This window comes from Phyllostomus discolor, chromosome 1, assembly GCF_004126475.2.
Source record: "Phyllostomus discolor isolate MPI-MPIP mPhyDis1 chromosome 1, mPhyDis1.pri.v3, whole genome shotgun sequence".
NCBI classification, from domain to species: domain Eukaryota; kingdom Metazoa; phylum Chordata; class Mammalia; order Chiroptera; family Phyllostomidae; genus Phyllostomus; species Phyllostomus discolor.
This window is the reverse complement of record NC_040903.2, coordinates 191223971-191294228: the sequence shown is the minus strand read 5'-3', so window position 1 is coordinate 191294228 and position 70258 is coordinate 191223971. Positions and strand designations below refer to the sequence as shown.

Genomic DNA, 70258 nt, shown 5'->3' with positions numbered 1-70258 from the left:
AGAGTTACTTGTAGACAATTTTTTTATCCTTTATTTTTTACATAACTTCTTGAGCTTTTATTCCTGAATACTCTAGCATGTACTTTCCTAAGAACAAGTAAATATCACTCTTAAGAAGTTTAACATGGATGCAATACTATCATTTACAATGTAGGACATATTCTAATTTCCTCAGTTGTCCCAATAATGTCCTTTATAGCTGAGTTTCACAGCTATTCTATTTATCATTGTTAGTCCCTACCTAATGCTCACAGAGCGAATGGATGATTAGAGGAGAGTGGGCACATCCCCTCCTCCCCTCCAGGGAGAGACTGACTCCCACAGCCCCAGCCCTGGGCCTGCTTCGGGGGCTGCAGGCAATCAACAACCAGGCACGAGGCGTGCTCACAGGCAGAGCAGGCTTTCCCGTCCAGTACTAGGGACTGTCCTTTGCCGGTGTTGCCTCCCCTGCTTGACCCCAGCCACCCTATGCTGGCAGCCCAACAACTCCGTCCACCTCCCCACAACTCTGGTTGGGTTCCTGGTGTCCCCTCTACCTCCTGCACTGGTCCCCAGTCAGCAGAAGCAGCTGTTCTGGCTCCAGTGAGACCTGGCTCCTACGTCACTCTGAACCACAGCCCCCATGCTTGTGGCACCCTACCTCGGGATAGATCCCTGTGGACCTCCAGAGAGGTCCCAACTTACTCCTGAGATTAAGGGTTGGGGTGACCGAGTCACTGTCTTTTCCCCGTGATCTTTCTGTCTTCTGGCATTTTCTATGTAGCCTTCTGTGGACCTGAGACTGAGAGTCTAACTGTGGCCACTGGCCATATCCAGACAGTGACATCAGCTGACACTGACATCCCTCTCTTCTGCCCTTCTCCCCTTCTTCTCATTCATTCATTCATTCATTCATGGTAGCTGACTTTTAAGTTGTTCCAGGCATGCTATTAGATGCCCAGCTGTGAACCTGGTGAACCACCCCCTTGCTTCCTGCCTCACTTTGTCCTGTTGTGAAGTGGAGAAATTATTCCCTCATCTCAGCTACCCTTCTGTTCAGAGGATTTGAAATTTGGAGAAAAGGCAGGATTATGAGGGAGTCACCACAGCAGAGGGGCACTTTGTAAAACTGAAGTGAAGAAAAAGCCGTCTCGGGCACCATCTTTGGCTGGTGCTGCAGTGAGTGGGAGCCTGGGGGCCGGGGGCCTGGGAATGGCTCCGACTCCCAGGCTTCTTCAAGGATCTATGCAGAAATGGTACCCACCCCACCTACAGCTCATTTCTGTTTGTGCTGAGAGCCGAGAGAGAGGGAGAAAGCCACCACGTGCCCCAAGTCTAAAGGTCATTTGGGTCACTGAAAGCGAGGGCCTCCTTTTCTCCTCTGCAGGGAGGGTGAGGCCTGGACGGACACTCGCTGTGAACAGTCTGGACCAGTTTGGCCCTTCGGCAATTTTCAGATTCTTATATTCGCAGCCACTGAGATGAGAAGTGTGTGGAGGCCGTTTGTTCCCTCTTCCACAACCTCCTGCAGGTGAGGCATTCAAAATGGCCAAAGCTGCAGTCTTTGCCAGACACACAAACGTCCACCAGCGAGCAGGCACAAGAAGTCCCACCACTTGCTCCGAGGGAGTCAGGGAGTTGGCCCGTCTGGTTTTTGCATATCATTCATGCGAGATGGCTCAGATCATCTTTCTGCCTATGTCCATATTTTGAAAATCACTTATTTCACTGGTGAGAGATTGTTTCCAGCATCTCTCAAGCACGGTTGCTGGTGTAGATCTGGATGGCGGCTGAAGTGTTTATGTAACCACCCTCTAGAGTGTGGATTCCTGATTAGAGTGCTTCAGATGAGAACTAACCTCTCCAGGGGTGAGAGGAGAGTCCAGGACTGCACACACACACCACGTGGTTCAGACTGAAAGAGTTAAAAATAAATTCCTACAGGGTCAATATAATAGCATTCCAGTCTCTGCCTGTTTCCCTGGGCAGCATCATGGGGAAGAATGGGGACCCTGAAACTGACTGGACCTCAGTTCGAGTCCCAGCTTTACCATTTATGTGCTGATGTGACCTTGGGGTGCTTGCGGGAGCTTTCTGAGTTAATTCCTCACTTGCAAAATGGTGATAATACTTTTGCCAGTTAGGGTTGTTGAAAAGATTCAGTGAGACAGTGTGATGTCTGGCATGGTGGCAAGTTCTGTATAAAGCATAGCTTTTGTTATTTACTCTTTGAACAAATATTTGCTGGAGGCTTGATATCTCCCAGACATCTACTATGTCAGAGGTGGTATCCGTCCCAAGGAGTTCTCCTTGCTGTAAGACTGCCATGGATAAGCAAGACGGCTTGAGAGACAAAAATAACTGGGAGAACTGGTGAAGTGTTTGACATTTTATCTTCCCCGTGTTCTGGCCTTCCTAGAGACCCCACTCGCCGACCCCACTTGTTTTCTCTGAGCAGGGCTCTGGGCTCCAGAGAGACCCCTCCAGCTTCACCGGAACCCTCGCAAATGAAGCACCCATTCTCCTGCCTTCCCGGCCTGGTTCTGTTGCAGTTGGAAGGACAGTATATGGCAGGAGGGAAAGGAAAGAGAAGGGAGAGGGGCTTCAGAGGCCCAGGAGCCCTGGGCCCATCCTGGTCCAGCCTCCCGCCCCAGGGGCTAGGAGCAGAGCTTGGTAGCTCTTGGGTTACAGAGAAGTCAGGAGGCTGGTTCCGCTGCTGATTCTCTGGGAGCAGCCAGGGCAACCGTGGGCTGGGTCAGAGAGGCTCAGGGTCACCACCCAAGTGGGGCTGGAAGGGCAGCGATCAGACGTGCAGAGGAGTGTAGGGTACAGGGTAGGAAGAACATGCGGTGGTCCAGAGGCAGAATTCTGTGTGCGCAAGTGTGTGGGGGGGGGGGGGGGGAGGGGGCTAATTTCGAGCGTGGACTCTTTTTTCATTTATTCATTCAGTTACTCCTGAACAAGCATTTGCCATTTTCCAGACACTGTGTGAAGAGACAGAGTGTGACGACTGCAACCCATAAACTCAGGACACAGGCTTCAGAACGAGGTATGATGGTGGTGGAATCCTGGCCCTTCCCAGAAAGGATCACAGGTAAGAACTGACGCAATTACCACTTGTATCACTGGGGACGATCTGTTCAGTGTGCTGTGGGCTCTGGAGACAGAGAGCCAAGCACATGATGATGTGGGGGAGGGAGGGGTTCCTCCTGTGTAAAGCAGGAATCAGAATTCTTTCCTTACAGGGTGATTGTAAAGGAAGAGAGAACGGGTTTGCCCCAGTGCCTGGCATATTTTAGGTGCCCACTAAGAGTTAGTGAACAAAAGTATAGAGGAATAAAGGACTAGCAAGATGCCCAAAGACCTAGGGGCGTGGGCACCAACAAAGAGGAGTGGGTGGAAGGAGGGTCTGGTCGAGGAGGACTCCAATGAGGAGGTAGGCAGTGACTCCCTATCTAACCTCATGCCATAGAATCCTGGGAGCACTGATTAAAATAGGGACTCAAACCCCGGGCTTTGGGGTCAGCAGGCCCAGAGGTCTGTATTTTCATGTCCCTTAGGACCACTGGGGTGTTTGGTAGTGACTGGTTTGTCATCCATCGCACTCCAACACCCCAGAGACCTTCTAGGAGAGCAACAACCATGGAAGACCACAGGGCAGAACTGATGCAGTTACAACACGCATCAGTGCAGAATGATCTGCCCAGGCAGCTGCAGGCTCCCCGAGCACACGAGAGCCAGGAGGAGGGGGGCTCAGAGGAATGGAGGCAGAGAAAATGGCAGGGAGGGAGGAGTGGGAGCTAAGTGGGGAGCGGATGGGACTCAGGGAAGAGGACCAGGGAAATGCAGCCTTCTGCCTGGGATTCTAGATCCTTTTGCAAATTGCGACATCATGGATTTACACCAGCTGTCTCGTGTCCATCAGCTTTCATCACACATGGAAACAATGGCTGCTCACATCAGGGCACAGGAGGGGCTGGGCAGGGCCCAGATCCACGTAGGTGGCGTGTTCTGAAGCAGCCTGGGGAGCCCCAAGGGAGAGACTCTGGGGCTCCAAGCAGCTGGGAAAGTCAGGCCAGTCACGGAGCTGGTTATGGCACTTGGGCCCCTTTCCTGTGGCACGTGCGTAGTAGCTCCAGATGCTTCAGTTCTCAAAGTGACAGTGTGTGGTCCCTGGGGTCCTATTTCCAGAGTTCAGATCCCAGCTCTGGCTCTTAGCTCACTGCTGCCATTTGGTAAATGCTCAGTAGATGCTGGCCATCACTATGATCTCTTCAGCTGATGACAGACCCAAACTGAGAAAAACAAGAGTCTTCTTCCCACCCTTACCCCCACACTCAGTTCTGCCTGGGTTCCCCACTAGCTCATCTCAGAGCTGAACTAACAGTGTGAGAGGTTCTGTGAGCCAAGGTGCTGTTTTTGTACATTTGATACATGTTTGGGGAATGTCCCCTGTGGGCCAGGATGTAAGGAAGGGAGAGAGTGGAGGAGTAAGAGGCTCACTTCAGGGGGAAGCAAACCTTGGAGGGCCTCTGGCCTCCTCTCCTGGAAGCAGCCGCTTCACCTGACAGGAAGTGGCCTGCTGTCTGGGGTGGGGACCTGCACATAGGGCTGTGAGTGTGAGCTTCCTCTGCCTCAAAGATGCAGACACTTCTCTGCAGGGTGCCTTCCAGGCGGAGGGGTTGCCGACAAGTGCTCCCAGAGAAGGGAAGACGGGAAATACAGGAATAGACTGAGAAGACACAACCATTGCAGCTCTTCCTCCCTCTTTCCCTCAGTGGCCTGGCGTGAAACCAATAGGTCTGTTATCTCCTTTGGGCAATCAGGCCTTCATCATGTGCTTCTGATCCTCATCCTCAGGCTCAGGATTTTTACTAGGAGTGTCAGGGCTCATATCCTCTTCGAAACTCTCTTTGCCAGTTCCTTTTTGTGAAGGGGTTTTAGTTCAGATGACATAACCTGTCTTTCCTATCAAAGTCCTGGTCAGTGCCATTGACCTCCCAGGACATTGCAGGCTATCTCTCAGCGCCATCTAGTGGTGACGGTCATTTGTTTTCTTAAAAAAATATTTTTTTCAATTACAGTTGGCATACTATTATATGTTTCAGGTATGCAGCATAGTGATTAGACATTTATATAACTTAAGTGATCACCCCTATAAGTCTAGAACCTCCCAGATGACACCAGGTTGGCTTGTTTTCTTAAAGGACCCTGAGCCCCAACATTTCTACTCCCATCCATACCTGGGGCCAGGTCTGTTCCCTTTTGATCCGGCCACGGCATGCTTTAGTCACCTCAGAAGGTTGATAATGGGGCTTTAAGCTCTGCCTAAGGTGGAGACTTTAAACTCTGCATACTTTGTTTCTGTTCAGTTTTGCTCAGTTTCAGGGAAGGGGATTGAAAAACTCAGTGGTATTAAAAGGCCAGGGTGAAGTAGGGGAAGATGGAAACAACAATCTCCCCGTCCCCAGCTCTGGACGCCTGGCTCCAGCAGGGCACAGACCATCAGCTGGGCACTTATTCCATGTCAGCCAGACATGCCCTGAGAGCAGGGGACTGGGAGGGCACCTTCAACGCAAAGTCCAAGCTGTGGGCTAAGGACCATCTTTGCTCTACCACGGGTTATGTGATAGGGCATGGAGCTGAAACCACACTGCTCAACTCAGAACACCGAGGGAATCCATCCATATACTGGGAGCTTTGTTCATGCACAAGTGAGCTTTGGAGTTTACAGAGAAATGGAATGCACAATGCGCCTTTCCAAAAAGGAATCTCCACATATCCAAGTTCTGAATTTCATGGCCCTGGTCCAAAAGAGGGAATACTGGCCCCTTCTTTCCCTTTAGGGAGTGGGGCCCACTCAAAGGAATCAGGTAGAGCTGACAGACAGATCTTCTACATCAGAAGGGGGTTTGGAACAAATGCCACCACACCTAGACTCCTAGGATGGGAGCTGAGAAAACCGACAGGCATTGCTCTGCAGGGACACGTGGCTGCCACTCCTTCCAAACAGCACACATCGCCACACCGGGGACACCCTTAGATGGCTCTGGAGGGTCTGATCCCCAAAGCAGGAAATTCCCAGCAGGGCATGGGGACGGTCCTGTGTAGACCCAGGATCTCTGCAACAAAACATACTCCTGGGAAGAACATGATTTTGGGGGGAAGCAGAATATTAGTGTTGAAATAAATCCATTGGCATATTCAAAGTAAGAAGTTTCCCTAAATACACTTGCCACTCAAAGCCAGGGGGATAGCAGTGTACACGTGTGGCTGTGGTCATGAGATTGGAAGTCATTTCTGCAGGTCAGGTTGCTGGAAGTTTTCTAGGACCTGTTCCTCCACTCTGAATTCCTGCTTTCACTGACGTGGTCTTACGATCCTTGTGTTCTTTCCTGAGCTACATCATTCAACATTTCTTACGATTTGTGTTAGGAGAGGAATGGTTGAAAGGACTATCTTGTCCTTAATATTTACTAGCAGCAATAATAACAAAATAGAGAAAAAGATATGACCTGAATATCCATCAGTAGTGACCAAGTAAATTAGTATGGTTCATCTAGAAAATAAAATACTGTGCAGCCACTACAATCTATGTTGAAGAATTATATTTAGTGACATGGAAAGATATTCATTACTTATTTTCAAGAGACACAATTTCTAGAAAAGCATGTATAACATGACTTATTTTAAGTAAAATTATATATGTATATAGATAACTATATGTACATCTATGTAAATAAATGCAGGTAGAAGATTTTTTTTTCAAACATTAACAGTGACTATCTTTGGGTTTAGAAATTTGGTGTAATGTTTTTAGTTTCTGCTTTTTTTTCTATATTATATAAATGTTTTATAAGGAATATGAATCATTTTTCTAATAAAGCTATTAAAATGTTTTTGAAGTATTGATCTCATCAGTAAAGTGGAAAGCTGAGGTTCAAGGAAGTTGAGAAATAACTCAATAAAACCACAATCTGCCAAAGAGTCAGAATTTGCCCTCGAAACTTTCCATCCCTCAAATTTAATGCCAATCCCTCTGAGTTATTGAGCGTTTAACTGGTTACAGTCTTGGGGAGGGATATGGCCCGTGGAGACTGGAGGGAGTGGGCGGTCAGTGTTCAGGTCAGAGGGGACTCACGTGCTTTCGGTATTGCTGGATCTCTGTTCCCTCGTCAGGGCAATGAAGCTGTGACCGCAACGGCATTACTGGATTCCTATTATACACTATGTGCTTGTGGTCTGGCAGTTGTCCAGGTCTGGAAGGAGCAGACACAGGTCTGGAAACAGAGTTAAGTTGGGCCTAGTGCTAACCCAAACCCATTTTCCATCCTGCAAGGGAAATGCCGTGTTCAGCCATGTTCCCTCCTCCTGAAGCAGGAAGGAGCTGGTTGGGTGTAGTCCGGAAGCTTGACTTTGTGAGGTTCCGGGGAGAGCAGCACAGTAAACGAGTTCAAAGAGGAAATCTGGAGTGCCTCTTCCTTCTCTCTACCCCTTTTCCTTCTTCCACACCCACCCACACTCCTCTCTGTGGCACTGGAGACCCTGTGGCCCTTCCTTTGACGTTCTTAGACTGGTGGAACATCATCCAGCTCTCTGCAGCCTGGTTGGCAAGTAGCAGTTAGGACAGGGAAGGGGACCCCCTGGGTCCAGTGTCTTCCTAGAACATGAAATTTAAATAAGGGATTTAAATAGGAAAAGCTCAAGGATATGCTATAGTATTTATTTGCATCACACAAATGCCCTTAGGGACACTGGCTGGATCAAGAGAAGTTCCCTGAGCAACCGGTTTCCTTCTCAGGCTATGTGCACTGAGGGAACACAGCTACACAGCTCCCAGACAGAGCTCTCAGCCCTTCTGAGTCCTCCCTTGTGTCCCTGGAAACCCCACTATGCTTCCCTTCCGGTCCCCAGGCCCCCTGGGAGGGTACAGTCCTGAACACCCGACATTTCTGTCCACAGATACGGAAAACCCCACCAAAGATGGCTTTGCCCTCTCCCCAGGTCTGTGTCTTGCTGAAGGACAGAAGAGAAAGCAAACCTTGACCTCAGCTGTGGGCAAGAAAGAGGGGCAAAGGTGGTTTTGACAGAAAAAGGTGTGTACATTTGCAAATACTGATCAGTTTTCAGTCAAAGCCTGAGAGTTTACTTTACGAACAGAATGTGGTAGTCCTGACTGCAGTGGCTCGATTGGCTGCATGTCATCCCACAAACCAAAAGTTCGAGGTCTCGATTCCCCGTCAGGGCACATTCCTGGGCTGCAGGTTTGGTCCCCGGTCAGGGCACCCACAAGCGGTAACCGATTGATGTTTCTCTCCTTCTCTTTCTCTTTCCCTTCCCTTCTCTGTAAAAATAAATAAATAAAACACAGTAAATAAAAACAAATAGAGTATTGTAGCTGTAAAGCCAGACATGGAAACAGCCCCATCGTAGAACACAAATAACTATACACACAACTTCCACAGCACGGGGGGTGCAGAATTTAAACAGTCATGAGGAGCTTGGGGTGGTGCTTCGTCATAGACCACTGTGCACTGTTCTCATGCCCGTATGGCAGGTCTCAATCTCTTTACCCACCTGACTCCAATCCTTAGCACAGTACGTGGTACATTAACGGTTGTTGAATTGAATAACAAGTTCTTTGCAGTCATGATTCCAGTCCCCACAAGGGTGCAGCGCCAGGGAAGAGAAGACACTAAATACATACTTATTAATTAATTAGCATTTGAGTCTAATAGGACACCTCAAGTGAACTAATTCCCCAGACGAGAGTCCCTGGGATCATCAATTTGTCAGGCGTATGCAGCCTTTCCTGAAGGTGGCAGAATTCTCCTAGGAGGGCCAAGAGCAGGAGGGTGAAAAGGACTGAAACAGGTTTTATCCTACCCTCGGTGATGCAATCTGCACCCCACCCCCATCCCCACCCTCATCCCCACCCCCAAGCTGGGCTGCCTCTCAAGCAGCTCCTGCGGGAGAACCCTTTTGACTCTGATCTACAAAGAGAAAGATTTTTCCATTCTAACCCATCCCAGGACCTAGTGGGGCCAGGAATTGGGACTTGGATAAGATGTTATGATAGAAATTCTTAACCTATTAATGTTGCCAAGTCCCCAGATAGCTTTCTGCAATCACTGCGTCTGGCTGAAATTTCCCTTTGAACTGATACGGTGAAGTTGGGACAGGCACGCAGTGTCCCCCTGGGCAGAATGGCTTAGATAGCAGCCCGAAAGCTTTTAGTTGCAAAGCCTTCTCAGAACCAGGCTCCTCTTAACAATACTCCTTTGTCCCGCCTCAGACGACTAAGCTCCTTGTGTCCTGGCAAAGGGAGGCAGGGAGGGGAGGTGATCAGCCTGGAGTTTGGTTTCTAATCTCTGGGGCAGAAATTCTTTCAAATGTGCCCAGCACCTGGACTGACTGCTGAGTTAGAAATGAGAGCTGCAGGGAAGTGGGGGTGGCTCCCCCCATGATTGCTAAGATTCATAATCAACTTTATCCTCCCCAAAATGTACAACCTTCACAGGGAAGCCCATGCTTAGGAGTAAGAAGTAGCATAGTTTTAATGTATATTCCTATTTTTACTGTAATTTTTTTTAGCATGGGTCTTTCCCCCTCTTTAACTTACCGCTAGTCTCATGAAACGACACTAATTTTCAAGGTTTTCTTGGTGCACACACATTAATGTCTTAATGCTTACTGGATGGATTCATTTTTTTCCCCTCAATACCTCCAGGTTATTTTCGGACCAGAAAAGACTACACAAGGACGAAAAGGGCCAGGGCTGGCCACACACTGATCAAACCTGAGCCTGGATTGATCGCGAGTTGATGGGTCTCAACCCTGGGTGCAGCCGGGGCCTGGAGCTCCTCTCCACCACAAGGAGCTTTTTCTCCCAGAGGAACCAAGTGTCCAAGGCTCTGGGATGTCACCGTCAGGGGACCACCGAGGGGACATCCTTTCGGTGTAGGGGAGACTGGCCGGCCTGGGCTGCTGTTGGGGGGAAGGGCTGGCTCTCAGCAACTGAACCCGTCTGCTTATTAAAGTTTCTGCTGTTTTGCAGGAGTGTCCTCCCCTCATTCAGACTCCCACGAGTCAGGAAAGCTCTCCTCGGAGTTACAGCTGGGTGAATTCACATTATCGCAGGCTGGTGAGTTCTTCATTTTTAGGCTCAAGGTGTTCACAGATACCGCATAGAACTTTTCAACTGCGTTTTCATTCTGATGACTGAGAAAAGAGAGAGGACATGACTTTTAAACATCCCCAACACAGTAACACTCGCATTCTTTTGAGAGCTCTGGGAAGGTGCCTACCCCTGGCCCACATGGACAGACGGACAGCAAACCTTCTGATAAAGCTGCAGTCAACTTGACCGTGTCTTTGGGGGTCTAATGCCTCTTCCCCCTCCGCTGGTACCCCTTTCCAACCCTCTGAGGCGACTTCTGAACATTTGGGGACATCCTTAACAACCTTTTGCACTTGCTTTCCTTATCACAGTCCACCCGTTCCTGGGCCCAGCTCGAACGGCGCAGCGGCCATGAAACGCCCGTCTGCCTCCAGCTCCACGCCAACCCGGGCACCAGCGGCGGCTCTGTCCAGCCGGCTGTGCTGTCCGTCCTGGTGCTTTTCAGAGCTTCCTGCTGCTTTCTTGAGGCTTATGTGCTTTTCCCCTCACCTTCTCTCATAACCAAGAAGCTCTCAGGTACATTTGCAGAAAGGGGACATTTCCTGTGCTGCCTGCCCCCCGCCACCCCCAACCCCGTTGTGAACATTCACTGTCTGGGGGGCCGCACAGCAGCTTTTCTCTTCCTTTGGGTAACAACACTTTATTTTCTCTTTCTCTACTCACCTCTCACTCGTGATGTGGGGCGCTGGTAGAACTTACATCAGAGTACTCTGCTGGCCCTTCCCTGGCCAAGAGGCAGATGTGTGACTCAACTTAGGCAAATTCGATTCAGTTACACTTGAGCAGAAGTGATAAAAAGATTGAAGTTGTTCTAGCAGACGAACCCTGAGGAGACTTTCAAATACTTCCCATTATCTGGGTTTGAAAGCTGCCCTGGTCCTAACATTTTCGAGTCCATTTTGCCAGCATTCCCTTAAGATCTATAAGCCACCTCATCATATCCTTCCAATAAATTCCTTTTAGGTTTGAGATAGCTAAAGCCGGCTTCTGTTGCTTGAAACCAAAGGATTCTAAATGAAAATTGGTTCATACTCCTTAGCCTCTTTCCTTCCTGTTTCAAGAAGGGGCTGTTACAAAGACACTCCCCCATTTTCAGACCCCAGCAAATTACCTTGACTCCCTCTCTTACGGCCAAGAGTCTCTCTCTCTCTCTCTCTCTCTCTCTCTCTCCCTCTCTCTCCCTCTCTCTCCCTCTCTCTCCCTACCATCAACACTATTGCAGGTGTCTCCAGTTTTGTTCCCCTTTGCCCAATGCCTACATTTTTTGAAAGACAAGAACTTTCCTACCATTCTAAAAAGCACTCCATCCATAAAGGGGTTGCCCTTGTCCACAACAAGTAAGTTTCTTGATGACTTTCAGGGAAACAGAGATTTCCGTATGCATGGGAGGGAGCACTGACTCCCCCGGGGGTTCCCCCTTTTCTCTCTCACCCAGCTTGTTTTCCTGTGAAGCTGGCTCAAATGATTTCAAGCTCAAGGTTGACACCAGCGCTTCCTCTGCTCCTACCTCACTTCTCTCTTTCTTTTCTAGCATCCAGGACAGACTGTACACAGTTTTCTCCTGGCCTCCAATTCCAAGCTCCAGCTCCCTACCAGGTCCTTCCCCATCTGGCTGCGGAACCTGTCCCTCCACTGAAACCACCCTCGTGAGCCACATCTCCCCTGCCTTATGGGCAGAGGGCAAGCCCCAGGGAGCCAATCCACACTAACAGATACACAGAAAGCCATCAAGAATATCATGTATAATGGACAAGAGCAACCCCTTCATGGATGGTTTGCTTTGTAGAAGGGCAGGGGGGTTCTTGTCTTTCAGAAAACATGACTAAGAGCCTCCCGTGTATGCAAGGCACGTTGGAGACAAAAAGGCATTTGAAGGTCTCTTTTTCCCTGTTTGGTGGTAGGAGAGAGATGTGGAGAGAACTACCACGGGCTGCCTACTGTGGCAGGGACAGACTTTGAATTGTGTCTACGTGCCTGGCACTGTGCTCAATACCTTACATGGGTCACCTTATTTATGCTCACAACAGGCATGGGCTTGGGTGTTACCGCCGTTTCCATGTTGCAGCTGAGAGAATAGGCTCTGCAAGGTTAAACAGACTGCCGTAAGCCTTCTGGCTAGGATGTGGAGTCTGCATCAAATCCATGTTGCTTTGATAAGACAAAGGAGGGGCTGGCATCCTCTGGGGCTTTGCTTGTCCCATGGCCCTCCAACCTGACTCTGTATTCGAATCATCAAGCCACTATGCAACCATGCCTACTGCTCCCAGGGTCCCCTCCTCACCCATTCACACAACACTGCATGCACATCTTAGCCTTCTTTGGGTGAAAAGCCAGGGAGCCAGTCAGCGCATTTTCAGGTCTGCATCTGCAGCGGACTGCTCTGGCCTGTACACACTGGGTCTTGTTTGAAATCTTCTAGGTGCAGCTGGAAAGGGCCTTGGATGGGGTGCCAGAAGACCTGAGTTTGAACTGCTTTTTGCCTTTACTAGTAATACAGCCTTGACCAAAACATACAATCTCTCTGAGTCTTGATTTCTTCTTTTATAAAATGGGGATAAAAATAGCTATCTTACCCAAAGAGAGACGATATATCAATTGTAAGGCATTATATTTATTTTTGTGAGGAAGAGATGATTCCTAATTTAGGAAGGAGGAAAACCCAGATCATGGCGTTAAGGCCCTGGGGGAGCTGGATAAAGTAGAGATTCACTGATGCCAAGCCTCGTGCTTTAGTTCCTCCCTCTTCCTTCTTCCTGATTCTGTATCTGGTGCCTTGGCTTGTGTATGCTATGGCTTCTATACTACGGATAAGAATATTTATTATATATGAAATACATATTATATACAAAAATATTTTCCTAGACCCCAAAGTATATTTATTTGGATCTGATTTTAAAATAAATTCAAACATTTTCATGGGCCCTAAAATATTGCAGGTGCTAGGCACTACACCTCCTGTGCTTGCCGGGTAAGTCACCCTGAATTCGGGTCTTCTGCCTTTCCAGCCTATAATGCTTTCCTCTATGCAACGCTGCCTCCCTGAGTCCGGGAGGGAGCCGAGTTAGTTAGCTGCCCGTCACAGACTGAGAACTAGAGCGGGAGCACGGGGCCTCCAAGGCCAGGGGCGCAGGGGAGGTTCTTCTTCAGCAGATGAGGTTTGCTCTTAGATTCACTAAAGCCACTTCTTGCCAAGGAGCTCCTCAGAGGTGGCTGTCTCCTGCCTCTTTGACAGTGTTCTAGGGATGGCTCCCCTCCTCACTGCAGCCGTGACCCTTTCTCTTCACTCCCTTCCGAGGAGTCCCAGCAGAAAACACTGTTCTGTTATCAAAAGCCTATGCATTACGTTTCTGAGTCACCAACACACAGTTATGAAATAGGCAATATTATCTTCACTTTACAGAGTAGGAACTAACTCAGGGAAGCCAAGGGCTCTTGGCACTGACACCACATAGCTGTGTACTTCCTATACTGGTCTGAGAAACCCAACATACCTCTCTCTGCCCCCTTGGGCTTTCCTGTGGAAAGGGACGCAGCCAGCCCAGAACCCGGTGTGTATGGGATGAGCTTGGAACTCCGTGTCCACATTGCTCTAGTTTGGGACGCACCTTTGAACATCCCGGCCAGGGGCAGGGGGTTGGTGGAAGACCCAAGTCCCCACCAGGCAACTGGGGGAAGCCATAGAATGGATTAGGTTCAGACATTAGGAAAGCAGACCAGCTTCTCACTCAGAGTGGGGCAAGACCAGCTGGATGAACCCCAGGTTCCTTTTCTCAGAAGACTCCGTGCTGCCTCAGACCTCTGAGAACTCTTCGTCACCATGGCATGTGATAAAAACAGGGAGAGCTCAGAGAGAAGCAGTCACCAGCCCTTGCAGTTCAGGCCTAGGCACACATCGGGTTTGTGTGAGAATTCGAAAGGGTGCCTCCTCTGGACAGATTATTTACAAAAGGACACTCCAGGAGGCATGTAAAATTTTTTAAATGTCCCTTTTTCCTGGCTGCGGCACCCAGCCCAAGGAACGAGGCTGGGTGTGGCGTTATGGGTTAAACTGCCTTCTGCTCGCTTGCTGGCTGCTCAGCCTCTCCGCGGGACCTAGGACCCATCCGAGTGGCCTGTCTGGAGTCAGGGCCCCCTGACAGGATACCCCACCAACAGCATTCCAGAATCTCCAGGCTTTCCAGATGACATCCAATATTTTAGACCTTCCAATATTAGTATCTAGATCGACCTCAGAAAGAGTATCTTCTGTTTAATCTTTGCTGTATAAACCAAATTGTGGGCATTGGAGGTTCAGGCCTTGCCTTAGGCAAATTCCTTAACTTCCTTTCCATAGGCCTTAGTTTCTTCATCTTGAAAATGGGGCTAATAAAACAAACTTGCAGGGCCGTTTCAATGGATGGACTGCACAGAACACAATGCTGGCACACAGTGGGTCTGCAACTCCATGTGGCCTATGGCCTTTGGTTAGTGGGGGCCTGCAGGATACCCACAGTGGATTTTGTACACGCAGTCCCCTACAACTCTACAAGCTAGTCCTCTCCTCCTGGCTCCTGCAGACATCTCAAATGCTGGCGGGGTGGCATATGGGCTAAGGGGACTAAGAAGCTTTGCACTGCAGCCACCTTCGCAGCGGCCCGGCCGTGGCTGCGCTTCCTAGCGCCACGCGCGCGCGGCAGACTCCCGGCTGCGAGAGGCTGTAGGGTCAGCGGGGTAGCGCACCAGCGGATGACTAGGCGAGCAAGGAGTTAAGCCGCGCCGGAGGCCGGGCGCCTGTCAGACGCGAGCATGTGCAGTTTGCATCGCATCCGTACTATGGGTGAGTGCCGCCGCCGCCGGGGGCTCCGTTTGGCCCGGGCAGCTGCGGCTGCAGCCCCCCGGCCCCTGTGCCGCCGTGGCGGGAGCGGACACACAATGCGGGACTAGGCGCGGAGCGGGAGGCCGGGCGGCGTGGGGGAGGCACGGCCCGCAACTCCGCGCTGGGGGAGTCCGAACGCCGGGCGTGGGGGCGGGGAGCAGGCGGCGCAGGAGAGCACCCAGAGTCCCGGCGCGGGAGGAGGAGCGGGAGCGAGCCGGCGAAACGGCGCTCCTGGCCGCACCTGCACCCGGCAGGCGGCCGGCCCAGCCCTGCCCCTGCCCCTGCCGCTGCCCGCGGCCCCAGCCCCGCACTGGTAGGTGCCCCCGATGCCCGCAGAGAGGCCCTTACACCACCCAGAGGGGTGGCCGCCCGGGGCGGCCAGCGCCAGTGCAGGGGGTGCGGGCGATGATATGGTGATGGGGAAGATTGAGAGACCGGGCTGGGGGCGCTTCCCCATCCTGCTTCCTCTTTGCTTTCGGTTTCGGAGTGGCGGCCCCAGCTAAAGAGCTAGCCGCAGATTAGAGGGTGCGCCCAGGCTTGGGTTCCCTGAGGGGGATGGGCGCACAGGGGGGCGTGTTGGCAACTTTCCCCTCCTGAAAACAAAGGGCATTGGGGAGATGCTAAGGGAAGGGGCCAGCTGGGGATCTCCGGCAGTGGAAGGTTGACACCCCCTTTCCAACAGGCGGCGAGCGCCCCCCCCCCCCCCCCCCCAGGCCGCTTCTGGAGAGCGAAGCGGGGTCCAGTCTGGGTAGAAGCTTTGGAGCTAGGGCTTCGGAGTAGAAACCACAGACCATCCGGAGTTTTAGGCTGAGGACCTTCCATGAGGGGAGGGAACCGTCGTGCCAATATGACCCTGCTGCCTTCTCTCGGGAATGCATGGAAACCCTAGGCGATGGTGGACTGCACACCCTCGGCCCGGCCCACCCCCTGGCTGCCAGCTCTCCAGCTGCCCTCTCTTATTCCCGGTCCTCGGTGGGAGATGCAGGGCTCTGAGATGAGGACCGTTTCATCCCTGTTGCCCGCAAGGGCAGAGAGACTGTGGCCTCTTTCCCAGGTGTCTTTCTCCCTTTCTTTTTGTGTATGCCCGGTCAGAAACTGACCCCTACCCTCCCTTCTGAGGACTAGGTCTCCCTCTTTCCCCTCTTTTTCCTTGGGTGGGGGCGGGGGGGATGTTTAGTTGCCCCAGGTACAGAGAGAGCCTAGCAGTGTGGCAGGTTGTTTAGGTGCTGCTGCATGCCCGCCCAGAGGAAAAGAGCAGGACCCGGGGGGAGCTGGGCCAGTGTAACCTTGGGGGCTCTGCTCGTGGATTCTGGTGTGTTCTCACACTTAGTAACAAATGAGCTGTTACTCTGGCCTTCAGACTCCGGTCATCAGGAGGCCTGGGTTCTGTCTTTGCTGTAACCAGGAAGATGGGTAAAGGGGAAGGCTGGTTGGCCTGCCCTGGAGGTGGTACAGTGTCTTTCTCTCTAGAAAACAACTGGGCCAGGTTCCAGGTCCCAGGTCTCGACCTCGTGTCTTCAGAAATGAGGTAACTCCAGCTCCAAGCCACTTACATTGTGACCACTGGCTTCTGTCCTGTGGCGGGACTGCCCATTGCCTTTCTTTTTCTCAGAACGGACAGCCCTCTGAGAGTGGGTCCCCCCCCCCCCCCCCCCCGGGCTATAAGACAAGCTACATCTGCTTGCTGGGGGAGCCAGAAGGTACAGCGCAGGGGTGGGAGGGGTAGCTGGTTTGTTCCTGCTCCGGAGAACGAGCTAATGCTACAAGTGATTGGGTGAGGGGTGAGCCTGCAGGACCTCTTGGTCTAGCAAGGCGTGGAGGGGTGGGCTCAGAAGACTCTTGGCCCTCCTCTGCAAGGCTTTGTCTCTGGCGACAGAGATGGGTAACTGGGGAGACAGTGGGGGCTGGGCCAGTTTATTGGATTGGCCAAAAAAAATCCCTTTAGTTTTTTTTCCATAAAACAAAAGATGCATTTTACATTTTCACCAATAACTTTATTGATTTGGATATTTTCAGTATGTCGGCTGTCTCCCACTATTGGCTTCTAGTGGGTAGAGGCCAGGGGTGCTGCTAAACATCTTCCAATGTATAAGACAGCCCCACAGCAAAGAATTATTTGGCCAAATTGTCAATAGTACCAAGAAACTTCACAGACCACTTTTGACACATTTGAACAGTCACAGCACCTTCTCCACACACCACACAAATCTTTTTTTTCGACGTTTCAGTTGTGTTTTTTACCTTTCTTGGAATAATAAAGCATAATATGCCAAAAATGCTGTGAATCATCTTCTATCTTCAATATTAAAATTATTGCACAAAACTTCACCAATTTTGATGCTTTTTTAAAAAACTCATGCTGACATGACAACTGTCACAATACAATCTAACAAAATTATTTCAAATTAAGTTAAAAACAACGAAGTGCTACTAGAGCCATCTTACGGAAAAAACTAAATGAACTTTTTGGCCGCCCCAATATTTATCTGGTTCCTGTAGGGAAATGACAATCTGATTTAGTGTTGACTTCGGCCCCTTAAATGTGCAGGAGTGAGGGATGTTTCAGGACCCCTAAGGGGCAGGAGGAGAAAAAGAAGTCCCCTGAGCTATCAGCCTGTGGTTCTGGAACTTGTGGCTGGAGTCCGACACAGACTCTAGACCAGAGGCACCACCAATCCCATTTCTAGGGCCCTGTCCCCTCTCAATGGCAGGCTGGACATTGCTCAGCCCCCATTGGGTTTCCCAAGCTATTGATTCAGAGCTGAGGATACCGATGTGGAGTCCCGACCTCTCCACCCCCAATGGTGAGCGGAGGGGATTTTTCACGGATTGCTCCTCGTGTGTACTGACTGTGACATGGGAAAGCGCTGCTCCCTCGGATTCCCTCTGTTAAAGGATGAGGCATGACATTTTACATTTCTTCCGTGCATGGGACCTCGGGCCCTTGAATGAAAGACGTTAAATGAGTTAGGGAGCCTTACACTGTGTTTGTTTTACTTGTATCTGATTTACATATTGCTTCTGAAGGGCAAGGTGTCGTTTTTTTTTTGTTTGTTTTTTGTTTTTTTAGTGGGAAAGGACTGAGTTACAGCCTTGCGATAGGGAAAACTCAGTGTCGACTGTAAAAGTATAGTTTTTCATCAGAAAGGCACTTGCTGTAGCGCATGGGCAGCAGGTGATTTTGTGTCTGCCTTTGCTCTCAGATGTCTCAGAGCGCCGTCCCCCTAGGATTCTTCCAGGCAGACCGTGTCCAGCCTGCACGCCAGGGACAGTCACTCTCCAAGCTCCGACCAAGAAGGGCCGCCGGTGACATTGGTGTTACAAGTTGAGGTCTGGGTGAGGGCCGCAAAGTGAGGCTGCTCGGTCTTATCAGCACCCGTGTAAGGTCTGGCTGCCCTTGAGGGAAGGGAAATCTAACCCTCTGACCGCCTGGCTGTTTTCAAATTTGTATCTTTACTTTTCTCCTCCCTCCTCCCCTCACCCCCCATTTTCCCACAAGGCGGTTTGGGTTTTATTTATGTATTGTTTTTTTTTATTTTTGCGGGAACATTCCTTTTAAGATGTGGATGATTTCTTACTTGGCGAACTCTCAGCTCCCTTTGTGGCAGCACCTGGCTAGGGAGGGGGTGTTGGAAGGGATTCTGATGTTCGGAACAGGAAGAAATGTAGCCTTTCTTTCTGGTCAGGTCTTTTGCTTTCTCCGCCTCCACCTCTCAGACATCAGAAGCTTTGCATCTGAGAAGTGAAGGGTATGCTGATTTCCGGGGAAGGGCTCGGAGGTGGCACTCTGGGTTGTGAGTCCCCTTGAGGGAAAGTGAGTCGGTCTGAGAGCTCGCTGGCTGTGGTTTGAATGAATGTCTGTGTTGGGAAATTTTCCTCTCCTGGGGTTTAAGAATATCTGGACTCAGTGGGGCAGGGGAGAGCATCGGGGGGAAATCGGGACAACTGTAACAGAACAACAGCGACAAAGAATATGTAGACTCCAGAACTGGAAGAGATCCAGGGGTTACACTGTTATCATTATGACTCAAAGAGGCACCGATAGAATGGAGGCACCTGTGTGCTTGGTTTCAGCTATACGTTTGCCTCAGACTCTGAGCTGCGGGCTGCTCCATGCTGCTGTGACTCAAGGAAAGGTGTGGTTTTCACCCCTGCCGCTCACATCCATAGATAGAACTGAGGCCGAACAAGTGATCTATCACATTTCCAGATAGAAAGCAGGCCTCGCTCCCTTCCCTGTGCGCACGTCGTCCTGCAGCTGTGGGTCCCGCTCTCCTCCACCCCAAGGCTGTCCTCAAGGCTCATTTTCATATCAGTTCCCCCTGCATAGACTTAGTGGGGTCGAGGCCACTGAGTGACACCGGCCCCCTGCTCCTGTGAAGGATGGTTCGGAAAGGCCACTTTCCACACTCCACTGACATTGGTGCTTCCACCTTTGGGGTCGGTTACAGTCTAGTGAGTAACCAAAGTCGTTACCAAGTTCAGTTTCAGAGCATCAAGCTCCCCATTATCCTTTACTCTGCTGGCTCCCCAACAGGGAGTTTGATATCTTTTCAGAGCTCTTCGCTCCCAGTGAGCCTGGTATTATAGCAGGGACAGCATTGAAATTAGGGTGCGCAGTCTACACGGGCAGGACTTGGGTCCTCAGATTGTTCCTTTTTGCTGCTCCATCCTGCAGAAGCATGGCAGCTAAAAGAGAGAGAGAGAGAGAGAGAGAGAGAGAGAGAGAGAGAGAGAGCGCGCGCTGCATGGTCAAATTCTAACTTAATATAAGAAGATCTAATACATCGGGTGCCTGATCAGAAAGCACACTTTCTGCCATTCCTTTCCATGCCAGAAGCCCTGCAGTCAGATGCATGGGCCATTTCTCACTGCTTCTGTGGGTGGACTTGAGTACCAGTGCCTCCTAGCTGATTCATTCATTCATTGTTTCCTTTCAGTTTTTAAGCGATGTCCTGTCACGTGAGTTCCTGGAATGGTTCATTTCTGTCAGAAGGGTCACTCATCCGAATCCTCGCAAGGCCTTGACACCAGCCCTGAGGAGCTAGGGATGCCTGCCAAAGAAGAGAGGGCCATGAAGGAGAGGATTCTTTTCTGGGCTTCTGAGGGGTGATTCATGCTTCAAGATAAAACGTGCTTCCTGAGGCTCCATGGTTTCCTGGCTTGCGACCCCAGCGGAGGGGCAGGCCCTGGTGCAGCGGGAAGCCCACCTTGCGGATGGTCTCTGCCCTTCTGTGGAGCGGTGGTGGGGCCCTCTGTTTAGCCCACTGCCAACCCCGACTTCTTTTTCCCTGCTGTCCTGAGCCAAACCCTGTTTCCGTCTCTAGTCCCAAGGACCCCCCTCCCTCTTATCCCCAATCAGAAGTGCCTTTCCAGCGCTAGGAATAAGGCTGCCAGGGCATTGGTCTTCCTTTCATTTACTTTCTTCAGTATGGACAAGAAATATCATCATTGCGGGGTAACTCAAGCAAGCAGCAGCTCCAGATTGTTGTTTTTTAATTGTGTTTCTGCCCGCCATGAAGAAGGAGATGACCTTCCTGCTAGGATCCGTGGAAGCCTTAACGCTTTCATACAGCCTGCATGGTTTCTAGCACATGGTGAGGGCTTATTAAATCATCAGCTGTGGTACTTGGATGTGATCTGATACCCAGATTTCTAGGTCATTGGGCAAGGATGTTGTTTGTGTGGGAGCTGATGATTGGCAAAGGCCTCTGGAATCAGGAAGTCTGCGATCCCTTCCTGACTCACTGTGCGACCTTTGACAAACCGTTTTGGCCCTTGGAGACTTAATTCCACTCGTGGAGCTGCTGCCGGCTTCAGCGCTCATAGCAATAATAACAGTAGCAGCCACCATTTATTGAATGCTTACTGTATACCTGGCACTGGGCTAAGCACTTGATACATGTTCTTCTTCTCTCATAACAATGAGATGGCTCTGTATTTATCCCTGTTTTACAGCTGGAAAAACTGAGCCTCTGGAAGTTAAAAGGGTTGCACACGTCATGCAGCTTTCAGAGGTACAAACTGGGATTTGATCTGAGGTCCGTCCGATTCCGTTGTGTTCTGTGGATTGCATGTTGGGCAGAAGGTAAAAGTGGAGGTATTGTTAGTTCAGCTATAAGAAGGAGACTTGGTATGGATTAAACACAGCCAGTTAAAAGGAGCTAGAAGTCCGGGTTCTTATTTGAGAAACATCCCAGTGAATGTTCAGGAAGAAGAGAGAGGTCAGTGTCCTGCACTGGGGAAGTAGACCAGATGGCCTGGGAGTTACTGTAAGGAGGACACACTTTCTGTTTGGCACAGGATGTATCTCATAAACCCCATTTCATTCTGGTGCTGACTTTTCCCCTCTTGCTTAACAGACTCGCTGGGTGGCATTTTTCTTTCTGTTACCTTGCTGTCACTAGTCATAGCAGCTTATCTTTGACTCCCAGTCCTCACCCTGCAACCTCGTTTCTGGGCCTCTTGCTGCCCATTATTACAGCTCAGCTGTGGAGACCAGATCGTGCCCCTGGGCCCCAGGCACACCCTGCAAAGTACAGCAGACCGCCCCATTCTCCTGAGAGAGGGTTTGTGGCCACCGATGACTCCCTTCAGAGGTGACCAGCTAGTTCATTGTGATGGTTCTCATCTCTTTCACCCTTGTTCGTTTCAGGCGAGTTAACTCTGAGGCTCTTCTACCACTTCGAGGTAATTGTGGGAGAAGAATGAAGCCTTAAGTGGCAGCCTGGAGGAGCTGACCCCCTGGAGCATTAGCACGATGGTGCCTGATGGAGCACTGTGCTAGGGGTCAGGAGACTCGGGCCCTTGCCTCAGCTCAGTGACTCTGGGCATGTCACATGAGTCCTTTAGTTTCCTTATCTGTAAAACAAGAATGTTAGAAGAGATATTCTCTAACCACTCTTCCAGCGAAAATACTGGGTGATCCAGTAGAATCTGTTTAATTTGGTCCCATCTCCAGGAATAACTCAGCTGGCCTACAGCAGTAGGAAGACAGAGCTAGGGAGGCAGAGAGGGGGTTGAAGGAGAAACCCCAGAAGAAAGAAGCCATATTGGAAGCTAAGGGACAAAGTCAGAGCTGGAGTAGGTACCCATTTGTGAAGGGGACACCGGGCCAGGAAATTCTTCCTGTGACTGTGTAAACAGGGCAGCTGAGGGGTGTACACTCTGCATTTCTTAACCCTTGGGGAGCACCCCTTGTATTTTGTCTTAAAACTTCAACTTCACAACCCCCTCCCCCAGCCACACTCCAACTGCCCCCAGGTGAAAGCAGCAGGGAGGTTGTACACTGGCGAAAGCTTCATGTTCTGCACTTGGATTTGGCAGACCCCAGGGACTGGTGCGGCCCAGGATCCGCCCAGGGCTCCAGGACTTGGGGACTTTGACCTATGCTTTCCAACTGACATGGTGTTGTGAGAGCATGCCTCTTCCCTGCTGCCTTTGCTCAGCCTGGAAGAACAAGAGCACATCATAAACTCAGTTGAGAAACTCCAGGAGTCACAGCTTTTCTGTACACAGAATGGGGCCATCTGGATTTCCTTTTGAACAAAGCTGTTTGTCCAGGGACTCATGGATTCTGCTGTCCATTGATACACTTTCTATTTTCATTTCATCATATTCGAAGTTGAGGAGTAAATGAGTTCCCGCTGAACCCAGCAAAAACTAATTTTTTTCCAGCCCCTGCCTGCCTTGCTTTTCCCCGTAGTTCCTTATTGCCCTGTACCATTTATTCCTAATGGTGGTTACTATACCAGTGGGAATAGGAGAGATGATTTCAGTTGGTACAGGGACAAACATTCCATTTTAATAACTATGTTTCTAATTAGTATAAAGAAACATGACTCATTGGGATGTGCTCATAAAGTGACTTAATTTTGTCTCCTACTGTCCCTTTATGTTTCTTGGTGAGATTAGTTCTTTCCCTGCCCTGGGATGAAAACTCAATCAGTCCCCATCCTTTTTTCTGGTCATTCTTAGGCAGTGGAAGGTCCTGTGGTCACTTTAAGTTCAATATTTAATATGTCCAGTCCTTTGTCAGTGGGTGGGGTGCGGGGACAGGAAAGGGTTCCCTTGGTCAGCGCTGCTGGCTGCCAGTTTCCAGCTCCCTGGGCCTGGCAGGTATTTAACGCCAGTTCTTTCTCTTGCAGCCGTGTTCGAGTTTCTCAGAGGCCCCCTTGCCCTGACAATTGCTAGGGTCATTCACTTCCATTGGTCTTGAAAAGAGCAAATAATCCTCCATGCTAAATCATTGTTCTTTCCTGAGTTTCTAAAATCCAGTGATTCATCTCCAGCCCAGGTTGGCCAAGGTCCTTTGGTCTGTCTGAGGGGCCCTTTTGGACAAGGGGGCCTCTCTTGCATGTGGCCCACATTAGCTCAAGGAAACAATGACACATCATTTGGCACAGCGACCTCCCAGCGCAGCCGTCTCCCTTCGCCCCTCCGACAGCAGATGGCCAGCCAGCCTGTGTCTCATGCCTGGGGTGTCTCAGGTGGCGGCCAGATGCCAGTCTACCCTGTCTGCCCAGTCGCAGGGTCACACATCAAATTTCCTGAGTGGTCCTGTGGAAGGCCCTCTTACCAGCTCAGCAGCAACAGACCTATTGTACTTGGTGCCTTAGTTAATACTCTATTTTCCTCACCCGAGGCTGTTTATTGATTTTAGAGAGAGAGGAATGGAGAAAGAGAGAGAAACATTGATTGGTTGCCTCCTGTAGATGCCCCTACTGGGAATCGAACTGAGCTTGCAACTTAGGTATGTGCCCTGACCAGGGATCAAACCTGCAAACTTTTGGTGGCAGGGGTGTCCAACCCACAGCCCACAGGCTGCATACAGCCCAGGATGGCTATGAATATGGCCCAACACAAAATTGCAAATTTATGTAAAACATTATGAGATTTTGTTTTGTTTTGCTTTCTTTAGTGTTTGTGTAGTGAATGTGTGGCCCAAGACAACTCCTCTTCCTCCAGTGTGGCACAAGGACGCCAGAAGGTTGGGCATTCCTGGTTACGGGATGGCTCTCTGACCGACCAATCCACCCAGCCAGGGCTCCGAAGTTCTTTTTAAAGTCAGAGCCCACCTCTGCCGCCAAGGTGTGTTTGACCAAAACCACCTCAGCTGGGGTCTTTCGTGCCTCTCGTAATTTCATCGCTGTTGGCAATGATTGTGCAAGCAGCAGACGAGGGGCAGTGCAGGGCAATTAGCCAACCCCGATTTCAATCTCTTCCTGCTGTTAACTGCCTGGTTTCGTCACTTCTAAGTGTAGCCATAGGTTAGCTCCCTTCAGTTGTCAGTGTCCTATGATTTACGTTTACCTCCTTGTCCCTCCTACCTCCTCAGCTCCCGAGGGCTGGAACTGGGTCTTGTATGTCTTAGTACCTCCCAGGACTGTGTACAAGGGTTTACGCATAGAAGGTGTTTAATAACCCCTGTGGGCCGCTGGTGGGAAATGCTGCTGCCCCGAGTCTGCCCTGGCCTTGACCAGCTTTTAAAAATCTCCTCCTGGAGGCTCACTGGTGAGGACTTTGCAGAGGTCTTTTCTCCATAAGTTTATCACAAAAAACGTTGGGTCCAATCTGCTGCCTTTTTTCTGTAAGAAAGCTAGTGCAGCGCTGTTAAGACTCACACTCCTCTATCTGTGGTTTCAAAATCTGAGACATGGTAAGACTGAAAGCTTTTCTGTATCTCGTGGGATGGCAAAACCTGACCTAACGTGAGGCCCCCGGTCGTCTGTTCTGCGGAGTGTGACCGCGTAGAGGTGGCTTCAGAAGTGTCCTTGTGTTGGGAGGGACTCAGCGCTGCCCCGGGCCCTGCCGTGGAACTGAGTAGTCTCTGGGATGTGCTCTACGTTACCTTCTTAAAATTGTTTTCAAAAAGAAAACAATTTATTTATTTCTAGAGAGAAGGGCAGGGAGGGAGAAAGAGAGGGACCGAAACAGCAATGTGTGGTTGTCTCTCTCATGCCCCCAACTGGGCACCTGGCCTGCAACCCAGGCATGTGCCCTGACTGGGAATGGAACGGGCGACCCTTTGGTTTGTAGGCTGGCACTCGATCCACTGAGCCACACCAGGCAGGGCTTAAACATTTTTTTCAATCCTGAATTCCAAGTGTTTGGGATAAGGGGTTGTGGTGCTGTGTGGTGTTTCTCCACAGAGGTGTTATTGGCACCAGCCGGGGAGTGGGGGGGCCAGGGCTTTGTTCTGTGAGACCCTGCCCACGTCCCAGAACCCCACCTGACCCTGTCTCATTGGCCTGGCCCTAATCCTGGCCCTGGTTCTAGTATAACTACAGGCTGCACCTTAGTTTACTGATCTGATTCTGTAAACATTGCATTACGGTATCATGTATCTTGATTACTAAGATCTTTTTCTGGCACACTTTACATTTAAATGTTGTGCCTGAAGCGAATGCCTGCGTTGCCTCGCCCTAGTCTGTCCTGGCCCTGCGGGACTCCTAAACCTGGAAGGCTTTCCCTCTCCCCAGGGCCCTGTCTCTGAGATCAGCCGGTGTGTCCTCGGGGCTCGAAGTACCGGCTGGTCCTGCTTCCCTGCAGCTTGGGTGGGGGCCCTGCTGGCCCCTTAGCTGAGTCATCTCCCCAGAGGGACTTGTAAACTGGCTCCCGGATGCACTTCCTACCTGTGGGGGATCCTGCTTCCTCTCCTCACTTCTGGGAAGTGATGCAGCTATGCATTTGAGAGTCTGTCTGCTTGTTAAATTCCCACAGCTGCTTTGATCTGATGTTTTAAAAATGTTTTAAAGACACAAATGCACCTGGGGAAATATGAAAACAACAGGAAAATGTACAACGATAGAATCTAAAGTCTTCTATTGTATTTTATTCATTTTTTGATGAGAAAATTGAGAGGCGAGGAGAGGAGTGGCGAGTGTTAGTGGAAGCGGACATCCCATTAGCACTACAAGCCAGCAGGTGGCCCTTCCCTTTCTCCCCAGGCCCCCTGCCTCCTCAGGTGGGGGGGGGGGGACACCTGAGTGAGTTAGCTGTTCTCTCTCAATTGAAGGACATAGTCTTTTTTCCCTGGGTCCCTGATTGGCAGTGATGGGCATGCCCATGGGAATTTATGCCTCATCCCCCCCGCCCCCCATTAGATAACCAGCCCCTCTCAGAGTCTGATCCCTGAGTATTTCTGGCCTGCCTTTTTAACCTATGGGAGGTCCTCTGAGATCATTTCTCTATCCCTCTGCCTGTCCACTGTTCCTCACGAGATAGCATTTTCCATAAATACATTTCCCTAAGCATCCTCTTACAAACTGTTTACTCATCTTCTCATCCATTAAGAAGACATTCCCCAGACCAAGCCTGGCACCTACTGCTTTGACTTCTTCTAAACTCATCTTCGCCTCTGGACGCTGAAACATTTATCATTTCCCTGACCCACGCAGATTGACGTGGTCTTTTACCTCTAGTCATTAAATGCTAGAAAATGCTGAGGTAGGGGATAATTTAAATTAATCATAGAAATGAAATTCCCCAAAGGTGCCCACATGAATAGTCTTCTGAAGCCCCACAGATGTACCGTATTGCCAGGATACCCATCACCCACAAGCTTCACGTACGTAATCTGTAAATGACCATGAGTGTATTCCGTGGCATCGGTCACATGAAGCCACCCCGATTCCGCTCGCTCCTGCATTTCCCTCAGCGCCACAGTTTCTCTTGCCTCTAGGTGCACGTGATGCAGAAGGGTGCCCCCCTGTTATTTAGCAAATATTTGTAATGCTTCCTAATTACCCTGAACAGAATTTCTAGATAATATGATCTACCTACTTACATAAGTTTAAAAACATCAGTGAGACACCTTAACTGTAACAGAAGAGAGAAATAGAGAACGAGTTAGTTAGGATACAGCATCACGTTTGCTCGAACATGGCTGCACGGAAGACGGAAGGGAGAAGGCAGGTGCCCGAACCTGTACATAGAGTCACTGAGGATGCAGCAGCCGCCACATGCCCACAGTCCAGGTGTGCTGTGTGGGTGACTCCAGCACCAACAGAGATGCCGCTGAGCTGGACCTGGTTGTCCGACACAGTGAACCACTCTCAGTAAAGTTCCAAAGAACATAAAGTACAGGACCCCCTCTCTTTGTACTGTAAGGCAGCGGTCCCCAACCTTTTGGGCACCAGTGGCTGGTTTTGTGGAAGACGGCTTTTCCACGGACTGGGAGTCGGGGGGTGGGGGAGGATTGGCTTCGGGATGATGCCTGCTCACCTCCTGCTGTGTGGCCTGGTTCCTAACAGGCCTGGACCCATACCAGTCTGCAGCCCAGAGGTTGGGCACCCCTGCTCTGATGCATTCCCGGACAATTCAGTCCATGTTAAAACTAGGTAAAAAAAACCCCCCTGTGTTTACTTGAAAAAGAGAGTTTGGTTCTAGAAGCAGATGATTGCAAACAGGCTTTTTGCCTCTGAATGCCCAGTGGGCCATTCCGAAGTCACGTGAGACAGTTGTGTGTGGCTGCTGTGGGGAGTCGGGGTGCTGACAGCACCCATAGCACCCCCTTCCCCCAAGGGGCTGACACAGGGGCCAGCCCGTCCCAGCAGTGGCCCCATGGAGGACCCCTGGTCTGGAACAAGGACCAGAACTAGGAACTGGGAGGCCTGTGCCTGACTATTTGTGTGACCTTAACTCCACAGGTCAGCGTCCCCTTTTTGTAAAGGGATTTAATGACACGTGTCCTGCTGGCCTTCAGGACTGTGGCTCCTTGTGCTCCCTCCACGACCTCAGGACAACTGGAGCATCCGTGTGCGCCCCACAGCATGTGGCCCATCCCCAGCCTCTCCCTCACTGCGGTTTTTCTTAGCATTGAAACGTCCTCAGGTCTCTCTTACCCCGGGAAAGAAGGAAGGCAGGCAGGGAGAAAGGACACCCTTTCAGCTCTGCTTCTCGGGCAGCTTTCTCTCTCATTTGCTTCACAAGCAAATTTCTCAAAGGTTGTGTACACACAGTCCTGGTCTCCTCCCTTTACAGTCACTCCTCCCAGTGACCTCTGTGCTGCTAAATCCCTTCCGTCCCTGTCGGCCCAGCCTCTGCAACTGACCACCACCCTACACTCTCCCGCCCCCTCTTCCCTGACAGGGTCCTTTCCTGGGTGTCCCTCTGCCTCCTGGGCCCTTCCTCAGGCCCCTTCACACCTTGTCCTCTGCCAGCCCTGGCTGTCACCCCTCCCACCTTCTCCCCAGCACGCTCCCGCTCTGTGCTGCTCCTTCCAGTGGGGTCCCAGTCCTGCCCCAGGCTGGAATCCCGGGGGCTCCCAGATGTAAGCACGTGAGACACAGCAGCTCATCGTGAGTCACCTCCAGCGTGGATCCTGTTCTCAGGGAATGACGCCACCATCGCTCGAGTCAGAAGTCAGGGTGTCAGCCTCCCTCCCCCACCCTCTCGCCCCCTCCCGGTGAATCCCTCCCCAGTGCTGTCAGTCCTGCTGTCTTCAGAGCCTTTGGAACTCACTAATGTGAGTTGCCTGCTCGTTGGCATTTGGGACTGCCACCTCTACTGACTCTTTGGGATGGGTGACAACTTTTAGAGGCCTTCCGTGCTGACCAGGCTAGGGCCCCATAGGTAATTAAGAATATATCAATATGGTTCTGAGTTATAATATAACATGGTGGTTTTAGAAACAACATTTACTTGTGTAGTGAAACCACAAGAACTTCTTTTTGATTATCTCTCATTTTTTCTCATCTTTGAAATAATTTTCTTTGGTGCCCCATGGCGGGGGGGGGGTACCCTAAGCATGTGTCTAGTGGGGCAGCTGGGCAATCCAGGAGCACCGAGAATGTCAGCCTCCCATGGCCAGGGCGTGGCTCTGTGCCTCTGGGGTCTTTGCCTGTAGCTGGTGACAGGGGACAGATACTATTATTTAATGAACATGTGGATGAATGCATGAGTAATGAGATGAACTTGAAAGGACTCAAGTAAAAAGCACTGCCAGAATGTAAGTCATTATTATTATTATTAGCCTTCTGCTGTCTGATGTTACAGTAGAAGTTCTGATATGTTATATTTCCAATGTGTTAAAAGCAGCCAGCCCACACTGTTGTGCTTCAGTTTTCATAGCCAGCCTACTTGTCTGCCCATGAACAATGCATATAAGGATTTCTGAATTAATAAGTAAATGAATTTGTACAACATGATGGCTTGCTCCATTCCCTTTAGCCCACAGTGAGGCCGCTTAAAGAGACTCTTATCTGGCTGATAGTCATTTAAAGTGACCACAGCCAGCTGTGGCAGACAGTGAACCTAGGGAGGGAAGCTGTGCCTGTGTGTGAGGTGTGGAAAGGGGGTTATGTGTGGTAGTGGTGGTGTGGGGAATGGGGCATCTACCCTCAAAGCCTGCGTGAGATCTCAGAAAGGAGGAACGTGGCCTGAAGCCCAGGGTGAGGCAGTATGAGCCATGTTAGGCACAGAATTGGAGGGGGGAATGAAATGCCTTGTAAAACCCAGAAGGCTTAATAAATACAGCTTGCCTCATTATTCTGGGCTTGTGGACAAAATAGGTGTCAAAACATTTCTAGAAATGTTAACTATATAGGAGAATATACCCAAAAGGTTCATCAGTCTCGTCCTCTGGTATTCATAGGGGGGCCCCTTAGGAGCTTGCTGATCTTGGGAGAGGAAGGCGAAAATCGACGAAGAAGTGAGAAAAGAGGAGGGCCAGCCTGAGAGGGGACATGTGTCCCCGGGTGGAGCAGGAAGTCTGAGTCCAGTGCAGACACATGACGACCAGTGTCCTCCCCAGATTCGCCCCCTGCGTCTGCTCCACCCTCACCCCACCCCGGTCTCCTGGAAGGCCCTTTTGTTGTTTCCCACCCCCCCAAATGTTTTATTTGGACATTAATTTCAAACTTACAGAAAAGTTGCCAGAATAGTATGAAACACCATATGCTCTTTATCCAGATTCACTCTTTTTAACATTTTGCCTCGTTCTCTTTATCATTTATGTTTCTTCCCCCCCCCCCCCCCCCCCCATTTCAGAGTAACTTGCCTCCATCATGGCCCATTAACTAAATGTTTCAGCCTGGGTTTCCTAACAATAAGGACATTGTTTTAAATAACCTTCAACAGACCGAGCGAGCTAGGACTCTTTATCTAGTCTGCTGGTCGTGTGTCGGGTCTGCCAGTGGACCAGCGAGTCCTGTATGGCGTTTTTCCTCTCGGCACAGGGTCCGGTCTGGGGCCCCGGCTGCACGTGGGTGAAACGTCTCTTCGGTCTCCTTTTGTCTCAAACAGTTCCTCGGGCTTCCCGAGTCTGTCAGGACACCGGCGTTGTTGAAGAATGTAGTCTCCTTCTTCTCCCTTAAAAAAAAAAAGAGATTGTTCTCTTTGGATTTGTCTGATGTTGCCCCATGGTTAGACTCGGAGCTACACATTCCCGGCCGGGATACGCAGGGGCTATGTACGTGTTTTCAGGGTGTCACCTCCAGAGGCCCCGGGCGCCCCTCTGCCCCGCGTGTGTGTGGTTCGGTCGCTCGGCCGAGGTGGCGCCCAGTGACCTCACTGTGTCCTTACTGTTTTCCTTTGCTACCGACACAGAGTCTGTGGGGAGATGCCTTAAGACCCTGTAGATCTCCAGCTCTTCATCCATATTTCACCTCTGGATTTAGCAGCCTTCCCCTCTGGGTCTGCAGGTATTTCTGGATCCCACACAAGGTGTGGGAGGGCGCAGCTGTCTGGGACCCTGGAGGCCACGGAGGCCTCGCCCATGTGCTGCGATGGGCCCGGCCCTGTTGAATAATCGCTTCCACAATAGTTTTCCTCTTCCTACTCCCACCAGGAACAGAAGCTCTATTTGTCATTCACTCAACTGACATCTGAGAATGTTCTTGCAAAAGGTTCTCAGCTTTATTTGGGCAGAGAGGGCTGGAAAGCTGGCGCCCTCTTGGTGTCAGTGTCGGTGTCGATGTGTCGCTAAGGAGCCGCCATGGCACTGGGAGCACGAGACTGGGGCTCGCTCACAGGGAAGGGGCGTAAATGTTATCAGTGCTGTGACCCCGTAGGGCAGCTCGGCCAGAGCAGTCCCATGACCCTGGAGAAGTAGGTGCCCTTTGGAGACTGGGGGAGGAGGGTTCGGGTGGGTTAGGCAGGGTGATCTTTGAGTGGGCCTGAAGGGCAGGCACGCGTGGGGAAACAGAGGGGAGACAGGGCCTTCCAGGAGGGGAACTGTGTGTGCAGAGACCCAGAGAGGGGCTCGGGGACAGTGCGAAATGAGGGCCAGCCTGGCCAGGGCTGAGGGCTGTTGTGGGGTGAGAATCTACCCCCTTTTGCTTTGCAAAATAACTACTTTGCCACCAAATCCTATTGAGCACCTACCTCAGGCCAGACGTTAGGAAAAAAAAAAACTTTTCCAATTTTAAAAGTAATGTATGCTCAGCATAGGGGGTTTAGGAAAATAGAAATATGTAAAGAAAAATGTTAATGAAGCATGCTGTTTTCGCTCCAGAGATAACCAGTTAACGGTGGTGTGCTTCCTCCATTTCTAAGGTCTTTAATGGTTTTCTGCTAACAGCCTGGTTTTGTTTCATGGATTTAGTAGCCCCTCTTGCCTCACAGAGGATATGAATCGTACTTTTAAAAACGCTTCATTCTGCTGACTTCGTTAATTTTGTCCTCCAGCTAGAACTTCTGTTCGTAGCCTTGGTGCTTCTTCCGTGGCTTGGTTTCTGTCAGGTGTTTGGCGAGTCTGGGCTGTGTGCTCCTCTCTCATGTTTGGGGTTTCCCAGTCACCTCTCTGTGAGCGTGACTCCGTGCTCCACAGCCAGGCACCACTGGTTGTGGCCGGATGGTAGGACGTGCCTGCTGGGGACTGGCAGGAGCTGGTCTAGGTGTCCCCTTGCCTCGCCACCCCCGTGTCCGGGGCACAAATATGGCTGAAGAGGTGGGCAGGGGCCCACTTGCCCGGCTGGCCTAAATCCACTCAGGGCTTCTCCTGGGCTCCAATCTGCTGGCTCCAAGTTTGGGGCCCCCAGAGCTGCTCCTCTGAGTGTGGAATTCCCAGCTGCACTGCTTGGGTTCAAATCCCAGTCCTGGCACTTACTTAGCACTGTGCCTGGGGGGAAGCTGGGTAACTCAGGGTTTTATTAGAAAAGTGGGGGTAATAATAGTCTCTGTCTCAAAGGATTTAAATGAGATAATATACGCCAGAGTTCTTAGAACCATGTCCAATGTTTATCTGTGCTGTAAAAGTGTCTACCGTCATTATTGTTATTGTCATCGTGATTTTATTTTGGGGGGTTGTGCTTTCTCCATGTTGATTCCCATCTGCCTTCCATTTTCAGGGAATCCACACAATTCCTTCTTGCTTTATAGGACTGTAATGGATTTATTCTTCGTAGAAAATGCCTTCCTGTCATTCTCTAGGGCCTTGGGGGGGGGCAGGCCTATGGCCCTGGCCTGCCATCTAGAAACCATCGTGCACTTCCTTCAAGTTCTTTTTCTCTGACTGTGTACACATGTGTCGTTGTTCCCTGTAACACGTGCATCAGGGCACCGAGCGCGTCGGCAAGCCCGAGAGCCCAGCCCAGTGCTGGCCTCGCCTCTGGGCCTGAGTTCCCCGCTGCTGATGCTGGCCTGCCCGGGCCTGGGAGGGGATGAGCTCTTCTAGGCCCTGCTCAGGCTGTTTGAGGCTGTCCTAATGAATGGATTGGGTCCTCTGTTTCCTTTGTCAAAAGGAATGTTAATTATTTTCAGCACTCTAATTACGTGGCTAATGAGAAACTGAGTGAGATAACATTCCCTTTAATTACTCTTGCCTAAGTGCTATTTGAAGCCATATTTTGAGCATGTTTCGAGGCTCAATACTTCAGAGCTACAGGGAGCTGTCCAGGCAGAGGCCGAGCGAGGAGCCAGGGTGTCCGGGCTGAGGCTCACGGGGCCAGGGCCTGGCTGCAGTCAGTGCCCAGCCCAGCGCGTGCTGACCTTCTCTCCGTGCCATTACTTAAGGGAAAGGGACCGTTGGATTGGGTCAGGTGCAGATCAGACAGCGTCCGCCAGAACAACGCTCCTTCCTCAGTCTTTGACCCAGTGCACTTGCCCTTCAGGCTTCTCTTGGCCAGGCCCCCTCACTCTTTGAGGACCTTATTTTGCCTTTTTCCCCCATTCGACACTTGGATATTGAGTCTCTACTGTATGTCAAGTGGTATCCAGGACATGGGTGCAAAGATAAGGAACTCATGGTACGGATAGCTTTCTGAGATGAAATTGTGATCGTGCCCCTCCCCTCTTCGCCCAGGAGAAAGGCTGCATGTCTGTGTTCTGACCCCTACCGCCTTCCCAGGCTGGCCTGCGCTAGGGCCCAGCTGTGGCTCTGATGCGATGTGTTTCATTACCTGGGCCTTCACGGGCAGACCCTTGGAAGGCGGTGCTCCCACGCCCCTGGGTGGACTTGAGCCTAGAAGGGGAGGCTCACATGAGACTGTGTGCCGTGAGAACCTCTTGCCAACTGTAGGCGTCCCGTTACCATGGGTAAATTAAGTCTCTGAGTCCCATCCACATGTCCGTGTCTGTCACGAGGGTGTAGGGAGGGAGAGTGGTGGCCCTCCTGTTAACCTCTTCAGGCTTCTCTTGCCCCCTGAGCAAACAGGAGTTGCTGTCTGCCTCGTAGACTTATGCAGGTGGCTGCGGAGATGGTCCGTGTGAAAGCTGCCTGGCACGTGGCCTGCGCCCAGCACACTGTGGAGTTTTGAACGCTCCCAGCAGCACCTCTAGACTGAGTTACAGCCAGAGACCCAGAGGCTGGCCGCATTCCCCGGCAGCCAGGGCACTCTCCTGGGCCCTTGGGTGTAAGCCGCTCTTTAGACAGTGCACAGTGACTTTGGTGGGACAAGGGTTAACCCTCCCTCCAGCTCACAGCGGCAGCCCTGGTTACCGTGGCCTGAGCCCGAGGAAGAGGCAGGGCAGGGGTGTCTGTTCAGAAGATAAGGGTTTCCAAGAATAAGGAAGCTCGGCTCAGCTTTAGGTCTGTGTGTTTGGCAGCCTTCTGGTCACCCTTGGTCAGCTCTGGAGCAGTGCGGTCCAGGAGAACCTTCTGCTGGGATGGGCATGTTCTAGATCTGCTCTGTGACAGGTAGCAGACACCAGCCACATGTGGCTACTGAGCACTCGAATGTGGCTAGTGCGACCGAGGAACGGAATTTTTCATGTTACTCGCTTTTAGTTCATTAAAATTTAAATGGCCACATGTAGCTAGTGGCTATCAAATTGGATAGTACTGTTCTGAAGTTTGTAGAAAAACAAACTATTTGTGCACTACCTATTCTCGCCTCGTGCCTGGTCTCTAGGCTACTAGTTTCCACATATCCTGTTTGCAGAAGACAGCTGAGGTGGGCTAGGTAGGTTGTTGGCCAGTCAGGTGAGTCATCCTCTACCAGGGGAGGGGACAGGACAGTAGTCAGAAGGGAGGGCCTCCGACGCTGTAGCCGCCTTGCTGAGACCGCCCTGCCGGGCCCGGCCTCCGACCCATCTGATTCTCGTTCCGCACTTCACACTGCCTGCAAGGGGCAGCTTTCACAGCAGCAGAAGTGGCAGGTGGCGCTCCGATATGTGATCCTTGTGCCAATTAGGTACGTTCCAGAGGCGGGGGAGTCGCTTGTGTTAGTTAAGGTTTTCTTTTTTTTTAAATCCTCACCCAAAGATATGTTTATTGATTTTAGAGGGAGGTGTCGGGGCAGGGGAGTGGGGAGAGGGAGAGAGAAAGAGAGAAAGACAGAGAAACATAGATTGGCTGCTGCCTGTATGCACCCCAACTGGGGAGATTGAACCCACAACCTTTTGGTGCACGGGACGATGCTCCGACCAACCGAGCCACCCAGCCAGGGCAAGATTTTCCTGATCGCAAGTGACAGAAAGCCCAAGAAACTAGCTGGAATAAAAGGGAATCTTTCATTGTTAGAGGGAAATGCCCAGGCCAGAGAGGGCCAGGTGAAGTTACTTAAATTCCTTTGATCAGAAGCAGATGGAAATTACAGGCTATCCTTCACACTTCTCATGTTCCCTTCATGTGTGAATAAACTCAGAGCCAAACAATAGCCCAGGATGAGGACCCACAGTTCCCAGCCCCTGCCTGCTGGGGGAATCTTTGTTGGCTGGCCTGTTCACTTGGCAACTGGGGCTTTTTGCTGGCCCAGCTGGCATTGCAGGGACCACCAGAAGACTTTCGCAATTAGGGGTGGGACATGTCTGACCCCTTCTACCCCTTCTACCTACTCCAGCTCCTCTGGCCCTGCTGTTTCTCAAACCTGTGTAGCTTGCTCCTACCTCAGGGTCTTTCTACTGACTGCTCCCTCTGCCTGGAATGCTTTTTCCAAAGCTCTTTGCATGGCCTTTTCGCATCTTTCGGATTTCTATGCCCAAATGCTACCTCCTTACAGAAGTGTAAGACTCACGCTCTGACATCCAGTTTTTTTTCCGTCCTCTGTCCGTTCTTGTCCCTTCCCTGTGGCCCAGCATCAGAAACCACAGTGTGCATTGGCTGGTGTGCCTGTTGTGTGTCCCCGCCAGCCTGTGTCTTGTTCACACCGAGTAGGGTGCCTGACCTTCGGTGGTACTCAGTACACATTTGTTGACTACTGGAATACAATACCTTGAATAAACAAACCAGCCTCCACAGGACTTCTTGGACTAGGTCTGCTGGTTGTTTAGAAACCTCTGGGGGGACTTGGCTATAGAAAGCTGGGAAAAGTCAGGCTGTGGGTGTCACTCTGTCGGGGCAGTCCTGGCTTGTGCCCCACTGGGGGAGGCCACAGAGGGGCAGGCTCCCTGTTGCTCCGAAGAATGGTGTGCTGGGGTATCCTGGAGGACACCCTGTGGCAATGATAGGGAGAACCCAGATACATGCATGTCTGGTCACTTTGTCGGTGAGGCTATGAGACAACTGTCCGTCCCTCTCCTGCTGGCAGGAGGAGTCTCGTTGGTCTCATGTGACTTGGATTCTCGGGGCCTTCAGCTGCCGCCTGATGGGATCGGCATAGGGGATTATTGATGAAGGGGAGGTGAGGCAGCTCTTTACAGTAACACATGCCTCGCTCTGGGACGGCGGCCAGGCAGCTAATTAGAGAGCCCAGCAGCTGTCCAGCCTTTCAGCCAGGCAGCAGGCGGCAGTTTCCCGGTGCCAGGAGGTGGGATGGGAGGGAACAGAGAGGGGCGTGGGGCCAGAGACCACCCTCCCAAGGTGTAGGGGCTGGGCTGTCACGGTGTGTGCCAAGGGGGCACTGGGGGGCATGTAAAGTAGGGTGGGCTGGATGGGAAGAGGAAGAGAGGGGAGGAGGGTGGCAGGAGAAGGTGGCCTCCAGGAGAGACAGAAGGCTGGTGACGAGATGGTCAGCAGACAGGAAAGCCCAGGTTCCAAGCGCTGAGCGAGGGGCACGGGGTAGAAAGGCACAGTCAGGCGAAGCTCATCCCCTTCCTGCCCAGGTTCCCTATGCTGGCCACGTCCCCAGGGCCTGGGTCGCCTTGCTGCCCAGGGGGAGCAGATGAGACTCAGCCTTTCCCCTGGAGGGATTTGGAATTCCAGCTGCCTCTGTAGCCGAGCGTGGTCACTCCTTGGTTTGGGAAGCTGCCAATCCGCTTGTGCACGGGGCTGGTCTTACTACAGGACCAGTAAAAGCTTCTGTTCTGGGTCACCTGGGAATCACTCGGGGTGGGGGTGGCACTTTGGGTACCCGGAGGACTCCCCAGTGGACATTTGGGGCATCTTATTTTTCCTTTGTGGGTGCCTGGGGTGAAGGACATTCAGGGAGAGTTAAGAAGAGGAGAGTGACAGAGAGAAAGAGAGGGAGCTTTGCCTGCTGCTTCCTGGCTCCCAGTCTTAGGTTCTGGGCCACGGAGGTGAGGGCAGGGGTGGGGGCAGATTTGGTTTTTAGGTTCTGGTCAGAGAAGCAGCGATTCAGCCCTGCAAGCCCAGCTTACCCTAAATAGTTATAGGGGAGGGGAGTGAATGGTGCAGAAGGAATTTCCTGCCAGCAGCTGCTGATTAAACCTCTCTGGGAGATGAATGCTGCTTGCATGAAAACTGGACGTGCCTTCTGAGAGTGCCAGCACATTGTAGACATAACAGAATAGGCATTGTTGTTCTCTGACCTGAACCCGACCTTGGCCCTGGGCCCACACAGGAGCCTGCCGCGTCTCTGGGGATGCCCAGGAAGCCGTGATCCTGCCCCGGCTTCCTTGTGTGATGTGTCTTCTGGGTTGTCTGGACCCAAGGCTCCCACCTCGACCTGGACTCTTTGCCCCTCTCAGTCCAGGCAGCGGCTCTTGGAGGTGGGAGAAAGGAGAGTGACCACTCTTTGTTCCCTCATCTGCAGAGACAGCCCTGACTGTGGTAAAACACTGTTTATGGCGTTTGTGGAGGAAGCCCTTCCGTGGAGGAAGCCTGCAGAGGAGAGAAGATCTCCAGCCATCACTGTGTTTGGTTAATGTCACTGGCTGGTGCAATCACCCCCAAGTTTACCTGGACCCTGCTCTTCCTTGCTTGTCTATCCATCCAACAGAAGTCCCACAGTCTCAACAAATTCATTATGTGGAGGGGAAACAGACACATAATAAGTTTCAACACAAGGGTGTTTGTTCAAAGGCCTGTGGGAACACTGGCGATGGAATGACTGGGGACTATGGGAGGTGGCGTCATGTCAAAGGAATGAGGAGGGAGCAGGGTCTTGGAGGAGTGGGTGTGGGCTGCGGAGGAGGGCAGGGAGAGAGGGCTTGGGACCACGGTGGTCTTTGCTCCTTCAAGCTCCTAGCAGCCCCTGCATGTTGACAGGAACTGTCAGGACAGTTCTATGGACAGACTCGGCTGTGTGTTCACAAGCAAGCAGCTTACAGGGTGGACCAAGTAGATTACATGTAATGAAGTGTGTATGTGCAGACATGTGCCTGAAGGACGAGATCTGGATGGGAAGCAGTGTGAAGGCATGCTGGTGGGGACAGAGGCGACCCCGGAGCCCGGAGCCTGAGGACCAGGGTTTGCATCGCATGTGCAGATTTGGCCTGAAGTCTGATATCTTGAGACTCAGTGTTTTCATCTCTAAAATGGGAGTGAGGGTTGATATTTCCTGCCCCCCCCCCCCCCGCAGGAGTCCTGACAGAATCGTGGAGGTGATGTATTACTCAAAAAGGTCTAACTTCTATGCACGTGTTAGTCGTTATCAGGGCTCCTCACACATTCATATACTCTTAAAACTTCTGGCTCAGGCTGTGCAGTCCGCAGAGGAGCCTAATGCCCTGTGCACACTGGGACCTACCCTCAGGGGTAGGGTGTGTCAGAGGGGCTGGGTCCCCTGCTATACCATCACCTCCCAGTGCAGCCCTGCCAGCTCCCTGGGGAAGAGCCTGCAGACCAGGGAGCAGGAGGTGTGCAGCGAGAGGCTGGCTGGGAAGGGAGCCTGTTCTCACTGCTGTGGCTTCATCTGCTGGGGTGGTACCTCGGCCAGCAACGGGCTCCCTGGGCTGCCTGCAGCAACCATAAGGCTGTGCTGCCAGGATGTGGGCTTTGGTTTCTGTTTCAGTTTTGCTTTGGACTTGGGCTATTGATGTGCCCCGCTTAGAGCCCAGGGAAGGGGAGGAGCTCGTGCCCGTGGGTGGATTGAGCTCTCTGGGCCACAGGGTCGTACTGGCGCTGGGGCTGTGGAACATACCCCATTAAAACCTTTTCTCGAGGTGATAGGTACGTGCCTTGGTGACCCCCACCCACCATCAGGCAGGCAGGGAGACAGACGGGAGAAAGATGGAGCAGTGGGGCAGGGTTGGAGGCTTCTGTTTGTGGAGGAGCTGGGGAGGTACAGGGGTGAGGCAGAGCACAGGAGCCCGGGCCCTTGGTGCCTTCTGCCACAGGGGTGCACACTGTACCAGCCCTCCAGCACACACACACACACACACACACACACACACGGTGGTTTTGGGTCCCCAGCCCCAGCTCTTCACTTCTCAGCTGCCCTGCTGCTTTGCAGGTTGTCAGCTTATAGAGCAAAGGCTAGAGTCACCCCTGCTCCGAGAGCATGGGATAGGGGAGGAACAAAGGTGACTGTGGATGTCAGCACAGGGTGGTCCCTCTGTGCTCCACCCTGTCTGGCCATCCATGGCAGTGGGGGGATGGTGCCAAGTACCACCGCCAGTCACATCCTCTTCTCAGCTTCTGAGTGGCATCCTTCCATGGGGCCGTGCTAGACCTGTCCTTGGGCTTGTGCGGTGGTGCTGCATTCAAGGGGCTTTCAGAGAAGCTTTGGCACCTTCATATAGAAATGAAACATGTGGCACTCTCTATTAAATGGTCAAGTCTTGGGGATTTGTTAAAAATGTGTACGTGGCAAGGGACATCAGATTGACGGCAGCTTGTAGTCAGTTACTGATGTTAATAGGAAGAGCCTCGACATCAAAATGATAAAACAACAGGAGGAAATAAGTATCAGGGTGGTGGGATTGTGGGTGGAGGGTTTTAGCACATGTCGTTGGTGCGCTTGTTTTTCTGTGTTGCTGTTCTTATCTTCCCGGATGCCGAAACAAATGGCCCATGTTGCCTGTCTCCCGTGAGGCTCCTGACCGCCCTTGAGAACAGATGTACCCACCACAGGGTGAAAGTGAGAGTGTAATTTGAAGCCAAGTGAGACTGGAGCTGGACTTTAAAACTATATCCCTTCTGAGATTATGACTGAGCACACACTCTCTCATGGCGAAAGAAGCCCTAAGTCCTGGCCCTACATGTGACTGGGGAGGGATCCCAGGCCCTCATCACTGGACCTACCAGACCTGAGCAAACAGAACAGCCTGAGGGAGGCGGCAGGTTCCAGGGGAGGGGTCAGGTGGCCTGGGCAGGATGAGTGTCTGGTGCTGAGCCTGGAGCCGGGGCCTTGTGGTATTTGCCTTGGGGCTGCTTCTCTGGCTGGCCTACTGGCTCAGAGCTGGGGACCATTTAAGCTAAAGAATGCCTCCTTTTTCCCCAGGGACACATGGAAGCCATCCGCCCACTAGCCGAAGATCAGCCGAGCCCTGGGACTAATGGTTACCCACACTGCTGAGAATGGCACCGTCGCCCAGCCAGGCACCAGGACAGAGGACAACCCAGGACACTCCTGGAGAGTGATCCTGATGTCTGTTCTGAGCTGCGCAGTCAAGGGTGTGATAAGTGAGTACGTTACAGGCACCCTGGGGATGGCCAGCCCTGCCTGCCTTGGCAGTGTGGGTCAGGTCCGGAAGTCCCAGTTCTGAGCCTGCTTGCCATCCGAGGGCCTGCCAGAGCTGGCATCCGCTTCTGTCCAGTGACCCCCGCTTCTGGAATTATGCACTAAGAAATAGTCCCAGAGAAGACTAGGGCAGGGATAGGAGGGGAGCATCTAGCAGTCTCAGGCCATGTCCTTCACTGGAGCTGTTTTAGAGCCATTTGGCCTCTAAGAACTGGGCCAGACCCAGATAGCCGACGTGTGTGATGTGACACCCAGCACACAGGAGATAGCATCTTCCCCAGTCTCCTTCTTGTCGGTACGCTCACGGGTGCTTTGGGCCTTGGGCTCTACTTGCAGTAGGAACTGCTGCTCACCTGGGACTTCGGCTTGGTCCAGATGCCAGGAGCAGTTTCTATGACAACCCTGGGCAAGGCATCCAGGGGAAGGGGAGGGATTTGTGGCACCTGAGCTGCCATAAAACTGGCCACTAGGGGGTCTGCTGTTTTTGTGTCTCTATTAGCTGTGTCTTCTCTTCAGTCCAGATAAACCCCATGTGGAGTGCAAGGCCCCCAGCCGTGGAATATCGCCTGTCCTCAGTGGCCTTTCTTTGCAGCCTGGGCCTCTGGCTTTTCCTGGATGATGCTATAAAAAATGACAATTGGCTGCATTTCCAAGCCCCAGAGGCTTGTTTGCGTGAAGGCTGTTCCGTCTATGGGACCAGACACCAGCAGGTGGAGCGTTCTCCTGGAAGGCAGGGCCGGGAGAGCAAGTGCTCTGCACTCCAGACTGGACAGGCTCTTAGGGGCAGCTGGGCTGCTCCATGGGAGTTCGGAGCCTTAGATTCCTCAGACAACTTTGCAGGAAGAGAATAATGAGGTATTTCTCAGTGTTAGGTAGAGCTTGACTCTACTGCCGGTGGAGAGCTTAAAACTCAGGGCTAGAACCTATTTTCACTGAGCCCAGGCTTGCAAAATCAGTTTGTGATAGGAGGGTCTTTCAGGAAGTTTGTTGTTGTGTTGAGTTGCAGCCGGGGTGGCGTGAGCACGCTTGGACGGCAGGAGTGGCGTGGGCATAGGTAGATGGCCGCAAAGCCCCCTGTGGGAACACGGAGGCTCAGTCCGGAGAACTCTTCCCCACATACCACACAACTCCCCAGAGCAGTCTACACCGTCCACCTCAACACTGTCGTGCCCTCTGTGAGGTAATCCCACTTCCAGCCTCATTTATTAATAAGTAGCCCCAGAGAAGAAACGGGCTGCATTCTTTCGTTACAGGCACAAAAAAGACGCTTCTGGTGGTATCAGTGTAACTGTGGAAATGGGAAACAACCGTTTTCCCTTTGGTGGCCCCCTTCACCAAGTAAATTATAGTTTTCTACTTGTGGAATGTTACACGGCCATTATAGGGATGAGCACATAGGAGATACATCAGCTTGGAAACAGGGCTGTGACATAGTCAGTGACAGTGTCAAGTTACAGGATAAGCACAGTGTGGTAAGTCGTCAAACGCACACAGGAGAAGAGACTGTGCAGTGGGAATGGCCATGCGTGGATTTTCTTCTGAAACTACATTTAACCCGAATGAATACACAACACACCACGAATGGTGACTTTCTCTGCCAGATGGGATGATGGGGGGACTCTGCTTTCTAAGTCATTCCTTTCTGTACTGTTTAAGTTTCAGCTGTGAGCACGTTACCTTTGTAATCAGAAAAAAAACAATATAGTTTAAAACACTAGAATTGAAGTTTTTAAAAAAGGCTGTATATCCCAAGGAAGAGGAGAACAGAAAGGCGGAGCTGGCTAGCTGTCTGTGCCCGCCCTCATTGGAGTCGACGGGCCTGTGCCAGTTGGGACCCATTCGTTCATTCATTCATTCATTCACTCCACAGGCGTTAGCGGGCCTTCCCGCCAGGCACAGGTTACCTGGCAGTGAACGGGACAGAGCCCCTGCCCTCGTGGAGCTTTCATTCTAATTGGCAGACACAGTGAGCAAGCAGCAAAGTGTCAGGATGCGGGAGCGCCATGAAGAAAATAAGGTGGGATGATGTGAGTGGCAGGAGGCTGTTTGGAGTGGAGGTCAGAGGTCTCGGAGGGGTGGTCATTGAGCTGAAACCTGAGTGACAACAGTGAGGCAGCCGTGTGAGGTCTGGGAAGGCCTTGCAGGCAACACACAGGATGCCCAGCCTACAGGCCTCCTCCCCAGGGTGCCCTTTGTTGCTTGAGCCCCGGGGAGCCTGTGCCAGGGCTGACTTCATGTTCCAGGCGCAGCTGGGATTTGCTTAGTGCCTGAGACCCTCTAAAGTCCTCCCCTGCCCACTCGACTATGTGGATTGGTTGGTCCAGGCACAGGGTTTCTCTGGGCAGCCTGCACAGTGGCCGCAGCCCTCGGCTGGCAGGGCTGGGCCATTGGAGATTTCCCGCAGCCTTGGGGTGGGCTGGCTGTCAGGGAGGCTCTAGGTAACGTGTGTCCTCGTGAGGGGTCTTTGAATGGCATGTGCCTTGAGGTCCTGTGAAGGTCAGCTTTTGACCATGGGGGACCTTCACATGGATCCTGCCAGACCTTGGCCTCAGAACAGAGCTTGGTCTCTCAGAACAGGCTGAAAGCCTTTGGTAGCTCTGATGCCCAGTTCTGAGCTTCCCTGAAAATCTACCTAGAAGCTCATGTCCTCCCTGTTTCCTATTGTCTCTCCATGGACTGTCCCAGGCTTCCAGAAGCAGAAACCCAGGAAATGGTAGTGCCCCCAGAGGAGCTGAGGCAGTACAGTATGCTGGTTGGAAGTGAAGGCTCTGGAGCTGGGTTCGAATCCCACCTCTGCCTTCTATATCTGTAAGAACTTAGGCTGCTTATTTAGGCTTTCTCTGCCTCAATTTCACCATCTGTAAAAGGGGCGTGAAGATTATTTGAGTTAATACATGGAAAGTGCTGAGAAGCGTGACTGATTATTAAGATTATTGTTATTTGGGAGGTGGAGGGAGGACCATCCCAGGGGGCTTTCCCAGGGGATGCCCACAGCAAGAGAGGGTGGAGCTCTGGCATCGGGGCCAGCCAATGACCACAGGTATTTCCCCCTCTTTGCTTCCCTTCTGGCTCTGAAGCAGACTCACATTTTGCTCCCTACCCTCAACTTGATGACCACAGGGGAAGCTCAGGATGGTTTCAGCCCTTGCGTCTTGCACTCAGATGCAAAGGTAGCTCACTGATTCCACTCACCTCCAGCACGGGGTCTGCCAGGGGACTGGGCTCACCGTCCCTCAAGCTGTGTCCCCACTGCCTTGCCCTCAGGGCTGTGCATCTCCCCAGAGCATAGAACAGAAGTGATGTTGGTACCTGGGGATGTGGAGTGAAATTTGGGAAGTAAATGGGGTGAAAGAGGAAGGCCAGCCTGGCCACACGGAGGGGAAGCCCAGTTTTCTAGCAGGATGCGCTTCTGGACAAAATTTCCAGAGTCATTGTGTTGTGGCACCTCCGCTTCCTGGAACAAGATGGGAGTTTTTGGCAAAACCAAAGACAATCATCTCATCTAGGTCTGCTTCCAGCCTGCCTTGCAGTTTTACCACATTCTCTTTGCTCCTCTCAGCTGCTTTCTGTGCTTTCTGCCACCCCAAGGAATAGCTCAGCAGGCCCTTTGCTGGAACTCCGCACTCCAAGGAGAGCAAGCAGTAGGTGAGATACTCCTAGGCCCCTGGCTCTGAAAGCCAGCCCCCTCCCCTCTAAATCACCTGTGCCTCGGAGGGGCGGGGCCCTGCCCTGATAAGCCTTCTTTAGTTCCGGCCCCTTGCTGGAACTCTGTGTTCTTGGGGACCTTTGATCAACAAGTATGAGGAGTTTCATCAACACTTGGACTGGAGTGTTCTTCCGCCAGATCTCTCTTGTGAAACTCTCTACTGCTCTCCTGCCTTCAGTCTTTCCCACACTCTCCTCCTCTTTACTCCACCCTAAATTTTCTTTCCTGGGCTGTCCCATTTCTCAGTCACGGTCCTGAAGACGGTGTGTTTGTCACCAGGAGAAAGAGGCCGACACCCCCCGTGCTGCTGGTTCTTCCTGATGCTGGCTGTGCCCGGGCTGTGACCCCAGGGCTGAGCAAGGAGGTAATGGAAGGGTCCCGGGCAAAGGGCTCAGGTGGGGCGAGTCCAAGGCAGGAATAGGTGTCTGTTGGGTCTAGCCAAGGGTGGGTGAACTCAAGGTATGAGCACAGCTCCTGTGGATACTAGACATGGGTTTGGGGAGTGGCTTCTGAAAACCCACCCAAGCCAGTGCCTGCCCCACCAAGAGTGTCTGTCCCACCACAGTGTGAGCTGCCATCCCAGCTGACGACACTGTCTCAAATCCCTGTTCCCTGTCTGCACCCCCATCTCCTGGCCCCAGCTAGGATTTTCAGGGTACCCCTGTCGTCTTGCATGGACCAGACATGTCCTCCCAGCACAACACCTCAGACACAGTCTGACCTTGCCTAGGTATGCTTCCCCTCCCGTTCTTCCGGTTGTGGAAGATTCCAAAAACGGAATCCTTTGCCCCCGGCACCCCTGCTCTCCTACCCCCACCCTCTCTTCTGTTTAGCGGCTTACCTTCCCTGTGACAGCCATCTCTGTAATCTTGCTTCTGCTCGTAGGGTTTAGGAGTCCGGCTCTTCCAAGTCACCTGCTCTGGGAGTGGCTGGAGCCTCTGACTTGTTACCCACTTGGAAACCATTCTTGGCTGTTTCAAAAGATGAGACCAAGAGGCAATGACAGCAGGGCTTTAAAAATCAGCATCAGGGTGGGGGATGACCCGAGTGGTGAATGTAGCCGTGCCGGGCGGCTGGATGGGAAGCCCCCTCCCAGGACCTTGTGGGATGGAGGAGCCAGGGGTTCTGAGTGCAGGCCAGGTGGACAGCCCGAAGTTCAGACGGGACTGAGTGGGCGGCAGGCAGAGTGGTCTGTCTGGGTTTCAGGACAAAATGAGGGTATGAGAAACTGCGCCAGGAATGCCGGCCCTTTCATTTCGCCCTTCTTTTCCAGTCCGGCCTTCAGAGGACTGGTGCCGAGACCCCCCGCCTCTCGGCCACCTGGAAGCTGGGAGCTCACACTGACTCTTCCTTGGGCTGTGCACACAGTTATTGTTTCCACAGGTGCTTTGGCTGCCAGGTTGGTGCTGTGGGTGGAGGTAAGGACCTGACCTGCTTGGCAAAGAAGTCTGCCCAGCTGCTAGTGTAGGCAGGGGCCAAATGACCCTGCCTCCAGTAGGAGCACTCCAGGAGGAGCAGGTGACACTCCAGGAGGCGCAGGTGACCGGGAAGCCTGGCTGAGTGCCAGCCGTGATAGCCGCCCTCTCTGGAGCCTTGGCTGTATTCTCAGTAGGGTGTGTCTGTTAGCCAATTCCTCACAAGGACCCTCAAGGATGCTGAGTTACTCTATCTTCACTTTACCTGTAGGGAAACTGAGGCAGAGAGGCCAAGTGAGATGCCCTAGACCCTGCAGGTGTAGGGTCTCAGCCAGGATGCAAACCCAGGCAGTTAGGATCAGGTTTCCTGAGGCTCGTTTGCCCGGCAAACTTATTGAGCATCTTCTGTATACAAGGCACAAGGATGACTAATACGTATTCATTTAATACTTTTTCAAGGTAAAATTTATTTTTAGAAAAGTTATGCATACTTGTTAGAAAAGTACAAAGAAGGAAATAAGTCACTTATGTTACCATCCAGAGATGATCGTGGCTAAATTTTTTATATACTTACATGTATGTATGCCTTTGCCAAATCAAAATCATATTAAATATTCAGTCCTGAGTCCTGCTCTTTTCTCTTAACATTGTGTTAAACAAGCATTCATTAGGTGGCTGCAGTACTGGCCTTCAGACGGATTATGGAGAAGCTGAATGTGAAATGTTGCCACAGGAGTGAGCTGGTTGTCGCTGTGGACACGCAGCGTAGTGGGCGGCTCTGGAGGTGGAGGTGCCCAGGAACGTCCTCACGGAAGAGGAGCTGGATCTTGAAGGATTATGGGTTCATGGGCTGTGGTGGGGTGGGGAGTAGAGGTAGCAGTTGGAAGGGCACCCCAGTTAGCAAAACAGCGATGTAAAGATCCAGAGGACAGGATCCAAGGCAGAAGGGGGGTCACGAATGGCTCGGGCAGCCATCCCTAGGGGTTTGAGTCTAATGATGTTAAAGATCCACTAATGGGCTTTAAGTGGGGAGAAACATCGGATTTGCATTTTAGAAAGATTGCTGTTGGTACACATTCTTGGACAGTGTGATGAGTGCATTGGAAAGAGGTGGTGAGGGAGAGGAGCTGGGAGATGATGGGAGTCATCCAAGTGAGCGATGAGAAGGGCTTGAACCAGAGCAGCAGCAGTGAGAAAGAGGAATGAAGAGAAGATGGATTTCAGAGATATTTACGAGGTAGAATGGACAGGCGTTGATGAAGGCTGACTTGGTGCTTTGCCACGTGACTTGCTTCAGCCAATAAGATTAGTGGATGTGATTTAAGCAGAGTCTTGAAAAGCACTGGTGCCATTGCCCTCACCCTAAGAAGAACGTGCTGGGGCCAAACCCCTAGGCCCAGGAGGAGGAGAGACAAGTGGAACAAGAGCCACCCCAGCCAAACATAGGACAGAGGCCCCAGAGGACCTGCAGTCTCTGGATGGAAGCCCTGAGTCCCAAGGTGTGCCCCCCATGAACGGACATGTGAACTGTAATAATGAGAGTAGGTTTAAGCCACTGAGTTTTGGGATGACTCATTACGTAGCAATTGCTAACTGATAAAGGAATGTTCTTTGTTCTTGTGTGGGATGCTTACCATGTGCCAGCACTATTCGAGGCACAGGGGATACACAGACAAGCCCTTGCTCTTAGGGAGCTCACGTGAGAGTGGGGATGCAGCAAAGGAAGCTAGAAAGATGCCAGGGCTTCCGGCTACAAACTGGGTGCGTGGTGGTACCAGCAATGGGTCATAGGAGGAAAGCAGGTTTTGGGGAAAAGATACTGTTTGATCGAGGAGAGGAGTTGAAAGTGCCTATGGGACATATACGTGGAGGTGTCCAGGAAGGAGTGGGGTATGCAGGTGTAGAACACAGGAGCGACGTCTGGCCGGGGACCGCAAATTATCAACAGGAAACAAAGTCATCTGCACCAGAGACAGAGTCAGTGTTGTGGATGTTCAGAGGAGGAAGAGAGGACTGGTGTCTGGGAGGATGGAAAAGCGTTTGTTCTGAAGGGAACCTGCCAGCTGGGTTTGCACGTGTGGACGTGAGAGGGGAAAGGCCCCAAACACAATGGGTAGGCTACGCAAAGGCTTGGAGGCGAGAGAGTGAGCTGGCCTGTGAGAATAAGGCTGGAAAAGTAGATTGGAGCGAGATCACAGAGGGTCTTGAATGCCAGACCAAGGTCGCTGTGGGTTTCACTAGGAAGTGGCGAGCCATTGAGAGTTCATGGGCAGGGGAGCGACATTAGGCCCTCACGTCTAGGAGATGGGCAGGGGTACCTACTGGGGGGAGTTTTGAAGCAGAAGGCAAAAGGTATAGATTCTAGTCTCAGCTCTTCTGTTCACTGCCTCTGGGATATGGTCAGATGACTTACCCTCTCTGAGCCCCACCTGTCTCTCCTGACAAATGGGAGTAAAACTACTTGTCCTTCGCATGGATCTTACTTAGGTAAGAAACAATGACAAAGTGTGAATGAGAGTGCTTGGAAGACCCCAAAGCCAAGCACAAAGGCGGGTGTTTTGTGACCAGGATCACTGTGGCTGGAGGAGGAAACTGGCGTTCCTAGACAGGCGGGCAGACTGCAGATCCATCTTGCTAACAACCTCTGACCCTTCTCCCACCTTTGGGGGCCACCTGGCAGCAGTGGCAAGCCTGGGGCCCACTGGCAGCCCACGGAGCTGGGATGCGTGTTCCCGTGCTCTGCCCTCCTGCTCCTGATGCAGCCTTGCACTCCTCATGCCACTGCCCGTGTGAACGGCACGTGTGTGTCAGGGAACGCTGCTCAGGGGAGGCCTGTGCCACGGCCGAGGAACAGAAGGCTGGGAGCGTTTGCTGCCCTCTGGGAGTACCCAGGCTAGTTGGGTCAAAGGGCATGTGCCTCAAATAGTAAATAGGGTGGCCCCTGACACAAGGTGCCACGGTGAGTGGTCCAGACCGTTGCTGGCGAAGGGTGAGGAGAAGGCAGCGAGGCCTGTGGGCTGGGCCTTGAAGACTTCGTTGAAAAGAAAGGAGGGGGAGGGGCATAGACGTGGAAGGGAAGGCTCTCCTCTGTCAGCCCACTGGCTTCCTTCCCACATGGAAACCAGACACCACCACTCTGCTTAACGGAGCAGTTAAGGACAAATGTGACCACAGGAGGCTGCCACTTCACACCCACTGGGATGGCCATCCTCGGAAAACCAGCTAGTGGCCTGGAAATGGGGGTGAGGGGTGGGCCCAGACAGCTGACTCTTTCATGGACCCCAGGTCATCCAGAAAGTTGCAGGGAGGGTAGTAGACACCTCCTTCCAAGCAGCATCTGAGTAGGGTAACTCAGAAGAAGCCAGTGGGGTCGTTTGTTTTCTTCATTTCTCGTGCCCCTCTGGCTCAGGTGAGGAGCATGGAATACAGTAATGAACATGGAATAAGGTCGAGATTAGGGTTGGTAACCAAAGAAAAAGGGAGACACAGGTTTGAAATCCCTCTGCCCTGGTTGCATCAGGCTTGAAGGGGACAATGGGAAGGCAGCAGGAGAGGCTCAGCCCGCCCTCCCTCCCTCCCTCCCTCCCTCCCTCACCTGTCTCTTTTGTGTTCCCAGCAGCTGGCCCCAGTAGGCACCATGGCTTCTGCGGAGCCCTTGACAGCACTGTCCCGCTGGTACCTGTACGCCATCCACGGCTACTTCTGCGAGGTGATGTTCACGGCGGCCTGGGAGTTCGTGGTGAACTTTAACTGGAAGTTCCCGGGGGTCACGAGCGTGTGGGCGCTCTTCATCTACGGCACCTCGATCCTGATCGTGGAGCGCATGTACCTGCGCCTGCGGGGCCGCTGCCCGCTGCTGGTGCGCTGCCTCATCTACACGCTCTGGACCTACCTGTGGGAGTTCACCACCGGCTACATCCTGCGCCAGTTCAACGCCTGCCCCTGGGACTACTCCCAGTTCGACTTTGACTTCATGGGCCTCATCACCCTGGAGTACGCAGTGCCCTGGTTCTGCGGGTCCCTCATCATGGAGCAGTTCATCATCCGGAACACCCTCCGCCTCCGCTTTGACAAGGATGCCGAGCCCGGGGAGCCCGGCGGCCCCCTGGCCCTGGCCAACGGCCACGTCAAGATTGACTGAGAGGGGGACTCTGGGGGGTGGGGGTCTCTCATGCACCCTGTGGGGAAAGGTACCAAGCTGGTGGAGCCGCCCCTTCTGTACAGCACAAGCCCTGCCCCATCCTGGCCTCAGCCCCGTGGGGCCCACGCAGCCCCCGTGCCCTCCACCGTGAGCTGGTGTCGGGGGGCCGGCTGTCCAGGCAGCAGAGGTACTTGGGAACGGTCCATGGATCTCAGCCCGGCTCAGAGGTGGCAGCAGGGGGCCTGACGCTTGCAGCAGCCAGATGACATAGGTGACTTTGGAAGCAGCAGGCCCTGTCCTGGCTGAGGGACTCTTGAGAAATGGGCAAAAGGTGGGAGGCAAGGTCTGAGGAGGCTTGGGGGTGCTGCCTCGGCCACGTGGCCCCCTCTCACCTGGCTTAGTTGGGCTTTGGCTGGTTCCATTAGGCAATATTCAGGTGCTTGCTTGCAACCAATACCTCCCCGGGGCCTGCTGAGCTGCAGCCTAAGGAGAGACTGGGCAGCCGGGAGGCTGCTTGGCAGCTGTGCTGTTCTGCAAGGGCTGGGAGGCCCTCCCTTGGCTCCTCTCCCCTCCCCCAGGGCTCCACGCTGCTTTCTTGGCCTTCTGGGGGCCCCCTGGTGCTGGATTCCCACCAACCTTGGGCTTTTGGAGGTTTCAATCCCTGTGTGTTCGGTGGCGTTTCCCCCTTTTCTCTCTTATTTTCAAGGCCTTTACCACTCTCAGCCCTGTATCCATGTCAATCACCCCCCAATCCCCAACTCCGACTCCCCAGCCCACACAGCCGCTGCCTGAGATAGAACCCTGAGACAGACCCCGCCCACCCTGTGCAGCCTCCCCTCCGCTATCACCCCAGCTGGGCTGTGGCAGTGCCCCTGGTGCTCTCCTCCATCCACGCCCGCTCCCTGCAGTGGTCCGGCTGAAAATGAATGGTGCCTACAACACACGGTCAGGCCAAGGTGGGCCCACAGACCCACAGTGGGGACCTAGAGACAAATCAGTATGTGTGTGTTGGGGGGAGTGCCGTCAGGAAGCAGATAAAGGCACACCTGACTGGTTTATTTTCAATCCATTCAGGGCCAGTCTAGCATTCTGGGGGATGGAGGAGCACTGTCCAGTGTTGGAGACCCATGGAGAATGAGTGAGGGAGACCCTCCCATCCTTGGTGGGAAGGGGTCACTTCTGGTTCTGCCATAGCCCCAGCCCTGCGGCAAAACTTCCTCAGGGCCACGCCTCCTCACCCTTCTTAGCAAGGCTGACACCTTGAGCTTGCCCCTTAAACAGTATTACCCTGCCACGCTCATGGGCATTGTCATCTTGGTTGCCCTGCCTTCCCCTGTGACAGGTCCATTGCTGGCAGTGGACAGGTGAAACCCTCACTCCAGCACACTTCCGGCTCTGCCCCCACTCGCCAAGGGAAGGGGCCCATCAGAACACAGCCGATCCCATGGTACATGGTCTCTCCTTGACCACACTATAACTCTTAGGTAGAAATTAGCCTTTCCCTTTTTATGGAACATTAAAAAGTGATCATGCCACCTGTGGAGAGAATCTCCTCTTCCTTGCTCTGCCGCAGCTCCTAGACTGCATACAGGACCAGCCCAGGGCAGGTGGGCGGGGTGTGGGCAGGAGGCGTGTCCCGGGTGCGGAGAAAGGCTGGGAGACTGTCTTCTGGAGGGTTGCTTTCTGCAGTTGACCCCGTCCAGGACAGGATGAAGGGTGTTCCCAGCCTCTGCGTCCTGGGTGGACTGTTACATGCAGGCACGAAGTGCATTCTGCCTGGGCCAGCCCCACCTTTGGTTTTCCTGCAGCCTCGTAGTTCCAGTGCTTTGGGGCGTCTAGGGATTCAGGTGTCTAGTGGGGGCAGATTGCTTTCCATCTACAGGGGATTCCAGGGGAAGAATATTTTCTGGCTTCCCTGTTCCCTCTAGGTCATTGTTGCCTTGGTCCTCTTCCCCAGCTCCATGCCGGTTCAGTCTCTGGAAGCCCAACACCCTGGCAGGCGCTCAGGTGGGCCCCCAGACCACCCGCCCACCTTTGCTCTCGCCTTCCACAATGGAGTCTGGGGGCCGGCTTGTTGATGCCTCCCAGCAGAAGGCCTCCACAGTGCTCAGCCTGACCAAGCCCCCGACGGCCCACGGGATCTGGCTGCCCTGTGGGCATTCCTTGGCACCATCTTTTCTCTGCACCCTCTGGACTCCCAAGCGCGGGAGGCCCTGGAGTAAACCTGCCTCGCTGGCAGTGTGCAGAGCACTGTGTTTCTGCTTCCTTCAGGTGCCCCACGGCTCCTATCGTCCCTCATAGGGCACAGAGCCCCCTGCAAAGGGAGGTGATGAGCCAGGGCTTGACCACAGGGTCTGCAGGCTCAAAGCTCACCAGGGGAGCCCAGACTTCCAACTCCTCTTTTTTGAGTATCTTCAGGGCCCCCTATTCCTTAGTGCCCAGGGACGCAATGTTTGGGGTAATCCCAGCCCTGCTAAGCAGTGGGGGGTGCCGGCGGAGAGAGTCCGCTTGCTCTTTATGAACCGCTGGTGTTCTGGGCCTCTCCGCTGCACGTCACAGCATCTCTGAGTTACACAGATCACCACGTGCTGCCCTGCATGGTTGAACCGCTTCCATGTCTGCTGTGTATCCTGTCCCTCGTGCCCTGTTCCCTAGGATGCCAGTGAGTCATAATGGCAATCACGATGGCCTATGCTTATTCTCAGCAATAATACCTAGGGAGTGCCCATGGGTCCTTTTGTCCTGGTCCCTTTCCCCTCTGCATGGGTCTCCTGGGGAGGCAGCTACTGAGTGGGTCAGCTCCTGAGAACCTGTGTTCGTGAAGGTCTGGGCTGTGCAGACATCACCGCAGGGGATGCAAAGGGAGGCCCAGCCCCGGAGGAGCTGTGGCTAAGGCAGGGAGAATACCTTCCACCCTGAGGCCGCCCTGGACCCGGAGGAGCTGCAGGTCCTGGCTCTGCAAACGGGCCTGTGAGGCAGGTGGGACTGTCTCCCAACTGCGGCAGCTCTTCAGGAGGACCCACGACTGGTTTGTGCGCCCATTGCCTGCTCTGTCTCTGTTGGTCTCTGTCTTTTCACGTTTGTCACATGAAATATACTGGTGTTTGTGTTCCAGGACTGCCTCTGGCCCATCTCTGTTTATTCTGCTACGGAGCCCTTTTCTAGGGCCGCTGGAGACCAGGCTCTTCATACCCTGGCCTCACGCTGCCCTGAACCAAGAGGCTGCTGTGTGGGGCCGCCCCGTGCAAAGGACAGGTGGCACACACCACCAGTCCTTTTCACTGTCTCTACTCTGACCCTGTCCGGTAACCTGAATTCTCCACCCAACCCCCGAGCGCCCACCAGTAGCATATTCTGATCCAGGCCTTACTTTGGTCCTGGGCTGCAAGGCAGCTGGGGAGTCCTGGGCAGTATCCAGGCGGGCTACAGGTCAGCAGCATCTGCCCAGGAGAGGAGCTGCTCTCGAACATGCCGGCCGTGTACTGGGGTGTCTCATGTGGTGGGATGGCACAGGGTCAGAGGCTGAGGGCACCTCAAAGAGCTGGAAGGCCAGACTTTCTGCTTTCCATCACGTTAAGAGTCATACTTTGAAGGTACAGAGTCCTGCCCTCCCCCGGAAGCACTGCCCTCTCTGAGACGTGCGTGTGCAGGACGCAGTCTCTCCCTGCTTTGTCCACCTCTGCTCTGTCCAGCGGCCCTTGTCCTCCCCTCCTCCCACCATCCTCCTGCCCACTTCCCTGCTTCCGGGAAGAGGATGGAGGGTTCAGAATTTGCTCAGTCAGTCCAAACACACACCATGGCTTGACCCCTCCCACTGGCCCCCAGTCCCTGACCCCGCCACAGGCTGGGTTTCGGGATGGAGGGGCAGCGTGCTTTCTGAGCACCGAGAAGGCCCTCTGCCTTCCCCACTCACCTATTTATGTCTTTGACTGAGAGATTTTCCCCTTATAAAAACGAGCACGTATAAAGCCCCAACAGTCATTTATATGTTAGTGTGAACAAATCCGTAAGGCTTGTTTCCTTAGAGCAGGTTTCTATAGAGAGAAAGAGACACGCATAATGAGACAGGGTCTGCCTTATGGGATTCAGAGAAGAGGCAAGAGGGGGCTCAGAGCAAGGAGGCTGAGGGGACTGAAGACTCAACTGGCCGACTCCTTCTGTTCTCTACTCAATGGGTGCCTTTCTTTCCTTCTTCCTTTCTTCTTAAGACTTTATGCATTTTATTTTTATAGAGGGGAAGGGAGGAATAGAGGGAAACATCAATGTGTGGTTGCCTCTTGTGTGCCCTCTACTGGGGACCTGGCCTGCAACCCAGGCATGTGCTCTGACTGGGAATCGAACCAGAAACCCTTTGGTTTGCAAGCTGGCACTCAATCCACTGAGCTACACCAGCCGGGGTTGCCTTCCTTTCTTGACACTTTCCTTCCTTACCTCCTCACCGGGTCCAAAAGGACCTTCTGACGACACTGTATGGAGAGCAGTTCTCCAGGAAAGCTAAGGACCTTGGCTGCATCTTATGAAGTCTGCCCAACGGTAAAAGCCTAATGCGTCATTAATAACAATGAATGACCACAGCCTTGCCTTGTCTGCTGAGGGTACCAGTCTCAGCAGGGTGCATTGTTTGTACTGCCCCTGGTGCAACCCAGGGACAGCTGGCTTGCCTGTGTTTGGTGGACAGGGAAGCAGGTCCAGCAAAAGGGAGTGACTAACTCATCACACCACAGGTCAGAAAAGCCAGCCTTACTTTTAACAACAGCTGTGGCTCCTACCACTGCCAGCCCCACGACACCTCGCACTGCCAGTGCAGCCAGGCACTGCACTGGGCGCTCGAAAGTACGTTTGCATTTTCTCCCATCAGAGGTGGGCGCTGTTAGTTCCCTGTTTGACAGAGGAGGTCTGGCACAACCAGTCTGCAGCCCAGATTTACCACATCGCTCTCTTGTTTCAGTATAAGCAGAGGCACTTTGGGAAGGAGTTGTGATGAATCAGGTACCCTTTTGTACGTTGATGAGATTATGGATGTCATTAGAGTCCACCCCACCCGAATGCTATTCACAGAGAGAAGTACGTGTTTGGGAGTGGGAGGGTTGGGGGAAGAGATGAGACTCCAAGGAAGGCAGTGTGGGGTGCCCCCTTAGCCAAGACATCAAACAAATGGCACAAGGATCAATCCCTGGGGAGGAAGGGTTGTGAAATGTTGGCCTCGTTCAACCCTGGGTTTGGGGTTGGTACCTCTTCCTGCTGCGTATCTTTTGTTTCTATCCCGAGTCTTTCCCCTTTGACCCTATTTCATTCACTTGAGATTAAGCCTGGGCCCCTAACTATATGTCCTCAGAGAGTTTAAAACTACCAGATGAAAACTTTCTCCTTCTGAAAATTCAGATGGGCCTGAGAATTAACCTGGTGAGTTCTTCATCTTCTTATTGGACACCGACAGTGAGCCAAGGACCGGGCTAGTTACGGGGCGTGCACAGCTGGTGGGGGAGAAAGATGTGCTCCCCACGGTGGCTCTATCACTGTGTTGCTGCCGTCCTGTGAAGGAGCAGCCTCCAACAGAGGAACCTGTCTTGTCTATAGGGATAGGTGAGCATTCCCCAGGGACGGGTCCCTGCGGACCTGGAGGTCAAGTGCCAGTGCTTTCAGAGGGAGGCTGGCTTCTTGCCATCTGGAAATGCAGATGCTGACTATGCCCTCGGAGGTGCCTAAAAGGATGCGGTGCGAAACAAAGCGGGCACACACAGTGGGTGCTTTCAGAAACTCTTGATGAATGAAGTTCCATCAAGGGTCAGCCCCGGTAAGCCCGCCCTAAAGGCCAGGCTGAGTGTCCCAGAGCACCAAGGCTCCTCTGGGAACCGGAAGCTGGGGATCCTGCTGGAACAACCACCTCCCCACGTATCTGCGCCCACCGCCGCCGGAGAGCAAGGCACTGCCCGGCTTTCCCTTTCCGAACCATTAGTCCCTGCACAGCCCTGCCAGCATCCAGCGTCACTCCTAGCGTCTCTGGGCTTTAGCTAAAGACCGAGTGAGCTTGTTGATTTGCTTATTGCTTCACCCTGGGGATACACTTTCTTGGTGTGGGAAAAGGTGTCTTTGACTGCCAATCAGCGTGGAGAAGGAAGAGCCACTGCTAGTCTGGTCTCCTTGCCCCTGTCAAAATCACACCTTCCAATGGAAGTTTTTTGGTGTACAGAGGCCTGCTGACCATGAAGAGTCCGAGAATGAAGCTTCCTAGTTCGAGGGTAGGGTTGTATTAGTTTTTTAGGGCTACTAAAACAAAGCACCGCAAGAGGCGTGGCTTCAAACAACAAAGGTATACTCTCATGGTTCTGGAAGTCGAAGTTCAGAATCAAGGTGTCAACAGGAGGCTCTGGAGGCTCCAAGGGAGAATCGCTCTCGGCTTCTTCAGCATCTGGAGGTCGTGACGTGTCTTGGTTTCCTAGGCTTGTGGCAGCATCACTCCAAGCTGTGCTGCTTCTCTTGTCTCTGTCCTCTCTGCCTCTTCTCAGGACGCTTCATCATCAGACTGAAGGCTCATTCAGGTAATCCATGATGATCTCATCTCAAGGTCCTTCATGTTATTACACCTGCGAAGACCCTTTTTCCAAATAAAGTCACCTTCACATTTTCCAGGGATTTTGACGTGGACATATCTTTCGGGGGACCACCATGCAACCCCCCATGGGGGTTAAGGAGGGAGATTTCTGCTGAAGCCCTTGCATCCTGCACCCACTTGGGAATTCATTGAGAATGAGGGCTGAGGTACAGTGCGCTGTGACTCGAGAAAGAACTCGAGGTCTTAGGTTGAGGAGGGAGCGCTCCACCCCTAGGCACCCCCTGTGGCTGCTGTGATTTCTCTGTTTCCGGGCAGATCTGACCGTTCACTCCCCTCTCCAGATGCTTCAGTGATTTCCTGTTGCCTTTAGGATCAAGCTCACCGCCGTAGCCAGGCTTCCACAGCCCTTTGTGGTTTGGCCTCATTTCTCGCCTCCCTGTCAGACCCGCACGGCCCAGGGAGAATGACTCGTAGTTTTCCCATCAGCTCCTCGCTCCCTGCCTCTGGGCCCACAGTCCCCGTACTCCCGTTCCCGGAACACTCTCACTCCTTCTCTCGGCCCAACTGGGGAGAGAGACTGAGGAGCTCACGCATGGCTTGCACCTTTGGTCTCTGTTTACTTTGAGCTCTCCCCGGCCCCAGTTCTCGATTTAGTTCAGCAAATGCAGGGTGGGAGCTGTCACCCTGGAAACTCTCCATGTGACAGCCTGCCAGCAGCAGTAGCTAAGTTCTTCCAGTGCAGCCAGTGCCGCAGACTTTCATTTGCCCTTGAACCTGCCGCGCACCAGGACCCGCGCTAGGCTTGTGGGGCGAAGGTGAACAAGGCGGACTCAGTCTCTGCCTTCCCTGCGTGATGCCTTCCCCTGAATTACAGGGTGCCAGGAACTCTGATGAGCTGACTTAGAGAAAAGGGAATTGACGTGATTTAGGGGGTCAGGAACTGTTTCTGTCTGCCGCAGCCAGGAGAGGGGGTGGAGCGGGAGGTGAGGTGAATGAGAGCAGGTCTCCAGGTAGAAAAGACAACATGTGCCAAGGCCGGGAGCCCATGGGTCTGCAAAGCAGCCAGGGGTGGATGGCGGAGCCCATGGGAAGACAGGCTGGGTCAGGAAATGTCTGTAAACCGAGGCAGGGGGAGACCGATGATCAACAAACATGAAAACAACAGGTTGTGACCCATTAAGAACAGAATGGTATGTCAATGAATCAGAAGCTCATTAGATTGGATGGCCCTTAAAAGGTCTTTGGGAAGAGATGATATCTGGGCTGAGTCCTGGATAATGAGGAGGATTGGCCATGTGAACGTGGGGGAAGACTATTTCATGCAGAGGGAACAGCTAGGGCAAAAGCTCAAAGATGGATTGAGTTGGAACAGTTTGAGGAGCAGATGAAAGGCTGGTAAAGCTGGAGGTTGGCAAGAAAGGGAGTGAGGAGCACGGCATGTGAAGGAGACAGACGGGCAGGGGTCGGAGTGCGCAGGGCTTTGGAGGCCTGGGTGGGAGGAGGCGGTGGGGAGAAGAGGCGGATGTGAGAGATTTTAGAAAGGAGGACTGGGGGCCTGGGAATCCCTCCTGAAGGGCAGGACCAGGCAGGGGAGGCAGGGCCTGAGTTCCCTTGCCCCCCTAGCATTTGTCCTGTCTTCCTAGAGGCTGGGTCACGGATTGGGGTGAGCGTAAGTAAAACTTGGGTCTGTTTGGTTCCTGCGAGCCCTTCTCTCTACCTGTTACATAGGCACACTTGCCCTCCACACCTGCCCTCCGGAGTAGCTTCCACCAGGCTGGGTCCTGCAGGGCTTTACAAACTAAATCTCAATCTGTGTGTCTGTCTCATTCACACATGCACATACACACCGCACATTGTGCACCCTAACCTTTGTGAGTGGGGCCTGCAAAGGCCGTCCTGAAACTACCCGGAGTATCTGGGGCCTTGGCAGTGTTAGGATACCCCACAGCACCTCGGGGGGAGGGGGCAAAGGCGCAGGCATTGGATCAGACAGGCTTTAGTTCTAGCCCTGCCTCTGCCACTTACTGTCTGACTTTTGATAAGACACTGAGCCCCTCTGGGATTTAAAAGCTAAGTGGATTTAGCGCAAATTGAGTCAGTTTATTTAATTGGCTGGGAGCACGTTCTAGCCTCCTCTCCCCGAAGGCTGAATGCAGGAGTAACTGTGTTGAAGGTTGGGAACAACTAGAGTGGGGTTAGATTCCAGTCCAGCGCAGTAAACATTTTAAGATGGAATGCACCCTAGACACCTCTGTCATTAAAAGTCTTGTGAGCCCTGATAGGTGTGGCTCAGTGGGTTGGGCATCATCCAGCACCGAAAGGTCGCTGGTTTGATCCCCGGTCAGGGAACATGCCTGGGTTGTGGGCCAGGTTCCCTGTTAGGGGCGTGTGGGAGCCAGCTGACTGATGTTTCTCTGGCACATTGATGTTTCTCTCCATTTCTTCCTCCCTCCCTTCCCTTCTCTCTCTAAAAAAACAAATAAAACCTTTAAGATAAAAGTCTTGTGAGCACCGCCCAGTCTTGTGTTGTGGGACTGTCCCTGCTGAAGCCAAGACAGATCTGTTGTAGGAGCTCTGCTTGTCTGCAGTGGGGTCCCCAGGAGACCTTTAGAAGCAAGCAGTTTGCCAAACCTCTCCGGGTTCACAGTCAAGGACGGCAAGTGCCCGCCACCTCCCTAGCTTGCCCAGTCTCTCCTGTGAGCCACAGCCAAGGGTCAAGGCAGGAGGCAGAACCTTGTCTGCACCTCCTCAGCACCACAGGCCCGTTTCCTCCTTGGATAACTTGAGATCCGAAAACAAAATGACGTGAGGGGTTATTTCGCTGACTTTCACTCCGTCTGTCCCCTGGGATCTCAGGCCTGCTGACCGGCAGGACCAGATGGCACCTTTGCAGGAATATCTATCTCATCGTGTCTGCCTCTGTGTACGCCCTGAACTTGCGATGGAACAACTTTTTTCTCCTTCTGATTGACATATTGGTGCATTCCTTCTTGTTGTTCACGTATTTTTTCCTTCCCATGACTCAAATGAAAGCGCCTGACACCGAATCCTGGTGCATGCTTCATGCCCCTGAGGTGACAGCTGACCTTGTTGTCCAGGAGGAGGAGGGAGGGTGAGGGCAAGGGAGGGGCCGGGGAGGGGAAGGACCAGGAAATGGAAGGAGCCCGATTGCTCCACTTTTATAACTGTTTACCATCATCCCCTTTCTCAGTCTTCCCAGAGTGGGGCCCTCTGCACTTCATGTTCCCCGGGGAACTTCCTGGTGGCCCAAGAAAACATGCAAAAGGCTTTGAAGTCATTAGACCCGAGCTGGAATCCCAGGTCTTTGACTCCCTTGAGTGTGCTATGGTCCTGTGTAAGCCTCGGTTTCTTCATCGGAAGGTGGGACCCACAGCCCATGCTCCCCACACCGTGGCGATCAGAGGAGACAGTGCCTGTTGAGTGCTTAGCATGCAGTCAACGTCGGATGCCGGGAGAAATGTCCTCCTTTGTGAGCCTCCCAAGTCAAAGGCTCTAGTAAGCATTTCTGGACTCGGGCCACTTATTATTACTAGGAAGGCAAATTAAACCTCTATACACACAAGTTTTCTCATCCGTAAGGGTTAAGTAAAAGGGTATGTCCAATATGCTTAGTAGAGGTTCAGATTTCTTACTTCAAACCCATGGGAGTTTGTAAGACTTTTTGGATTTAAGAAAAACAAAATTCATATACTATGTATGTTGTAACTCCTGAGCCGGGCGTGAGTCGGCACCCCACAGTCAACAGGGGACACCTACATGGAGACCTATGACTATCACACTAAATGGGGGAAACAAAGGCTTTGAATGGCCTCATATCCTTACCTCACGAGACAGGCAGAGCCTGTATTAAAATGCCCACTAGGCAGATGACAAACCAAGGATCAGAACAGTGGACTGCTGGAGATCACATGGTGGATACCTGGTAGCAACGGGATCCCTGGGTCCTCCGGCCATCTGTCCCAGGGACTCTTCCCATCATGTCACACAGCGTGATGGACACGACCCTGTTCCAACCATTCCCTTTGCTTAATGAATTTTGTAAAAAAAAAAAAGCTACTAAATATTCAAGTTTTCTTCTCCTCTTTCTGAGAGTATGTAGGTATTTTGTACCCTCTTTTCACATTCTGCTTTTCCCACTGTGGTAACTGGGACACACTTCTCTGCATCACATTGTAATGTATTGTAGTGCAGTGTATTGCCATTTTTAAAAAAACTATAAAATCTTCCAGAATCTTAATATAACCTAGTTAGCTTAGCTGTTCCCCTATTGCTAGGTATTTGCATGTTTCCAGTTTCGCACTGTTCTGAAAGAATGCTCAGTCACTCACTTTAAACTTTGCCTTGGGGATGAGCAAGCACATTGATCTAAAAACACATGTCCCTTGAGCCCCTGGCTGGCAGGCAGCCTTTGGGAGATTGTGTTTCCAGGCACTTTGACTACATATTTGCTGTTCCTAATCAAGTCATCAATCGGGGGTTATTGAGCGCCTGTGTGGGGAACAGGGTGCTCTTTGGTGCTTGTAGGCGGCACGGAACCGCAAGCTATGTCACTTACCCTTAAGAAGCTTATGGGTCTCCCGGGAGGCCTTTTAACTTCAAACCAAGCTGGGTTTGCGTCCAGCCAATGCGGCTTTCTGAGAGGGCTGGTCAAGATGGATACCTGCAAGTGTGGCCTGAGTGGTGAAAGCGAGAACTTTAAATAGGTCTCTGATGCATCCCCTTGCCTGGCAAGGGCCTTGCTTATGCTCAGCAGGAAGGTGCTAAAAATGAATAGCGAGTAAGGAAAATAATGAAGCCTTCTCTAACTCATCAAGTCATATTTTTTCAACGGTCAAGGTGAACCATTAAAAATCAATATAAAGTATGCTTTCCCTGATTCCCCTTGTGGGGGTGGCAGTCGGTGAAAGACCAGGCAAGACTTGGTTGCTGTCCCATCTAACTCCTTTAAGTGAACGACCCATCCCTTCTCTGCCCCCTCCTGCCCATCCGTCATATGGAGTGACAGCGACGCTCCCACAGGACTCACGGGACTGTGACGAAGATCACTTGAGTTCCTGACAACTACTTTAGAAAGAACAAAATGTTGCTCAAATGACCTGAGGGGGATCTGGGGGCCATGTCTCATTCTCTGCCACATCCCAAACACCCAGCACAGCGTGGGTCTGGCATACAGTAGGAGCTTAACAAGCTTTGTTGGGTGGACGAGGGGAGAGTGGGCAGGTGTTATTGTGAGTCTATAAGGGCAGAAACCCTCACATCATTCCATCAGCTCTAAGCCTGAGGGGGAGGCTGACTCCACTCCAGCCCCGCCCCCGCAGCTGTCACCCCTAGAGTGGTCCCCACCCTGATCCTGTCACCCATGAATCCACTACGAGGAGTCCCTCATTCAGGGCAGCAAAGGGCCAAGCCTGAAGTTCACCCCCCACTGGGGAGCAGGGGCAGCACTGACCTCAGCCTGTCTCCTCAGGTTTCAAGGGCTGCAAGACTCATTGTCACGAGAGACTGACCAGCTCCACTCTCATCTCCCATGCCTGGCTTCTGAGGCAGGGAAATGTGAGGCGGCCAGCAGCCAGCTGAGGACAGCCGGCACCAGAGAGCAGCCATGCCCTCACCTACCACCAGCCAGGCTTTCAGGTGCTCTGTCACCTGGCACAGCTGGCTTGCTGCTCCTGGGCATCTAGCGCCCACAGCAGAGACCCCCTGGCCAGCATGCACTGTGGAGCCAGTTCAAGGGGCTGACACCTGGCCCACCGGCTGGACTTTCCCAAGGAGTTTCCCTGGGCGTCTTAAGTCAGTGTCATCCTTCTCATTGTGATATCTTAGAAGACAAGACAAGCTGTGAAAGTCTGCAGCTGTGGGGTTGTGGCAACCATCCCCCAAAGTCTGATTTCTTTTCTCTGATTTATCTGTCTTTTTATTCTCTGTTTTCACCACCCAAATGTAAGGTCCAGAGGGCAGGACACATATGTTACTCATCCCAGTGCTGAGAACTGTGCTTGAAGCAGAGCAGGTATTTAATTAACACTTGTGAATGAATGAATGAATGAATGAACCAACAAATGAACTCTTTTTCAAAGTTTATTATGTATGTGATAATTATTATAAATAACGATTTATACTTGATTTTATTTTATTTTTTTATTTTTTATTTTAATCATTGTTCAAGTACATTTTTATACTTGATTTTAGAAAGAGGCAGTAATTTCCACAGTCCATGAGGAGTGGCATACACATTGTCCGGCCTTGTTCGTTGATTATTATTCATTCAACCCTGTGTTTGATCTCTAGGAGAGATGAAAATAAAACGGCCACATGATGTGTACATTAGGGCTACAAAATAGGGGCACAGCGTTCCGAGAGCATGTGTGATGGGAGCATTTAACCTCCTTGGAGAGGTCGGCGGAAGCTACCCAGAGGAAGTCCCATGTGAACCAAGACCCAAAAGAAGAAAGTAATTTCCTGGGGGCCAAAGTGGGGAGGGAAGAGTGTTTCAGGAGGAGGGGGTGGCAGGAGAAAGTCCCGGTGATGGGGGGCAGTGTGCAAGGAGGAGAAACTGAGGGACAAGTAAGCCAGAAGTGAGGGGCAGGTGAGACTGGGTCAGCCCTCTTGGTGAGGCCAGAGCAGCAGCCGATGGCCAGCAGCATTCAGATGTGCTCAGTAGGTGCCCTGGGCCAGGGCAGGGTGCCCTCCAGGAGATGTCACCTCCTCCAGGAGACTGTCCCCAACCCCTCAGCTCAAGTTAGGGCTCCTCCTCTGTGTTCCTGTGGAAGCCTGCTTCCCCCTATCATTTAACTTACAAAAGTCTACTTCAGTCATCTGTTTTCTTACTTTTCAGTCTCCCTGTCTCTGGATTAGTGAGCTGCTTGAGGGCAGAGATCTTGGCTACTCATCCTCTGCTACCAGTGGCTCACAGAGGGCCTGGGACGTGCTTAGTGTCCATTAGTTTTTGACGAATGAATGAATGAATGAATGAATGAATGAAGTGCTCCCAAATCAGGGAGGGCACTGGATGACTGTTGGGATTTCTACAGTCAGGAAGCTCCAGCTAAGCTCTGCTGCAAACAAGAGAGTGTGGACGGGGGTCCCCACTGCCTTTCGGAGGGGAGGGATCCAGAAGGCTAGAAGGGGAAGGTAGGGGGCTGTTGTGTGGTGAGGGCCACACGAAGGAGAGGAGGACTGATGGTACTGTCTTTACAAAGGAGGGCTGACAGTTCTAAGGAGGACTTGCTTACCAGCCGATGAAGGGAATTTCGACAGGTAGAGGCCCACGCATTCCCAAGGACGAGTGAGAACGTCAGCTGGGTGTGTAGCAGACTCTTGCAGTATTATGCACCAAGCACTGTTCTAAGTGCTTTGCAAAGATGAAGCTGTTTAAATCCTCTTAACAACCACATGAAGCATTTAACTATGACTATATCTGTTTTACAGATGAGGAAACTGAGGGGCAGAGAGTTAAGTACACACCCCAGGGCCGAGCAGCCAGGAAGTGTTGGAGCCAGGTTCCAAACCCCAGCACTTTGGCCTGGAAGCCAGGCCCTTACCTGGACCCTGCACTGCTCTCCAGCCAGCCCTTGCTATGCTGGTATGCCTGAGGGATTGCTATCTTTGTATAGATCCTCCCGAGAATCTTTACAAAGATGAGGGATGATTCTTTTCCATTTTGCAGAAGAGAAAACTGAGACCCAAAGAGCTTAGCTTCCTAAAGATCAGCTAGTTGGTAGGCGGCAGAGCCAGGATCTTTGATAACAGCCACTCTCACTGCCTTCCGTGTCCCCCTGATGCTCTGGGCTGAGCTCTAAACCTGGTGCTTTCTATGCCGTGCCCTCTGCGGCTCATGGGCCTCAGCCAGAGGGCCTGGCAGATGGCCGCTCCCCGTGCACATTTCTGACTCAGCAGCCCCTTCCCAGCTCCCCAGCTTGCCATCCCAGCTGCGCATTTCTAACCCATCATGACCAAGATGGGGACACCCTCCCACCCTGGCATGGATTAGGAACAGCTAAGTCCATCAGCATCTTTGGCGGGGAAACAGGTGCAGCTAAAAATATTTATACACCCCTCCTGGACAGGAAGGTGACAGCCTGACCTAGGGGAAAGTGCTTAGGGATTCAGCAAGTCAGCATCCCAGGGACCTGCAGGCTGAAGGGAGGCCTCCCGGGTGGGCGGGGCTTGGAGCCTCAGGCAGACCCGCCCTCTCACCATTTGGATGCTGGGATTCTGTTCCTTCTGCTGCTCAGCTGGCCGTCAGAGGCTGCCTTTGTCCAGTGGTTGACAGGCTTGTGATGCGCCTGGAACCGGGGAAAGGGGCCACTGGATCCCACTCTTGACACAGAGCCCTAGGGTCAAGCACACGCCTGGGCCCGTCAGGGTCTTCTGAGCAGCTTGTGAGTGCACCGGTCACTTTCACCTCAAGAACCTGACCCGAAGACAGCTGGGGCAGGCTTCACTGCTCACATGTCACTCTGACAGCCTGTGCCTCGGTTTCCCTAGGTGTGAGAACAGAAGCTTTTCAAGCTTGTAGCACATACAGGCTTGACCAAGGGAGCCCTTTCCGAGACAATAACAGAAAAAAAAATTCCGTTTGTAAGCTGAGGAAGGCAGCCTGGCGAGGGCAGGGGACAGGAGGAGCTTGGTTTTTCGGATCAGGCAGATCGGGGTTCCGATGCCAGATCTGCCTCTTCCTGTCTGCATGGAGTCCGCATGGGTCTTTGCACCTTGATAATAATAACCGATCCAATCCTCAAAACAGCTCTCTGAGGTAGGTGCCCTCTCTAGTCTCATCTTATCTTTGAGAAACTGGGGCACAGAGAGATAAACCGACTTGCCTAAGATCACACAGCTTGTAAGCAGAAGAGTCCGGTGGCTGCACTCTGGCCTGCGCTGCTGGTCACCACCCTACCCTGCTTCCTATAAGGCCTTGAAGAGCAGAGTTCTGATCCTGGACCTGCCAGTAACTTAAGTCACACCTCTACTTGGGCTTTATCTGTAAAGTGAGGGGAGAAGACCCTGATTCTACACCATGTAGCACAGTCTTAGCTTCCAAGCTGTTTTGGAGAGTGTTGTCTCTGCCCATTGGCCCGCAAAGTATTGGGACAGTTGTCAGGAGAGGGTGCCCCTTGGCCTCCCACATGGCCATACCTTGCCTCCTAGCCTTGGCTCCTAGGACCTGTGACAGGGGGACATGAAAGAGTGTCCTTGGGGTCTCCTGAGAGCCCACGCAGCCCTCTCCTAAGCTCCAGAGCACTGAGGGCAGCGGCTGGCTTCCGGACAGGGTGCACCACACGGATAAGTTGTACCCTCCCCCACACCGGAGTTTTCTTGGCCTCTGGGTCACACTGGGGCTGATTGAAAGTGGTTCTGACAACCTTAGCATTGGAAAGTGCAGACAGACAGGAACGCCAGAATCTCATCTTCAGCAGTTCTCACAAAGATGGCTAGTGTCAGCCAGCTCAGCCCCTCCAAAGAGTGTCTGAGCCCCTCCTGGTTGGCCAAAATTGTTAGGAGTTCTTCCTGAAGTTGGGCTGCAATCTGACTTTTCTGTCAGGTCCACCTTCTGGGTCTGGTGTGGCCCTTTGGAGGAGCATAGCGTCCCTCTCATGGGACAGCCCTCTGCCAGCTTGAAGGGAGGTCCCTGTGCCCATGTCAAGTCTTCTATTTTCCAGATTAAATATCCCCCACTTCTCTCAGCTGTACCACTTAGGTCAGAGTTCTTCAAGGCTTCCTCCTCATCTCCACACCCCTCTCTGCCCAGTTTGTTCTAATGGATTTCTCAGCAATCCTGACTCAGGATCCCTTTGAAAATACAAGATCAGAGCATGACGCTCTAGCGCTGGGCAGGCCAGCACGTGTGTTTCGTCTCCCTTTGTCATCCTTCCCCCATCCCCTCCCGCTCCCCAGGCCTTCTTCCGGAACCTGCACCCTCGGAACTGCACCCCTGTGGTCCTGGTAGGGGTGGTCGTGCTGACCTACAATTCTGCCTCCAGGGAGAGTTGGTGGGTCAAGAGGCTTGGCACTACATGCAAGCTGCTCCAGTCTATTCGTGCTCTGGGTTTGGGGGCTTCACTGGCCTCTGGTGGCCGAAACTGAGAGATGTAAAAGTCAGTGGCTACTGGCTCCTCTATTGACCAGGCAGAATAGGCTGTGCTGTGGAAAGGAATCAACCCTGAAGTGCTAGTGACTTCATCTAATAAAAATGCATTTCTTTCTTATGCAAAATCTGGTGGGGGTGGGGACTTCTGGGAAGCCCTCCTCCAGGGGAGTCAGGGATCCAATAGCCTTCTGCCCTGAGGCTCCATCCTCTAAGCATGCCCTTCACTTTGAGCCATGAAGAAGGGGTGAAGGGAGTGGAGGGGTGGGAAGGGCGGGAGGGGTGGGGGGTGGAGAAGCCCACCTACTCTGAGCGGCTTCTGCCTGAACTAATACACGTCACTTCCACCCCCATTCCTCAGTCAGATTTCAATCTGTAGCCTCACTTAACTGACTGCAGGGCAGCCTGGGAGACGTAGACGCCATCTTTCTATGTGCTGAGGAAGAAGAGAAAAAACAAGTGTTGGTGAAAAGTAGCAAAGCAGTGACAGGAAGCCTGTAGTCGCTGTGGTTTTGGCCACGCACAGAAAGTGGGTCTGAGGGAAGCAATCAGAGGCAGAAGGGGTGAGAGGTGGACAGAAAGTTCCTGAGTGGACTGTGTCTGAGGCTCACCCACCTTCCCTGGGGCTTGGCTGTCTGCGAGCTGCCACAACACCCCTCTGATACATTTCTTCTGAGATGAGCTGATTCATATTAGTTTTGGTCACCTACATCTGAAGGAGACTGATCTATCTAACACACTTTTTGTCTTAACATTATAATGCCATTAATGCAGACTAAGTAATCACAAACATTAAAAAAAAACCCTTTACAGTTCAGATCTCCCCATCTGGACTTCCTCGTCTAGTTCAGGGGTCAGTCAGATAGTAAACATTGTAGACTTTGGGGTCCACACAGTGGTCCCTGTGCCACTGCAGTGTGATAGCCACACAGACAGTATGTAAACAAGTGAACATGGCTGTGTCCCAGTTAGACCTGGTTTTACACGAACTCCTTCAGCACGCAGCATGGTTTGTCCACTGCTGATCTAGCTGGTCTTTCTCATCTGAGCCTGGGACTTTCATTTCTCTGTGTTAAACATAATCTCATCAGCGTCAACCAGTCTTTCAAGTCTTCTGGCATATTTTCAAATCCCGATTCTACCATCCGGCGTAGCAGCTCTGCGTCATGTGCGTATCGAACGAGCTCTCGTTGTCCTCCTGGTGCATCAGACCAGCAGGCTGTGGGAGGTGTGCTGGGTGCTGACCGTGCTGCCCTCCTGGGAAAGCGCACGCTGGGGAGAGGTCAGGACCACAGAGAGCGGAGGGCGTCTGGTCGGGTGGGAGGAATTTGGAGGCTGTTTGCCCCTCTGAAAAAGTCTTTTTAAAAGAAAATTGTATTGATTTGAGAGAGAGTGAGAGAGAGAGAGACATCAATTTGTCATTCCATTCATTTATGTCTTCATCAGTTGCTTCTTCTGTGTGCCCTGACCAGAGATCGAACTTACAACCTTGGCATATGGAAGGAGGCTCTAACCAACTGAACTACCAGGCCAGTGCCTCTGAAGAGCTCTTTTACTGAACAGTCATTGTGCAATGTGGTAAAGACCCACAGTAAAAAGCCCACTTTTACTGTGTCCTCCAGCAGTCAGGGGCAGCCTCCCTGAGTTAGAGCCTTGTTATCCCACTCTTAGGGCTGAGTGGACCTTAGCATCATCAAATCCAGGACCCCTCATCCTGTGGATGAGAAAACTGAAGCCCAAGAAGGGAATAGCATGCCCAAAGGCATGGAGGGCACCCGTGGAAGAGCCAGGCTGAGCCCAGGGTCCTGCTCCTTCTTTCCCTTCCCTTCCGGAGGGCACTGCCTCCAGTGAGATTCCGGCCACGAAGCCCCTGGAGCCTTTCTCTTATACCAGTCCCAAGATAGAGAGGACAGAGACTGGGGTACTCGTGTATCTGGGCCTCCTTGCTTGCCATTGAAATGAACAGAAGATCTAGATTTTCCCTGGGAAGCCTTTTTTCTGGACTGTTTCTTATAGGCTTGGCTTTAGAGCCAAAAGTACTTTGCAACAGCGAAAAGCAAACTGGGAAATGCATGAGCTGCTTTGTCATTTGTCTCCCTTAAAGTCAGTTGATGGTGTTTCCTTGTGAATTGTCATTTCTGTGTGCAATTTTTTCCCTGACTTCAAATGTATGGGTTTTTTTCAGTACCAAATATGTATTGTTTTTTCTACATCAATTCTCCAATTCTCCATCACCAACTAGGAATCCAGTAATTCAATTCAATTCTGACAGCATCTCCCTGGGTTTAGCCTCAGATGCCACAAGCAAAAGGACTTAGTCCCACAAGACTGACCTTACTTTAGATACAGCCGAGGTGGGGTCCCCAGATGACACATACTTTTGCCTGATTGATTACAAATAGGGGGTTTCCTTAACTTCCCTCCCCTCCAAATTTCATAATTCACTGGAATGATTCACAGAACTCAGGAAAGTGCTCTATGTACAATGATCATGCAGGGGTGTCCAACCTTTTGGCATCTCTGGGCCACACTGGAAGAAGCGTTTTCCTGGGCCACACATTAAATACATTGCAACATGTAATCACAAAAATATCTCATAAAGTTTTAAGCCAATTTACGATTCTGTATTGGGCCGCATTCACAGCCATCCTGAGCTGCTGGCAGCCCACGGGCCACAGGTTGGACACCGCAAAGGATACAGCCCAGGAACAGCCAAATGCAAAAGACACATAGGACAAAGCAGAGGGGGTGGGGGAGGGGAGAGCTTCCATTCCCTGTCTGGGCGCATCAGCCACCTGGCCCCTTGATGGGCTCACTGCTCTCGGGATTCTCCAAATCTCCTTGTTCCAGAGTTTTTGTAATTCAATTCCCGGTCCCCTTGCCTCCTGGGAGGTGGGCCTGACAATTCCCACCCCTTCACAGTGGATTTGGTCTTTCTGGTGATCAGCCCCCATCCTGAAACTGTCCAGGGGGTGTCAGCCAGAATCACCTCATGAGCATAACTCCAGTGTGTTCCGAAGGGCTGGTTATGAATAGCAAAGTACGAGATGTTGAATTATAGTCTGGTACACCTGAAAATTATGTGATGCCATTAACCACTGTTATCCCAATAAGTTTAATAGTAAACAAATAAGTACATAAATAAATAAATAAAAGGAAGACACTCCTAGCAGGAAATTCCAAGGGTTTTAGGAGTCTATACAAGGAATCTAGGACAAAGACCAAAGTTTTAAAAAATTATTTCACACCGTGCCACATACAAGCGTATAGTTTCTCAGTCAGCTAGGCTGTCTCCAGTCAGAGCCCTAAAACCACAACTCCAGACACATACTGTATCCTGCTCATCATTAAGAGTCCATCCTCCACCCAAGAGCGGCAAGAATACTCCTCCTCTTGGTACCCGGCTCCTCCTTTAGGGTCAGGGGCTTGATTGGGGCCACGCCCTTCTTACACTCTCTCTTCTAACTGGACAGGACTTCCTGCCGTTCCAGAGCGCAGGCCCTCCTCCCTTGCCTGCATCGTGCCCTCTGCTGGAAGGCCCCTCTTTCTCTTCTTCTCTGTCAAATTGCAGCTGCGTAAAAAGCTTTCAGGACACAGAATACTCTAGGGTGGTGGTGGTACGTCTTCTAAGACAGGGTGCTCTTAATGTACATTTGTTTCTCCCTTTCTTTTTTTTTTTTGGCTGGAATAAATCATTTTACACTGTCACAGAACAAACAAGAGTTGTACTTTTTGGCTTACAACTTACAGAACTCAAAGTAATTTTTATTGGTTCTATCAAATTTCTGACCATTGCCAAAAATTCTTCCTTATGGGAGGCTGGGAAGACACACAGCCACCTGTCCCTATTCCCCAGGGGCTACATCTGTGGTCAGAAATCATATCCATTTTTCTAAGCCCCAATCAAGTGCCCCCTCCCCTGTGAAGCCTTCGAGATTCGTCCCGTAGCACTCACTGCGCACTCTGTGCTCTCCCTGCTTGTTCACGGGCTGTTTGCCTGCAAAGGTTACAAGCATCTGGTTGTTTACCCTTTCCCTGAGCAGTATCTGACACACCATGTAGGCTACGCATTTAGTCCTGGTCTGTGAGAGAGAGGTCCCCCTGAGTAGACAAGAGCCAGGACAGGGCACAGGGAAACTG

At 52.2% G+C, this 70258-nt stretch overlaps 1 protein-coding gene across 5 annotated transcripts; it reads left to right on the top strand.

Moving 5' to 3' along the window:
* Positions 1-14833: 14833 nt before the first annotated feature.
* TMEM229B (transmembrane protein 229B) lies at positions 14834-52577 on the top strand. Of its 5 annotated transcripts, none has more exons than XM_028508172.2 (3): positions 14834-14975; positions 39959-40140; positions 48936-52577. In XM_028508172.2, the coding sequence occupies exon 3, from the start codon at positions 48957-48959 to the stop codon at positions 49458-49460; it is 504 nt and encodes a 167-aa protein (XP_028363973.1). In that variant the 5' UTR covers positions 14834-14975; positions 39959-40140; positions 48936-48956; the 3' UTR covers positions 49461-52577. The 5 variants fall into 5 exon arrangements, with proteins under 5 accessions (XP_028363973.1, XP_028363972.1, XP_028363974.1 ...); XM_028508171.2 differs by lacking the exon at positions 14834-14975 and adding an exon at positions 14983-15327 and having other exon boundaries at positions 39959-40133; XM_028508173.2 differs by lacking the exon at positions 14834-14975 and adding an exon at positions 14983-15327 and having other exon boundaries at positions 48939-52577.
* Positions 52578-70258: the final 17681 nt, after the last annotated feature.

What these genes read in the sequence shown, in the direction of transcription:
- TMEM229B (XM_028508171.2), top strand. Translation starts at nt 40,014, where the DNA reads ATGGTTACCCACACTGCTGAGAATGGCACCGTCGCCCAGCCAGGCACC. An exon ending in TGAGCTGCGCAGTCAAGGGT is followed by an intron (nt 40,134 to 48,935) that starts GTGATAAGTGAG and finishes TTGTGTTCCCAG; the next exon opens with CAGCTGGCCCCAGTAGGCAC.